Raw genomic sequence first — 72089 nt, 5'->3', positions numbered from 1 at the left:
TAAAATTGGATTTAATTAATGTTATATAATCATTTAAGTTTAATATTTTAATTTTATTTTAGAATTTTATTGACATTTTATTTAGCTTATTTAATTTAATTCATTTAGAGTATTTTGTTAATTTATTTTATTTAAATTCACAAATAATTTTTATTTATTAGTGTATCATAAATTGAATTTGTTTAAGTTTAATTATTTTATTTAATTTTATTTTTATTAGCATTTTTATTTTATTAGGTACATTTTGGTTCATGACAATCTAAGAGAAAAATTCTAAATGTGGGGAAATAAATCAATGTTATGCATACCAAAATTTATCACTAACGAATAAAATTTTACTTGCTAGTGGGATAGTGGGTTTGAAAAATAAAATGCATGGTATCTACAAGAATCTAAAGTTTTAGGGATTCTAATTACATGCAAGGCTTATAGGACCTAAGGGGCTCTAAGTTTTAGAATTTTACCTCACCGGAGCAAGTCAACGGTGCAACCGGTCATAGCACCTCCATTTGAAAGAAATGAAGGCGGCTGATTGCTCCTTAATTTGTTATTCAAGTAGCTCCAAATGTACCTCATAATGAAGATAAGTAAAAGAAAACAAGTGAGAGTAGGCACCATTCAAAAAGAAATGTAACTAGACAAAAATAATCTAAAATAACTAAAATCTACAACATTAGATTTCGTCTCAAATATATGAAAGGAACACATAAACGGAAAGATCATGTACGTACAAGCAAGAGACATAAATGAGCAAGTGCAAATAGCCATTAAAATAAAGACGCGCATATGTTTTTTAATTGAATCTATACATGTTTGTAATCAAACATAAAACCAATGAAATCATATAGTATGGTTACAGATCTTTACATTGGTAAAGCATCAAATATGCATATATATACATTATTGCAATATACTTAACTCATCCATAGATTATGTTCACAAGTTGTGTTCCAATTAAAATATAACATATAAATTTCAACATAATCAAGACATTTCAATTAAGTATATTGGCGTAGCTAGAGCCACATATGAATATATTCACATAATCATGCTGCTTATCAAAATTGAATTTTTATATAATTTAAAACATGGGTATGTGTGTGAAATATACATACTAGTATGAAAAAGTTTGAGGCATGGACAAACATATAAATCTTTTTTTAAATTAATTAGTGAACAAAATGGAATTTAAATACCTTCTTATATGCAAGTTTGACAGTCAATCATATGAGAAATCATTTTGAATCACATGCTATGTATGAGATATCAACCAAATTCAGATTTTTATAAATCTTATAAATGAAGATGTAATCCCAAACAGTAAACAATGAACTATTGCTTCAAGAAGTTTACCCATTCGGATTTCAAACATGCTATTTATAAGTAAGATAAATTTCCCAAAGAAATTTATGGGTCACACTTGAATATATCAACAAGAAAATATATTTACACATCACATCCATAGGCATAATACTGGAACATGACAATACATACATCATTCTTTCCACACATTAAGATACACCAAGGACATATGTACATGGGTAAGAATCAAATGTGACATCCTACTCATATCATTAATAGCGAGTTACACATTCAAGACATAAATATGCATAATCAACTTCTAGAATCTCTAAAGGTTATTTCACACCCCATGTAAGATTTGATCACTATGACACAGTATATATCATAGGAATATACATACATTCAAACACGTCAATGACAACATGGTATTGTGATTCAAATACATATACATATTTTCACACAAATTTATGAATTTTGCTTAATGTCAAATGAACACATCATATTAGAACTCGATCTTGTAATACAAATACTTCCAAAACTTGCACTCCACTAAGTATGCTTACATGAAACCCTTCCAACAGGTCCATGACCCCCTGTATATTAAACATGGATGCAATGTCGAAATTAAAACATACATAAATTTTCCAATATAGCTATGATTAATTTATTCCAAGTATACATTCAAAATTGTACATTAAAATAAATGCCAATATCACATATGTCGTTTGACAATGAGTGATGCGATGTAAGATGAATGCTCACTTTCCTTGATCATTTTCATGTAAAGTTTGTGCTAAGCCTCACAAATAAAATTCACATAGAATTCACTTTTCATTTAGTATAATTAGGCTTGCGCATACCTAATTAATTCATTCAGATGGACGTGCATATATTAGAAAGGCCTATGCATACTAAGACTTAAAAGCAACTATTAAGATATATTGCAATGATGGAATGCATTTCCTAATCATAACAAATATGAGGCTAACCTAATGCTCGCCCTCATAATATTGATTGGATTGTTGGACCTACATATGAGCTTCAACACTAAAAAAATGAGAATAGCCTTAACAATACATCAATTTTCATGTGGAGTTTTAACGCAAATACAATCACCATATCTCTTTGTTGAGGCATTTCATCAAGCAGCTAGCATACATCATTTCAAATAATGAGGAAGATAAGCAATGACTCGAGCTTAATATATATCATACACAAACAGGAGGGCGAAAGCATTGCAGTTATTATCTATTAGAACTTGCTACATTTTTTTTGTGTTATTATATCCTTTATAGATCAATTCGAGATGCCATGGATATTGCTCAGTTATTGTCATGCTATTGGTTAAAATACTGGATTCACAAATAAGCTCAAATAACATGCTTTACTAATAGAAATCTTTAGAGATGCCTAGTTCCTGTACTTCTAACTCAGAGAATTATAAGGGGAAGAAGAGCTTTATCTATGCGATAAGAGAAGGTCGGCGGGCTTAAACTCGTACAAGCGAGGCGAAGGCAGAAGAGCTTCGGCCTTACAAAAAGTTGGACGATGTCGGGTGAGGCGAAGAGCTTGGCTAGGGCCTCATATGGGTTGGCCACAAGGGGGAGAGAGCAGAAACTAGAGAAGGAGGGGACTTTGGCCTAGGTTGGTTCAGACCAGAGAGAGGGGAGAAAGATTAAGTCCGAGATAGAGGCGTTTCATCCTTGATGGTCATGCGAGAGAGCACCAGGGGGAGATGGGAGAGAGAGGAGGTCAGCTATTGGGGAGTCCAAACCACAGAGAGACGAAGGGGAAGAGAGATGCCAATAGAGGCCTGAGTCTCTTTGTCGCCTTGTTTGAGCATATCTCTCCAATCTCAAACACTTCTTTGGCCTTCTACCTCTTCTAAACACCAAAATAGAATTATGTCGCTCCGTCCCTACCTAAAGTCGTTCAATCAAGCCTATTCAGGCTCAAATCTAACAAAACAAAAGGAAATGTGCACACTCGAAGGCCTATGAGAAAAAAAAAAAGTCAACAAACACAACCCTCATATATGTGGTGAACAATGGGAGAATCACACGTGTTGGCGTTGACCTCCTTATCTCCAAGAAGGTACTACCCAACAACACATCAAGAAGTTCAACAAACATCCAATCATACAACAAGCATCCCATCATGTAATGATACACAATCATACAATAACCACCAAACCATGCATCAATCACATAATTATTTAATGATTATTTAACCACGTAACAATCACCAAATCATACAATGATCACCCAACCATGTAATAATCATCAAATCATATAATAATCATACAATCACATAATCATGCTATAATCATTCAATTATATAATAATCACAAATCATGCAATTATCATGTGACCATACAATAATCACACAAACATGCAATAAACATTTAATCATATAATAATCATGCAATAATCGTTTAATCATATAATGATCATTAAATCATGCAATAAATATGCAACCATACAATAATTATAATTATGCAATAATCATAAAACCATGAAATAGTCACATAATCATACCACAATCATCCAACCATGTAATAATCATCCAATCATATAATAATCACAAAATCATACAGATATGGTGGGATAAAAGGGTAGAAAGAAATTCAACATTCACCTGACCAGTTCAAAACAGTGAACGATGATGACTCGATACTCATTTGACTAAATCAAAATAGAAAAAAAGAGTAAGAAAAAAATCAACAACAATGAGGAAAACTTAACAACCACAACCACTATGAAAACTCAACAACCATTAGCAAAATTCAACAATCGCTTGGCAGAAGATTTGATAGTGAGGAATGATAATGAAAGCTCAACAACCTGACTATATGGAACCAGTGGAATAAGAGATACAAAGGAGTTTAATGCTCATCTAATCAAATCAAACTAATGAATGAGAATAACTCGATATGTAGAAGAATAAATCAAAATATCAAGGAGCCAACAAAAGAAAGATGTATAATATTCACCTGACCATATCACAATAGTGGAGCAAAACTGGAAAGAACACTCAACAATCACCCAGCACACACGCCCGTAATGATGTGAAGATGACAAGAACACTCAAAAACCACATGATGCACATTCCTGTGGTGATTAGAAGAGGACAAGAACAATCAATAATTATCTGGTACATATGCCTGTGGCATTGTGAAGATGAAAAGAATATTCAACAATTACCTGGTGCATATGCCCGCAGTGATGTGAAGAGGACAAGATGAGTCCAACGTTGACCTGATTATATTCACAATAGTGAATGAGAATGACTCAATATTAACATGACCATATTCATAATAGCAAGACAAGGAGCTAAGAAAAACACAATAACCCTCATTAGAGAAAAAAAAATATATGGGGAATAAAGAGGTGGTGAAGTATACCCCCACGAGACTCTATCGAACAACCAACCAGAAAGGGAGTTCAACATTCATCAAACCATATTTATAATGGTGACTGAGAATAACTTCGTACCTGCCTGACCATATTCATAACAACGAGTAAAGAGCTTCCCAAAATCTAATTTCTATTTGATCATATTTGCAATAACAGAGCAAAAGATAAAAAATGCCTAACATTCACTTGACCATATCAAAAACATAAAGGAAAATGATTTAATACTCACTTGACCGGATCAAAATAGTGAGAAAGAGCCAAAGGGGGCTCAAATTCCCTGAGAAAAACTCAACAACCACTAGGAAAACTCAACAACAACTCAGAAAGTCAATAACTATCTGGGTAAAAATCTGACGATGATGTGAATAGGAAATGAAGCACCTCTACCCAATCGTAAATCTGACAGCAAAGTCCCTACATGACTGTAAAACTGACTATAGAATACAATAAAACTCAATAGTCACTTGACCGAAACCCTGATGGTGAATTGAAGAGGAAAGAGAAATCACCTCTACCCGACTAAAACCCTAGTGGCAAAGTCCCTACCTGACTGTAAGCCTAACGATAAAACAAAGCAAAACTACATAATCAACCAACTGTGAGCTTGACGGTGAACTAAAGATGAAAGAGGAAGCACCTTTACCCGATCATAAGTTTGGCAACAAAGTCCCTAGCAGATTGTATGTCTTAAGCTAGAATAAAGAGCAACTCGACAGTCACCCGAATGTTAGCCTGATGGTGAATTAAAGAGGAAAGAAGAAGTACCTCTGCCTGAACATAAGCCTAGCGACAGTCCCTACCCTACCGTGATCCTGATAGTAGAGAAAAGTAGAACTCAATAGTCACCAGTCCATAAGCTTGATGGTGAATTGAAGAGGAAGAAATGAAGATCCTCTGCTTAATTGTAAGTCCAACAGCAAAGTTCCTACCTGACTGTAAGCTTGACGGTAGGATAAACCAAAAACTTAACAACCACCAGATCATAGATCTGATGGTGATACGAAGAGGATAAGGAAACACCCATGCCCAGTCATAGACCCCAAAATAACAAAGCTCCTACTCAACCATAGGTATGATGGTAGGATAAAGAGGAAACTCAATAATAATCATACCATAGATCTGACGGTGAAGTGAAGAGGAAAGAAAGCACCCTAGCCCGGCCATAGGCCCTGAAATAGCAGAGTTCTTACCTGGCATTGGGTCTAATGATTGGATAAACCAAAAACTGAACAATCATCCGATAATAAGTCTATCGATGAAGTAAAAAAGAAAGGAAGCACCCCATCCTAGCTATAGGCACCAAAATAGTAGAGTTCCTACCTAGCCATAGGTCTGATGATATAATAAAGCAAAAATTGAATAACCACTCGACCATAGTATAACGGTGATACGAAGAGGACAAGGAAGTACCCCTACTCATCCATAGGCCTAAAAAATAGTAGAGTCCCTACCAGCCATAGGTCTAATAGAAGGATAAAGCAAAAAATAAACAACCACCAGACCATAGATCTAATAATGATATGCAGAGGATAAGGAAGCACCCCTATTAGGCCATAGGCCTCGAAATAGCGGAGTCCCTACCCGACCATAGGTCTGACGGTATGATAAAGTGAAACTCAACAATCACCTAATTATAAATCTGAAGGTGATATAAAGAATATAAGGAAGCACCCCTTCCTATCCATATTCTCTGAAACAAAAAAGTTCCTACCCCACCCACCATGGGTATGATGGTAGGATAAAGCATAAACTCAATAATCACCCGGCCAAAGGTTAGACAATGAATTAAAGTGGAAAGGAAGCACCCCCGACCTGGCCATAGGCCCCAAAAAAGCAGAGTTCCTACCCAACCATTGGTATAATAGTAGGATAAAGCAAAAAACTCAACAACCACCAGACCATAGGTTTGTTAGTGAAGTGAAGAGGAATGGAAGCACCCCCACCCGGGCATAGGCCCCGAAGTAGTGGAGTTCCTACTCGACCATGGGCCTGACGGTAGGATAAAATGAAAAATCAACAACCCCCTAACAGGAAAAAGTAAATAGGGAGAATAAAGAAGTGGTGAAGTATACCCTACCTAAGACCATAAAAAGGGTCTAGGGTCCTAAGATGTATGGTTGGGCTTTATAAGCCTAGCCAATGTTATGTGTCTTAGGCATCTCCTTAAAAGGATCCTAAGGATAATTTCTATACAAAGGTAGAAAAACCTAAGTGCTAAGAATACCTTAAGATAGAAAATTAAACTTTTTTAAAAAAATGAGGCTAACAATGTGGACATGTAATATGCAAAAAAAGATGATGATGTGAATATATATGATACAGATAATATTGATTCCATGGATGTTTTAATGCTAAATCATCTAATTGAGATTACAACTGTTGTTTAGTAATATAATGAAACTAGCAAAAAGGTATTGTCTTCTAATTCTTCATATGTCCAAGGACTAAAAATAATAATTTAAGTTATGGAGAACACATAGATAACTCTCATCATAGACGGGTCATCAATGACTATATGTATCTCCATTTCAATAGAAGCTAATATAATATAGCTAGAGTTTCTCCTTTTGTCAATTACATTATGGGTAGCGCTTTGATATAAAAGAAGAGCTAAAAAGATGTTACATATCATGCAATGAAAATGAATTTTCAATTTATATTAAAGAAATCAAGTAAAGCGGTATGGTATATTCATTGCACTTTTGGGAAATGCTCATGGATCATGCTAGTAAAAATTTTAGCAATATTAAATATGTTTGAAATTTGGAACCTTAAATCATAATACGCTTATACCTTAGATATTAGATCAAAAGATCATCAAAAAGCTCAGTCACGACTTATTAGATATATAATCAATGAAAAACTCATTACGTACAATTTAAGTACGAAGCCAAAAATGTTCATATCAAATGTGAGGCGAGACTTTGACATCAATTTGTACTACGACAATACTTGGAATTGTTAAAAGTAGGCTATCACTTATGATGCTTATTTGGTTTTGAAAATATTTAAATAATCTAAAGCATAAAAATAGTAAATTATGTATTAATTAAAAAAAAATTTAAAAAAATTATTAAAATTAAAAATTAAAATTAAAAATTAAAATTGATCCCAAAATGACTTATAAAAAAACTAATGGGACTTTGTTGCCATGTGTTTGATTACCAGAAATCATAAAGTCTAGTTATCTCAGCCAAGGAAATTATTTAATTAACAAGGACAGAATGATTAAATTATTTTAGAAATGGCAATAATTGTATTGATAATCATAAGACGTCTGCTAGCGTCATTCCTTACGTCAACACGTAGCAAAAAGAAATATAATAACCCCATGACGTGGGCATGCAATCATTGAAATAATCTTATCGTACAACAGATTCTCACATAAAATTATGAAAGAAATATTGGATGGGAATATTCTGATCATTTTTTTTATAAAGAATAATATTAAAATATTTTTAGATAAGTATAATATAAATTAATTATATGTTGTGAAAATCTTAAAATTCATATGAATTTTAAAATTTATCATACTTTTTTTGTTTGGAGAAAGATATCTTAATATAAAATTTTACCTAATTATAATATGATGGAATTTAAAGTAATTAGATTATTATTAAATCAATACAATTAAGTAAAATAATAATTTTTATGTCCATTAAAATATTTTGACATAATTTTTTCATAGTATTCTCCAAAAAAATTTAAAATTAAAAATTTATGAAAATAAAATATTAATCTTCACCAATTTTTCGCATGTCCTAATCCATGTCTTAAAAATACCCTAAAGTCATAGTAAATAGTGTGTAATAAAGAAATGAAAGATTTATATACTTATATATGCCCTTCTTGCTCGCTTATCCATCCACTAATAGTCCTCCTGATACTTATGAGTGTGATTGTGTAACTCAACTACAGTGAATTGGATTCTTTACCAAGAATCTCCTTCTCTAATATACCTAGATTAGCATGCAGAACCAAAGAATTTATTAAAATAAGTTAAAATTTTTACCAATCATCATTTGAGCTCAGTGTTTGGAACTAAGCCCAAAGTATGGACATAGCTACCCGGGCCCCCGATGTTAAAAGCTCAATTATGTTTATCCTGCTCCCTCCTCATTGTATAATATGTGCTGCCCTAAGTATTGCTGAGCTCGACCCATAAAGTGGTCATTCTCTTATCCTTTTAATGCATATAAACATGTCTCACAGATAAGTTGCTTCGCATTTCTCAAAATTTGTTTTGATTAGAGTATCATGCTCAAGCAAACTTACTGAACCACATGTCACACAGTTTCTTCAGTATTTTCTTCCAAGAGATATATGGAGCATCAAACCTACTCCATATGATATCACATATCTTATGTGTGGGCTGTTTTGATCGATAAAACCTACATAAAATATTTATGTGAAAATATTATTTTTTAAATATATGCATAATATAAAACATACACATTTATGTACGTGTCACCCTTGGGTTAAATCAGCCTGCGCCCATCTGTAGTTGGTGTTGTGGTAGTTTGCTTGGAAGGTCAAACTATAATGGGCTGAGGGGGTATTGGGTAGTAAAATGACAAAACATATGGTGGGTTGGGATAAGTAGTCGGGACTCCTTGAGAAAATAGTGGGGGATAATACTTGTAAAGGGAGTCATCTGCAAAGGATTTGGTGACAAAAAGTGGGGGTTTGTGGAGTAAAAATGAGGACTCCCTGCAAGAGGTACAGGCAAAGGGGGGCTAAGCTGGGTATGAATGGCAGGATGTGAAGAGGAGGTCCCCTCTGTACCTACACCCCTACCGGATTGTCCACCAATATAATTCTTGCTCCTAAAGATTTGGGCTGCAAATGAACCGAATCGAGCCAAGTATGTTATAAGTGTTCATGTTTGAGTTTATTTATTATTAGCTTGTTCAAGTTTGGCTCGTATTTGATTCGAGCATTATTATTTGTGTTCATGTTTGGTTTGTTTAAATTAATGGTGTTCTTGTTTGGTTCATGATCAGTTCATGTTCTATTCATTTAGTGCTTATTGAGCTTTAAATAAATAAGCATTAATGAGCTATGTTCGTGAATATATTTAGTGAATTTTTTTACACGATAAAAAAAGCACGTTCTTGAACAAACCTAATGAATATTCTTGAGCTATCAAATGAGCAAGATCATGAATATAGACATAACTAGTTTTTTTGAGCTACCAAATGAGCTCGTTCATGACAAACAATCTATGATTCATTATATATTTATTCATGAACATCTTATACAAACATTCTAGCAAACATTGGCAAATGTGAAATGTCTCTTATTCATGAACAAATTCATTCAATTGAAGGTATAAAATAAAATGAAATTAAATTTCTAGTTAAAACAGTTGTCTATTTAAAATTAAAATATGATTAATCTATATGAATATATTTATCGAGCTTATTCACGAGTTCTAAATCAAACATGAATCAAACATTTATTAAGCTTCTTATTGAGCTTAAAGTCGAGCTTGTTCACGAGCTTCAAATGATGTTGTTCATGAACATAAATGAACCAAACACATTAGTGTTCAAGCTTTTTTATTTAATGATCGAGTATTAAAAAAGTTTTTCAAGTTTGTTTGTTTAGTTAGTTAAACGATCACAAACAAACTTTAATCGAACCGAGCAACGAGTAGCTCATCGAACGTTTGGTTCGCTTGTAGCTCTACTGAAGATATTTATGATTAATCTTCTAGGGGCTCATCACCTCGATAAGCCATCTACAAAAAAATAAAAGAAACAATTAGCTACAATTTATATATTTTTGAAAATACAGGAAATAAGTAGTAACTTCTGCAATACTATAAGGAAAAAGAGCTGTGTTTACTACTTCTATGTTATAACAAAAAAGAGAAATTATATGTATACTAACTTGTTGTAAAAATAATTATTAGGTGATTCACATTTATCTATTAACTATTATTCACTAGGCTATTCATTTCCATCTGACAAGACTATATTCTCACTACTAACATCTTTAATATATTTCACAATGTCTATGTCTAACTATAACTTGATCTTAGTAGCTATAATTTGATCATTAACATCATTAGTAGGCTCATTAAAGTTTGGCATACACTCTTTTAGATGTGCTATTGGTATTGATGTGATATTCTCAATGAATCCCAGAGGTTTAGTCTTGATAACTACAAGTCAATCTTGCTTACCCTGTAGTCTATCAGATAATTAGTAAAGAAGACTTAGGTAGCCTGGTTAGCAATGATAAATGGGTTATATTTTTCATATATTTTATATCACTTTTCTTTTGTAATACTACAAAGTGGATGCACCCTTTTCCTCTATTTTGCACTGGATCAAACTAATTATAATTAAAAAAAATACAAGTTGTTCTATTTAGAAGGATATTTTAACTATAGTATTTTCTATAAGACCCCATAATACTCACAATTATTACCGTATGATTGTTCCCTTTTACACAAACACCATAGTTTTCTATTTTTTTTAACTTCGTACCAAGCTTTGGTTTAAAATCTATAACTATTGATAAGAAAAATTGGCCAATATTGTTCTACTCTCATAGGTTCCCAAGCTAAGATTCATTAGTCTTTACCATTGTAAATCTATGGCTTCATTGTGGGACTAATTGGTGCAAGAAATGTAGCTATATTATTATTATTTTCATTAATTTAATTGATTATGAAATATAAGTTTGAAGTGACTTATGGGGATGTGATTTATTGATTGTAACTTTGTATCGAAGTAATATAAGCAAAATTGAGTAGTCTCATATATTAAGTATGCTTCACATATTGATCATTTGGGACATATTTTGTTCTTTATAGTCTTCTTAAGTTTATTTAAATACCTAAATAATATGTGGTTATGATTTAATAACTTACTAATAATATTTATTATGTTATATTTGCATAAAATTATATCTCAAAAGGATACATCCTTCAATATGAACAGGTCCACCAACTATAGCCTAATATGTTAAATGCATGGAAAAATGTTCCATTGAGTAAAAAAATCCTAGAGAAAATATCTTCTCAAACTTGCATAGAAGGAAAAGAATGTTATGCTCAATATTGCCCAATGCTTCTTCATTCAGTCTTGATGTGCATAAGTCATTGAAGAAGATGCTTAGTTCAGTCAAAGAATTTAAGATTGAATATGTAATAGAATTGAAAGTAATGGGCAACAAACATTCCATGAAGTTACAACAATCATGACTTTTCAATCCAAATAAACTCCCCAATCTCATATCAACACATTTACTAGGGTTTGAAGCATATCCATCAGGTAGCTTTAGGCTCTGCATCGCTCACCTCTACTCTAAAGTGAAGATGAATGGAGATTTTGGCTTTAAAACTTTATCATTTTCACCTTCCTTCAACTCAAGGGTTTTACTTCTATAAATATCCTTCAAGTCCATCCTAGCTTTTATAGTATCTTTATAATTTCCCTTGATGTCCATCATTGTATTGAACATATTATCAAAAAAATTATTCTTTATATGCATCACATCTACATTATGTTTGATCAAGTTTGTTCTCCAACATGGCAAAGACCAAAAAATGCTCTACTTTATCTAATTGTTGGTAACTCCAAACCTAGACACTTTGTTAATAGCTAATGATGGAGAATCAATTATCGTGAGTATGAAATTTACTCTTTCAAATATTTCCTCACTACTTAACCTTAGTGGAGGCTATATCATTTCCATTTTATTTTAAATGAAAGCATTCTTATTTTGCTTGACTGGATGATTTATGGGTAAGAACATACAATGAAAGTCAAACCAAATATTTTTTCCCTCATACTTTAAAGTGAAAGATTTAATATTTTTTATGCAATATGGGTAAGCTAGCTTGCTAGCATTTCTCCAATTGGAAAGCATATTGTAAGCTGGATAGCCACCAATTATTCAAAGTAATGTTGTCATCAATGTAAAATTATATTTGGTGGAGATATCATATGTAGCGACTCCTTTATTCTACAATAATTTTAAGTCATTTATTAAAGGTTGCAGGAACACATCTATCTTTACCTTCGAATTATTTGGGCCTAGAATGATAAGTGTCAAAAATATGTATAGGGTGTAGTCATACATAACTATGGAGGAAGATTATAGGGCGTGAGAATCACGGACCAACATGAGTAAGGTGAGACAGATTGGCTAAATGGATTAAAACCATATGCACAAAAACTTAATCTTATATTTTTTTTTGGTTCTACGATGAATGTAGGATGTGTACGATCAGAGTATTTTTAGGCTTCTACTTCTAACAGATGTGTTAGAACACCTACTTGCAAGATGTGTTCCATATGCCATCTTATATATACAGTAGAGCTCATAGATGCATATAAATATTGCAATATGATAATCATGGGTAAGTAGAATAATTGTTTGACTAACACATCCTTCAACTTTCCTTTATTTCAGAATTTAGTTTAAAACTTGGCGCATTACAATGATGACATGCATGTTGCGGATCTATGGTTTATGATTTTGATGATAGCAAACATTCTTATTTATCTATGATTTCCTTTTGTACTGACATTTCAGGTCCACACAATCAGACTGCAATTTGGAACCAGCTCAAGATTGGGTAGACTAAGTCTGAGTCAGTTTGTACACTTCTTTCTTTCTTGAGTCTGTTGTATTTGGTTTGGCACCTGATGATTTGTAACTTGAAAGATTTTCTATTGTTCCCTAAAGATTTCAATTTGTGGTAACATCGTACGGGACGATATTTCTATCGTCCTGGACGATCTGTCCAAAAATAAAAACCCTAATTAGGGCATCCTCATTAAGACAATAGTCATATGTTAATCGGCCTAGACGATACCTGTATCGGCCAGGATGATAGGCTCAATTCAGAAACAATCAACCGCCATAACAGATTAGGTATTCTTTATTTTAGGAAATTGGCCAGGATGATATACACATTGTCCAGGACGATCTAACTCAATTATGCCTAATTTGATCTGGTATCTTTGGAAAGCATTAATGACTGATTGATATGATCACATCATCCGGGACGATCGTAGTATCGGACGGGATGATTCCTAGACGATTTACATCGGCCAGAATCTATTACGGGCGATGATCACGATGATTAAAATCAGTTTTAAACTAATCGCCTGGGATGATCGTGAGATCGGCCAGGACGATGTAACCAATTTTCTTCTGATCGTTCCAAATCATCCCGGGCTGATGAGCTTAATTTGTACTAATCGTACATGATGAAATTTATATTATCCTGGACGATAATGTCGACAACTTGCATAAATGAGCTCATTTTGAGATCTTCTATTTAAGCTTGACATGACACTTTATAAAGGTGTAGCTTCGTTCTTTTGGGGGAAACTTGAAGAGAGAGCTTGAAAGGGAGTGAGGAAAGGGTGGAGTTTGAGAGAGGGAGAAGATCCTGTGAGGGGGGACTCAAGGGAGTGTGGAGGGGGTTCCACACAGTTGCTTTAGCAAGCTCGCACCTGATTACTGTCGGATTCAAGGCTTGTCTCGAGGGAAGTTCACCAAAGAAAAAGATCTCTTTGGTGTCAAAGGACCCGGCGACTCCGCCGCACCGGAGAAGGTGGAAGTGATTTTGTAAGGGCTTCTCCGCCTAGCTGTGGGGGCTAAAGGAGAGACACTTATTTAGTGCAATACTTGGAGGGTGCCTCCAAGGAGTGGACGTAGGTCAAGGTTTGACCGAACCACTATAAATCCGGTGTGTTCTTTTCTTATTATTGCTTCCGCATTATTTTCTTCTGTAATTTGATTTCTGTGGTGATTTTGGTTTTAGTTTTATCTTTGGTTTTAAAGTTATCCAATTCACCTCTCTCTTTGTTAGCATTGGGCCAATTCATAAGGGCTTAACATCCCTAACGAACTTTCTAGTGCCATTAGAGCACTTTCAAGTGGTATCAGAGCACTTCCTAGTGTCATTTGAGCACTTTCAATGCAATCTCTAATAAATTATCCCCGTAATACAACATGCATCCATTAATACACTATTCTATTTTTATAATTGTCAAACTAAGTTTGGAACTAATTTTTTAGTTTAGAGTAAATTTGTTATAATTATATTATCTATTAAGTTCATCTCCTTAAGTAGGACAATAAATTAATTAAAGAATTCTCTGAGTAAATTGTACTCTATCTTTATACTTAATAATTTGGCAGTATATAATAAGATTTGGATAAATTTGAAAAAAAATTACATAATGTGCAAAAGTGATGATGATATTAACAAGTTGGTGATTTAGGTGCTTTCATAGATAGTTATGCTACTCAACTGTTCCTGACAAATTCATATGATAGATAATATCATGATCCATATTGCTTCCATCACATGCTCATTATACTCTACTTTTTCTTTTGTTATTATACTCAAGTCCCACATTGATATGTCCATCCTCACTTTTTCCATAGAACTCCACCTCAACCCATGGAGTTCAAGAATGCTTGTATATTTGGCAATAGAAGAGTGAGTGTCAATTAGTGCAACACACAAATGAAACATCATGCAACATGCCCATTGTTATCTCCTCTCCCTTTGGCTTAATGTAAAATAATGATTATTATCATAACTCACCCCCATCTTTGTAACATTTAACATAATGTTATGTCATCACTCATTCACCTGAGCATCCTCATCTATGTGACATTTATTTAAATAATATGCTTCTCTTTTAATGACCAATATTCTACACCATAAAGTATTGCATGTCTCATCACCATATCTTAATGAATTTCTCTTAAGTTTGAGGGAGACTATTATATCATACAACAAGCATGATACATATCTCCACTTCAATCATTTAACATGGATTTTGCTAATAATATATCTATCTATTACATCATCATTATGTACAATAGATTCATGATATCTGAAATGTGTACTATTATTAGTGAATTGTTTGCCCAAAGTCATTATCCCTCCCATTAGACTATAAGATTGACCTCTATAATTTAAGTTTACATTCAAATTTCTCTATAGTCTTATCAATAAAGAAGTAATCATCATAAAAATTCATACCTTACGACGACAAAGAATTTTGGGTTTGAATGAGGATGGGTGCAGAAGAAAGAAAGATGGATACCTTTGTAACGACCAATCTCCCTTTTACTCAAATTTAGCTGCTATAGAAAAATGGAAAGGAGGTGTGAGTTCGAATGTGACATTTTATACAAAGAAGCGCACAAAAGGAAGAAAGATGGATAACATCTAAACGAACAAGCTCCATATTAATCCAACTTTGACTAAATACATAGTCGTGAAGGAGGTATGAAGGCTGTAAAGATGAACGATCGAAAGGAGGTAAGATAGTGGCTATGAAGAAGAATGATGAGAAAGTGAGACTTCAGATTTGATAGGAAGGAACACCATCAAAGGAGGCGATGCCACAGGGAACTTCATTGAAGGAGTCTAGAAAAGTCATTGTCGAGAACACAATGAATGAATGAAATAAATGCTCAGTCAGTTAGTTTAGATAGGGTTGTTTATGTCAGATTTGTGGAGAATTTATAGTGAAAATTCCACCGTAACTTTGCAGTGGAATTTTTATAATGAATCTGCCATAAATTTGATGCAAAAATGATGAATACTTTCATCGCAAATCTGTCATAATTTTTGAGAAAAAAATTTTCACCACAAATTCTACCGCAAATCCACCACAAATTGCTTGACTTTCCTGTTGTGAACTAAAACATCAATCTAAGATAACATTAAGAAGTAAAATTTCAATTTCTATCTCAATTATATGTTGAAGTTTTACTGAACTTTGGAAGCAAAAATTTACTTAGTATTTGGATTTTTCAAATATACTGCCAGGTAATGGATTTTTCATATATATCTCAAGCATTAATCTTAGGATAAACCAATTAACATAATATCTTAACTAAGGCAATGAAATTTGAAATATGTTATAGAAATAATAATGGTATAAGTATTCATTAGGGGTGTCAATTTCGGGTCACGGGTCGGGTTCGGGTCGAACCCGAACTGACCCGAGTTCAAACGGGTCAACCCTAACCCGACCCGGGTAGAGAAACGGGTCGAAAAACCGAACCCGGACCCGACCCGGTGGGTTGCCGGGTTGACACGACCCGACCCGGTTTGGGTGGCCGGCGCCGGAACCGCGGCGGCCGACAACAGCGGACGCGAGCGCGACATGTCGTGTCAAATATTGACACCCCTAGTATTCATATTTCTTCTTGACAAAAGCTTTAAAATGGTTGAATTTATAATTTTGTCATCACTATTCATACAGTAAGATTTATAGATCATACAAAATAATTAGTTCAATTCTCCTTATGTAGTATTCTATGATGAATAATCCATAAGATGATTAGTAAAAGTCTGTTAATTGATTATATTGTATGAATGAACGGAGAATATTATGATTAGCTCAAATCAAAATCAGATCATACATGATTAATAAAAATCATCCAGAGAGTCCTTGTGTGATTCAGACAGTATGAATTTTGGATCATTCTAGATGAATTAAACTTTATCCAAAGACTCTTGTAGCAACACGTGTAGTTCAATATATGTATCATAAAATACAAGCTGTAATCAATCAAATTTGATTTGATTACTTAATTAACTAACCTAATTAGATAATTATTTAAATGATTGTTTATCACAAAATTATTTGGACAGTATAAATAGTTCAAATTTTAAAATTCAAATCTACCAATTTTAGGTCAAGAATATTTGATGCCATTTTGTTTCTATCTAATTATCTAGTATATAGTATGATATGGTGTTGATACTATACGATTATTTATATTATAATTTAATAATTTTCATTTAAAATAAAATAAAAATTCTTAGTTTTTATTTTAACAGATCATATAGTACGATTAATGGAAACAATTAAAATAGTTCTTTCACACTCTCTCTTACGTGTGTGCATAATTGCTAAGCTAATATACACATTTTATAATACATTGACTCAAGAAAAATAAAAATATAACTCTTGCAAAATTTAATCCTATACTAATCAATCTTGAGCCTTGATCCTTAGGCGGTGCTTAGTGTATGTTGTACCTAGAATGTTAATTACGTTAGTACACATAGAAAAGACATGTATTAATAATAAGTAGAAGAAACTAAGTAAACTCCAATAATATTTGTTATCATTAAAACATAAGCTCAGGCCCCTTGAATGCAACACATCTAACACCTCATATGTAATTCACTATATATTCCAAATATTTGTACACATTTTTCAAGTGGATATAAGCATATAATCTTCAAATTTTAGAGCATAAAAATTTAAAATATTCTATTTTTGATTAGGGTAATTCTCTTTCCTACTTACATCTCTCATTAAAAGAGGACTTAATTTTTTTTTTGGGTTAAATTTATATAAAGATGATAAGCCACTCAGACTAGGTTCCATGTGCAATTATTAATTGATTAAATAAATGTAACCAAGGAAAATTTCCTAAAATTTAATGGTATGTTATCAAATATGGGAGCTTGGGTGATGAAATGACCTTCCATCGTGCTATGGTTTCTAGTGTATACCATTACAGGATCTACTTTAGGAGGCCACTTTGATACCAATTGAAAGCAATTAGCAACACCTAAGAAGCAAGGTGAATTGGTATTTTTAACTTACCATAGTATTTTTAACTTGAATATTAAAATAAAATGTAAAAAGTAAAGTATAATTTTGCTTGTTGTCTTAGGTCCTTGAATCTTCTTTTTGGATTTGGCATCTTGTGCCACATAAACAAGCCTTATGATGTATTCTGTAAATGAGATTTTTTTTATCTCTAGAAATCACTATTTTTTTTCAAAAGTGTTATTACCTATCAAATATTGCTAGAAGCGGCTAGTTCCAAGCCTTTGCTTTGAAATATTATGACTAAGGGGGTTATGTTAGGAGAATTATGCTTCTCTCTTGTAGCACAGTGCTAAGTGTCTCCAATGCATATTAAGGAGAACTTATGTAGAAGGTTTTGCACTTGTGATTTTGAAGGGGAGATGGTGAAAATATTGATAGAAGAACTATATGAGTAAACATAGGCCTTAAGGTTAAACCTTTATAAGTAGATTTAAATTGTCTACTTTTATTTAAGAGTTCAATCTATACTTTATTTTCTTGAAATTAAAATGTCTTTTGATTTGATCTTCATAATTAATTTTGTTCATCACAAAGATTCTTTTAATATCTAATTAAATAAATTCATTTCAAAAATATTTTTAAATAAACCAATCAAATCAACCCCCCACCCCCAATCAAAAATTGTGTTATTGGTTTTAAGCAGTGCTAGAGTGATGGCTTTTTATTTTAAGACTTCATGATGTAATAGTATATCCTAATGTCACATATTGGAACTAACGACATGTTTGAGGAATATTACATTCTCATCATTTATCATTTGATAATATTATCATTTTAATTTTAGAAAACGTGCATGTCTATATTTATTCAATCGAGAACCTCAAACAAAGGGAGACTTTATTTGCATGGATGACCAAGTATTGGGGGAGGTGTTCTAAGGTTGAAGGAGGATTTTTAATGAGTGCTAGAATTTGAGAATGAGTTTGGAAGGCGATGGAGGAGCCCAAATTTGCGAGCTTATAGGTCTTACTGTTTAAGAAAGTTGTAAAATTGAGTGATGGGCATTTTTAGTTTTGTATAAGAGGATGGAGAAATATACAAGTGATTTCTTATAAATGTTTGAGACGTGTTAATTAGAAGGTAGATATAAAACAAAGAAATACATAGATAACAAAAAATTAATACTTACTAAAGGATTAAAGTCGGTTGTAGCTTTCAACCTCATGAACAAGACCCTATATATAATTCAAGAAAGGTGTTTGTTTATAGAATTCTTACACTTTTAGAACTATCACAACACACATAAAAATTCATATTTCATATCAGGCAAGAGAGGTACCTGGTAGTACCAAGTGGTGGAGGTGGAGGGTGACATGAGGTTTTATTTTATGAGGTTGATGGTTGTTGGACCCTCATGCATCTGAGTTGGCTTCCATTGAACATCCGTTTGCATGGGAGTTGAATTAAACACGTGTCATTCACTTGGAATGATCAATAGCATGATCTTCATCATAGAAATGTCTAACAAATGGTCATGCCTTTCATGTTCTATGCACATGTATGATTTATGATATCCTAATTAACTATTAACTATTAAAGAAATTCAAATATTATAATTAACTAGCCACTATGAATTAATATTAATTGTTTAATTTGCCAAATTTCATTATACACATGATAATATTAATAAAAAGAATAAATTAAATAACAAAATGTGGCTTGGAGTGCCACTAGTGACATTGCATCATTTTTTTCTCTCAACAAGTATAACACATCCAAATAAATGGGGAACTTTGAGTTTATATGCACCATTATGTACAAATTGGAGAAACATGCCTCTTATTTTATTTCTTAGAAAATATGCTCAAAAGTATTTTGGACAAAAAATACCCTCACTTTTGATTATAAATTACTTATTTTTTAAGTTAATCGTTACCAACATTGCAAATTAGCATCGAATAAAGTTTGAATAAGGTTAAGATCATATAAAATAAAAAGATTGATTCATGATTGAACATTATTTAAACCTTAATAAAATAATAATTGACCTTTTCAAAAAGTTTTTTGATCTAAGTTAAAATATAGTTCAAACAACTTCTTAAAATACATTCTTCAAAAAGCTTTATAAAATAGTTAAAACTTCTTCAAGCACTTAATTGACCTTAGTCATTTGCTAGTTTTAGGTTAATCACAAATTGAGGTGACATCTCCAATAAATGCTTTAAGATTGAAGCATCTAATGGAACCACTATCACTTACATTCTATACATCCACATTATCATATATTTTTACATTTGGAATGTCCATTTCATCACGTACACTAATGATATATGATAAAATTACTGATATTGCATCAGTTTCATTCGCACAACCTAAAAATCTTCTTAGGACTAACAACCACACATATGGAGACTAATGTTTAAGGGATAAGGATATCCCATCTAAGAAAACTCAATTAAAGGAATTGTTGGTGCTTCATCAAAGTGTTAAATCACCTCGAGCTATAAATTATATGTACTCTTATAAACCTCTATCAATTTGTATATAAGATCAATGAGACCGCTAAATAAAAGATTTCTCTATGATATCAATTATTTATTTATTTTTTTTTTTTTTAATTTCCAACTTGTTTGTATGCATTCTTTTCATTCTTTTTGAAATAAAATAGAAATGTTGGTGCTTGATTTACATATTTAAAAGACATTGTTAGAACAAAACTTCCCTATTCTTCGAATCATATTCAATCTTGAATTAAATCATATTCAAACATATGTGAAAATGAATCGAACAATGATCAAACATATTCAATCTACAATCAAATAATGTAACATCATTGCTATTTAAATTTATTTTGAACATGAATTGAAGTATATTTGAACATGTTTGAAAATAAAATGAATGATGAAAATCCATGATCGAAAATACTCAATCAAGATATGATCGTATCATATTCATAGCTAGTTGAAACTTCTGCCTATTTAAGATGTCACCATACTTTATTATTAAATAATATTCTAATATCGTTTGAGTAATGATCAAACAACATAGTCTTTGACATATTTGAATTATATTCGATCATAGTTCAAACAAGGTCCAAATATAGATCATTCACTTATTTTAATAAATATTAAGAAAAAAAACTCTTTGCTCTATATATGCTTTATATTTTCGTCAAAAATCTCAAATATACTAAATAGAATGGAAACATACAAAAAATAGTACTCGTGCATGTTAAGTCATGGAAAAATGAATGAATATCCAACTCATTTTTAGGGTTCCTCCACAGTGAAGATATATGGATGAAGGTACAATGAAAACAATAATGGAGAAAGTTGAAGTTGCGAGGGAAGGAAAACATTTCTCTTGTATAGTAAGATATAAATATAGCATGAAGTATTTTATAGAAGTTTTGATCTAAAATGGTGTTTGGAGCATATTTATCTAAGAAATGAAATATCACATATATTTTTCTATTTTTAAGAATTTTGAGTCACATAAACTCAAAATTCTCAATTAAATTATGATTAAAATTAGAAAAAATGTTGAAAAAAAGGAGAAATTAGATAAAAAAAGATGAATGGTTTGAAAAAGAAACCTTAATAGGAAATACAAAATAAAAATTTATTATCATTGTTTCTCTTTTTAATTTTTTGCTGTAAAATTTTTTTAAATCATAGTCAATTTTTTGAGTCAATAAATTCATGCATAAAAATAGTATTTGAAATGAAAGAATAATACAAAAGAAAAGAAATTCAATTGATATTTATAATTAAAAATGTGTAAGTATTAATTTAATTTTTTTTATTATTTATAATTTTCAAAAACCGAGAGTCCAACCATAGCCAAAGAGCAGGAATAAGATATTAATTATGATTAAAAAAATTGACTGCTTGAATAGTTAGAAATTAATATCTTAATAAATATTAAAATGCATGTGCGGAAGTTGGAACCCACGCGCTGGCTGGAAGGTCAGGAAGACGTTCTGGGGATAATAACGGAGACCCGTTTCTATCCTCTTCTGGAATTCTTCTTTAAAGATTTCCGGGCCGCCGGAGGGGGCTCCTGGAGCAAGTGCATCGCGGCCGAAGCTTGGCCGTCATAGCTGTCAGAGTTTCTCAAGTTAGCCGGAGCTGCCTTATTCTCTTCCTCTTTTTTTTTTTTCTTCTTCTTGCTATTCCGCTGTCTATCGCTTCTTTACCTGAGGAAAGATGTCGGAGCTCGCGGCAACGGAGTTATGCGCCTCCGGGCCAGGTGGTGCGAGGACTCTGCAGGTCTGGAGGACGCTGATGAGCTGGTTCGCCTTCGTTTTCCGGATTTTCTGGGAGATCGTGAAGGGGACCCCTTCCTTGGCCCAGGTCCTCTCCTTTCTCGGTGTCCGCCACCCACTGCTATCCTCCTCGCTTGCCTTCAAGCCGTTCCCTGCCGATGCCCCCACTGATACGCCGCCGCCAGCCACGGCGGCGCAGAGTGCCATCCTGGGAAAGCTAATGGTATGTGGTTTTCGTTGTATGACAACCTTCTCCCGTTTTTTGTTGATGTTGATCTAATTTCAGTGAATTGGTCTGTCCTTCGAGGCTTCGTACTGATGCGAAGTAGCAGAGCAATTAAAGTTGGTTTAGAGGATTAGAGTTTGGGGTCATTATGTGATATTCTTCAGACTTGTTATGTGTCATAGTCGTTTATCCACCCATATATACTGGGGATTAAGTGTCTTTGATTTTCTTCTAGAAATTTTCTGTTATGTTGCTTCCTTTCTCGATTTGCAATAACAAAGATTGGAAGAGATCGATGGTAGTAGAGGCGGTAATCGATCTGGAAGTTTAGGGTTTAATCATGGAATTTTGATTGGCACCTTTTTTATTTCGGTGTTTTGGGACGAAATCGAATGATTTGCTTTCCTCCATAGAGTGAGAGGAATGGATTATTTAAAAGGGCCGAAGTGATGTTCTGGATGAAACGGCTTGAATGAATTTGGTGAGCTGATTGGTACGTTTTGCACAGGGACGAGCGAATGATGCACTGAAGTCCACCAATCTGTTTCTACGAACTTCCTTTATTCCCCAACTCAATTCAAGGCCTGTTTGGTTCAATGCTATGCTGGATTCTAAAGTAGACTAGAAGAGGATAACATGTTTGTTTTTTTGGAGGAGGAAGGTGTGTGTGTGTGTGTGTGTTGGCACGGCTATTGAAGATACAGAGCATAACTAAGTAGTCGTTCCACTGCCCCTTGGTCAGTGCAGTCTGCGCGACTGCCATCTCAGGACCTTGATTTTAGAATTGAGAGCAAGCACAAACATAGCATATAAAAAGTTACTAGTGTAAAAATAAAAACCGCCGACACAATCAGAAAAGAAAGCTGTAGCATCATATAAACAAAATAAATACTAGGTCAAAGAGTCAAATGGTTTCAGGGCTATCAGCAAATCAAAAACTGGCACCGGAAAGCTGCTTCCAATAACCACTTGAGAAGCATAGTATTTGTACGTAGTATCTGATCATGTGCCAACTGGCGGTAGGGTTGGGCTTGGCACATCATTGTCTAGTGCCGTACAGATTTACGTTAATAGAGAGGGAAACTTAAGGAGGTGCACTAGAAGGCTACATTTGAAATGAATATCAAAACATTGATTCAAATAAAGACCCCCTTAGTGTTGACAATGTTCATGACTTATGAGTTGCTATGTCATTGTTATTTATTTTTTGAATTCAATGTCAATGAGCAGGGTATTGGGAAAGATAGAATTTTGAGTTGAACTATATTTTATGTTGCTTTATTATTATGATGTTTTGATTTTAATTCTATTTTTCACAATTTATTACTTGTCAATTTATATCTTGTGCATTTTTTTTGTTTCATTTATATGATATTTATTTCTTATGTCAACTTTTAATATATTAATTGGTTTTTATACAAAAAAATCCTCATTTTAAATTTATGCAATTTTTTAGTTTGAGGCTTATGCCTCACCTCACGAATGAAAAATGTCTCAATATCCAATTGCCCAATTATAATCATTGACATTTTATACATGGTTATCATTAGAATTTGATTCATTTGACTAAGCGATTGGTAAATATTCATTTAACGATTGTTCGATTTTAGATTCAAATTGGAGAGATAAAGACTTGCGATGAAGGATTATTCATTTTATTAAACAATTTGAAACTTAAATTAGAGAGAGTAAGAGGCTTAGGAGATTTCTCCTTGCCATTAAAAGGGATAACTGTTTAACTTTTGGAGTTGTTTCTTTTTTTCTTTTCCCTTCATCATTAGAACTCTCTTTTTATGAAGTTTTAGTAGTGATGGACCCTTTCTATCCATTAAGTTATTTAAAAGAATTTGTAAGGAGTTTTTTTTTAATGGGCTTTTAAGTTCCCTTTAATGACTCTAATGGGGTTTTGAATAATTTGTTTTAAATTTTTAAGAATGATATAAAAATAACAACTTTAAACACTCTACATCTATAAGAATGTCACAAGTATTGCTTTTTTGGCTAGGCATTGCTATTTGATGAAGAAGTTGTGGCTATTGATTCTGATTGCCTCTGACTAGGGATCACTTTCCTATGAATTACCTTAATAGTTCCTTATCCTTGGTTCACTATATATCAGGAAGAGTCATTCTACTAAATTTGCATTCATTCTCAACCTAATCTTTGAAACATAACAGTCTTCTAACACACGAGCCAACATCTTATAGTAAAGCTAATAATTTGACTCACTATTATTATCATTATCTGCTAGTCTTTTAGACTTACAAAGACGAAAGTTCTCATCCTGAACTAGTGAGTTGAAGATTTTTTTGGTTGCGACCCATCTGAAATTGTACTGTTGATTGATTTTTTTTGCCATTTCCCTAGAATCAAGCTTTTTGGTTGCCTTCTATTTGTTCTTGGGCTGCTCTTCTATGATTTGAATTTGTTTATCCTTATCCAAAAATAGTTCTGACACATTGTATTTTCTTTCAACCATTTTTTACACTATTTTCTTGGCCTGGTCATTACTGTTGTTATCTTTGAAAATGGTCAACTTTGCTGCCTTAGATTGTAGGCTGGATGCTTTGCTAAGCAAATGTTTCAAACGTCCTAATAGTAAATTCTTTGAGGTTGAGTGCTTTTAGGCCATGAATACTCCCTTAACAAAATTTCAATGGCATGTTGTTATTTGAATTGTGATTTACATTTTATGCTTAAGTTTCTCCATCTTAAATTGTAATGCATAAATCCCTCATTGGGCCTTTGCTTCTCAACTACTTAATTGCCCACTATGATCTGATGCTGAGCTCCGACAATTTTTTTAATAAACAAAGTTTTTAACTCCATAAATATTTTTACCAAGCCATTTTGTAACTCGGCGTACCAATAAAATGCGACACCAGACAAGATTGTTACAAAATTTCTAATAATAATGAGTTATTGCCACCCACATGGCAACATCCAGCTTTGAAATTAGTCAAATATTGGCATGGTTTTCCGCTCCAAATAAATTAAATGATGGGGGAGTAAAATATTTTTAGTACCGAATCAATTCAAACTCATCTTTTTATGACCTATCTCTCTGGATTGACAGACCTCCCTATGTTTGAGCTATTAATTATTTGATTTGTTAGCTGATGTGATCCTTCAATTCTTCTGTCGAAGGTTGCAGATGCATAGACTTGAGTTTCTTTTTTTACCGACTCCCTATATCTTAATCTATATGAACTATATTTTTTGCTTTCATATTATTCGTAGAAGGTTTTCCTGCTACATTTGGGATCTTTTAGAACCCCAAAAGTCGAGGCATGAGAGTTGTCATGATAGATACTATTTCATGCAATCTTTTCTCTATATTGCTAATTTATTCATTTTTTGCTTTTAGTTGTTGAAGTAAGAGAATGACTTGAGAATTTTCACTCATATCTTCATCATAAACTTCTAATAACTCCTTCATATGAAGATTTCCCAGTGGAAGGAACCTCTCCTACTACATTGAATAATGTAAATATCCTCTTCATCCATGAGATCATCCTTATCAGGATGGTGGCTTTCTATCAATATTCTTTGATTTTTTACCCTCTATCTTCTTTTCCTTGTTTATTTTTTAGAGACTATCCTTCAAGTATTCCATCATTTCTTTAATGATTTTATCTATTGCACGATTGATCTGGGATGAATTATACTCCTGATGGCTACCAATTTTCATTATTCGATTCTCTTTATCTTTTGAATCAATCCAAGGATTGGAGAATGTATTACAGATAAAGCTGTCATATTGGGTTTCCATTTTTCTTCACCCCGGATGAGTATACAATAACAACAAGCTTTTATCCCATTATGTAGGGTCTACTACATAAATCATTTTTCTCTATTGTGTCATGTTAAGAGTCAAATTCTCATATAAATCTAAAAAAGAAAGGTCATTTCTAATATTTTCTAACCAAGTCTTTTTAAGTCTTCCTCTACCTTTTTTAACATAAGTTAAATCTAATACATCTACTTTCCTAACCGGGTCATCGGAAGGCCGTCATTTTATGTGACCAAAACATCTAAGTTGACTCTCTTTAATCTTAACTTCCATTGGAGCTACTCCAACCTTTTCAAGTATATGCTCATTTCGTATGCTGTCTCTAAGAGTAAATTCACTCTTCCACCTGAGCATCCTCATCTCTGCAACACTTAACTTAAAATTGTGCTTCTCTTTTAATGGCCAACATTCTGCACCATAAAGCATTGCAGGCCTCACTACCATCTTATATAATTTTCCCTTAAGTTTGAGAGGGACTTCTATCACATAACAATCCCGATGCATTTATCCACTTCCACCATCCAATTTGAATTCTTCTAATAATATCCCCATCTATTTCACCATCACTCTGAATAATATACCCAAGATATCTAAAATTTGTAGTCTTATTTATGACTTGATCTCCTAAAGTCACTATCCCCCACCAGATCTATTATTACTAAAATTACACTCCATATATTCAATTTCAGATCTACTCAAACGAAAACTTTTAGACTCTAAGGTTGACCTACATAATTCATGTTTACCTTCAAGTCCCTCTCTAGGCTTATCAAAAACAGGATTATTATTAGCAAAAATCATACACTACGGTACAACCTCTTGCAAATGTCTAGTGAGAACATCTATGACTAAAGTAAAAAGATATGGGCTTAAGGCTGAACCTTGATGCAATCTTACTGAAATAGGAAAATATCTAGTCAAACCCCATTGTGTTTGAACACAAGTAAATGCTCCTACTACATATCCTTAATGACTTGAATATAAGCATTATTAACCCCTTCCTTATGTAGAACTCTCCATAGCACTTTTTTTGGAACTTTATCATATACTTTCTCTAAATCAATAAAAATCATATATAGATCCTCTTCATTCTTTCTATACTTCTCCATCAAACCTTTCAATAAATGAATAGCTTTCATATTAGACCTACCTGGCATAAATCCAAATTGATTTTGAGAAATATTAGTGTCACACCACAACCTATGCTCCATAACTCTCTCCCATAGTTTTAAGGTATGACACATTAACTTAATTATTCTATAATTCGCACAATCTTGTGCATCACCTTTATTCTTAAAAATATGAATCAACACACTCATTTTTCACTCATCTTACATCTATTTAATCTTTAAAATAATATTAAAAAGTTTAATAAGCCAAAAAATTCCTTTATCTCCTATGCATTTCCACACTTTTATTGAAATATCATCAGGTCCAATAGCTTTTCCATACTTCATTTTCTTTAAAGTCTCTTTAACTTTGGTTTTACTAATATGCCGATAAAAACAAAATTCTTTATTTTCGTTTAAGGTAAAATCAATCACATTCTCATAATCTTCATCAAAAAGTTATGCAAAATATCTCATTCACCTTTGTTGAATATCCTCTCCTAGTAAATGCACTTTTTGATCTTCATCCTTAATACATTTCACTTGAACTAAATCCTTAATATTATTATCTTTTTATTTAGCTAATTTATACATATATCTTTCACCATTCTTCTAATCAATTATATAAATTATTAAAAGTTAAAAGTTTTGCATGACAAATTGCTTTCTTAGGCTCCTTACGGGTCTCTTTATATCTTTTCCAATTATCAGAATTTTTATAGTTAAATTAATTTTTATAATAAATCTTCTTATTTATTTATCTTTTCTTGCACATTTTGATTCCACACCAACTATTTTTATTATTAGTAGTGTACTAGTGTTTTCTTTTGATACTCCAAACACATCTTTTTTAATATTCTTAATATCACTAGCTATATTTTCCCACATAATATTAGCTTTCTCATGCACAAACAAAATCTTGAGATATAAAATTTTACTCTTAAAATTTTTTTGTTATTATTCTTTAAATGCCACCATCTAATCCTAGAATAACGATTTACTTTATTTTTTATCTTTCCTCTTCATCTTAAAGTCCAAAACTAATAAGTGATGTTGGGTACATAAACTTTCACTAGGAATAACTTCACAATTTTTGCAATCTAAACGATCTATTTTTTTATAAGAAAATAATCAATTTGAGTTTTGTTATATCCATTCTTATAAGTGATGAGATGCTCATCTCTTTTCTTAAATATGATATTAGCAATTATAAAATCATATGTTAGAGAAAAATCTAATATGATCTGACCACCTTTATTAGTCGCTCCAAAGCCATAGCCATCATGAATGCTTTTAAAATCATTCATCTATCTATCAACATGTTCTTCTAAATCTTCTTCAATAAAAACTCTTTCTTTGAGAGGTATCTTTTGTATTAATTCTTCTAGGTTATTCTAAAATTTTAATTTTGAGCACATATTCAAACCTACTTGAGGAGCATAAGCACTTATAATATTAATAATCTTAGCCTCAACAATAATCTTTAAAGCTATAATTCTATCACTATTTCTATTAATTTTTACAACATTATCCTTCAAAGTTTTATCTATAATCACACCTAAATCATTTCTAATACAACTCATACCAAAATACCATAGTTTAAATCCTAAACTATCAATCTCCTTAGCATTTTTTTCAACCCATTTAGTTTCCTGAATGCATATAATATTTATCTTTATATGAATCATAATATCTATTAATTCTATTAATTTACTTGTAAAGGTAACCTAAATCTTAAACCTAATATTTTTATTAATTCCATCAATCTCTTTAGCCTTCTCACCCTGAATGAGAATGCATGAAATTTTTGGCATCCCGAAGCCCTCTCATATATTATAAAGTTTGAATGTGACCCTTAGATTGTGGCTCATCCAGAGGAATAGAATATTCACTTCTTGAAAGACCTCCTAAATCTAAAGGTACATTTAACCTACTAGAAGCTAAAAGAGAGGTATGAGCGATTATTCAGTAATCGGAATGATCAACCTTTGGTCTGTAATGGAGCTCAAGTGCTGTAGTTGAATTGTCTTCCAAAATAATATGTTCGCTGAATGTTCTCCTATGATGAGGCTTAGAGTTTTAACCGTCTATTAATGTTGACACAACTGGCTATTGGGCATATATTTGCTTATTTTTTCGTGAATGTTGAACAATCAATTTACTATATTCAGGGTAGTTGTCCTCCCTTAAAATTGTATCAGTCTCATACAGATCATGTTTTTTATAGCTTTGATCATCTCTTCTTTTCTCGAATTAGTTTTTTTTTTTATTATCTTTTGAAAGACATTGTTAATTTTCTTCTCCCATTGCTTTTCCCTTATATGGGCTTGATTAGAGTTAGGGGTCACGACGCTATCTTCCGACATTCTCCTCGCCTCCAAAAGCAGAAAGAGGATAAAACCCACTACCCTCAGCAAAGGGAGAGGTCTCCATCATCTTAGCTTCTCTCTAACCCTACTCACTTTTTTGCCTTATCTGAAATCTCCTGTTTTTGTTTCACCTTTTAGACTTAGTGAGAACATAGACATAATTACTTCTCACCTCATACTGACTAGACTGGAAAGTTTTTCTATGAAGTTGATTGGACTAAAGGAACTGTCAAAGGCTAAACTAATTGAATTTGTTTTGTTATTATCGTCTGCTCAACTGTTGTTAGAGTCAAAGCTGTTTGTTTTTATTGAACTTTTGAAACTTTGGGAATGCCAACTTATTGAAAGTAGATGAACGAGAGGCTAAGGCTCTTGGTATTATCTCAGCCGCCTCTTTTTACTGTTTTGATGAAATGATCTCTTCCTGGTAGTAGGTAGGTTGATTTCTAAGACCTTATCAGATGAATGTTGTTTTTTCCAAGGCCTTCTCTATAGAGGACGTAGAGACTTGAAAAATCAGCTTCATGTCTTCAAATCGCTGCCAAACTTGATCATATCTTTAGGGACAAAATGACACTGGTGAGAGGACAACTGAAAATGTTCATCGAACTTGAAGATCATTTTTCCTCCATTAGGTCTAATCGAATTTTAACTGAGCTAACTTTCAAAATTTTTTGAAGAGTAAAATTTATTTTTACTAATTTTTTACTGCATTTTCTTAAATCCAATAATCATTTCATCAACCAATCATTGCACTTTTCTTATGGCGTTCTGACCATTGTCTTGTATCATTAACCTCCATAACTGTGACTTGGACCCTGATGATAGAAATTTTAATAGATTTGGAAATCACATACCACTTGATAATGCTTGGTTATAGATTTATACAACTGCAACAATTATTGGTACGATAATGATTTAGAATTGCATCTCTTTACAAGTGTGCTTTTTGAAAAGATTGATGTAGAAAAACTTGATTTCATTTTAAAATTATTCATTTTATTTTTAAATTTATTTTTGAAGACATTTTTTTGTTTATATTGTCATTATTTAATCCAAGATTAAAATGGGTGATGCATTTAATGCAGGATTGATTTTATAAAAATTTTAGGCAATTATTTAAGATAAATTACAAAATTATTATTTTAGATGAAGAGAGGAACAATTCTCTAGTGGTGTCACCTTAAAATCTGTTGGTGGAATTATGCTATGCTCAATGGACTGAAATATTTTTTTAATCGATTATATAATATAAAATAATATATTATCCCTCAGGATAAAATATTATTTCGTTATAAACTTAATAATAATTTATATTTTACCAAAAATTTATACCTGCCTAGTATGCTTGATTGGAGAGGGCTTATTTTATTCTGGGATAAAGATTTCCCATAGGGCAAGTCAGTATGTTAATTGCATCCTAAGACTTTGTCCCTTATGAAAACTTTTAATTAAAATAATAGTTTATGTTATTTCATAAAAAATGGACTAATATTTTACGTATATTTGAAAAATTCTTATCACATATGTCATCTTTGAGAAGTTCAAGGAAGATTGGATAAACTTAAATCAATTTTTGAATGGAGCTAAGAAGAAAATATAGGAGTATTGATTTTGAGAAGCTTAGGCATACTCAAAACTATCATATGTTGGATTTTACATTTTAAAATTAAATTTAAGTTAAAGTTGATCGATTTAATTTAGAAGATTAAGGTTTACATTGTAAAAATACAAGTTAGAGTAAATGCCTAAGAATGAGCCTTGCAATGTAATTCAAAGAGCATTAGCTTCAGATCCTAGATCTAATATGAGAATCACTGGTAGGCAGTAACTCTGACCTAAATCTAACAACATATAAGAGACTGACAAACATGAAACCCTATATAGAGTAAAGTTAGTCTGACTCTAGACTTACAACCTTGAATGGTAACGACTGATAGCTAACCTTCCTAAATATTTGTAAAACCATGCATGTCTGATCTGAATGTATATATAAGATAGATAAGGTTGCTTTGATTTTAGAGGATATGACTTATAACTTAGTCATTTAAGTTAAGATTTTTCATCATGTGGGCATACAAATGCTAACTGATAATACAATTTTTTTGTTATCGAATCCTTAATGTTATGGTTTTTATTTACATGCAACGCACTATGATATAATATGATCATTTTTTTTATTTCTAAAATTTTGCTTATTTTAGATAAGCTATGTAACTTTGTTGAAAAATAAATATTATCTTATGATTTATTGTTTAATTTTTAATATGTAGAAAATTTAATTTTATCCTATGGCTTTAAGGCATAAAATATGTTCAGGCCACCTCAAAGTAAAAAAAGAAGAAACCTAAAAAATCATACATTTTTAATGCACACTTAGTAAGTAAACAATCAAATATTTATAAGTCAGGCATAAAAGAGTATAACATAATTCAATTATTATAAAAAAAAATTGGCATCTGAATTTTTTGACTTATATAATCTAATTTAATTATTGACTTGGCCTATGAGTCTTCAACTTTGACTTCTTATGCATCTAAAGCTTCACTATAAAAAGGTTCATCTTTCTTATTCATCATTCCTATAGTTGTCTTATAGGCCTATATAAGTTTTTAAATTTATTAATTATATTTAAAAACAAAAAAGGGGAAGACTCATCATGCAATTCAAATGTTAAGAAGCATATGCATATGAAAATTATCCTCTCATAGATTGCCTAGGCTTGTCACATTATAATTGGATATTTTGTTTAATTGTGGAATAGGAAGAGATTTAATTTAAATCAAGGGGTGGTTTCACTTTACGGTATATATGACTTAAAGTTTTTATTTAATTTTTGAAGATATTTTATATTTTTAGAAGAGTGTGAAGAACTCATGGAATGTTCACTACTTGCTTTGAGGAAAACTAGTAGTTCATGAAATTTTAAGATTCAATGATGTGAACATTCTAATTTTAGGGGTGGAATGATACATCTTTGCTTCAAAAGAAACCTAAGTTTATTTTATGAATTTTAGTAATTTTTTTCAATGTTTGGATAAGAGAGAAGTGGTTGCGTGATAAGGTGAAACAAATTTGCCTAAAAGTTTGACTTAGGATTTGGTGAAATTCATTTAATTTGGTAAGGTTAATTTTCAAAAGATATAAGGCTTTAAGGAAACCTAGAAGTTATAAATTTTCATTGTCATGAAGGGTGCAATCACCTATTTAAGCTAAGTGAAGGCGAATTTAGAGTTTGGATTTAGATTGAGAAGTCACCTTTTTCATTAGGCTAAGTAGGTGGGCTTTTGACTTTTAGGCCAAAGAAATGGAGGGCTTCTATAGCTTTTGGGCTAAGGGAGGAAGAATCTAATCTATTGCTTTTTGGCTAAGATTAAGATAATTTCTTAAGGCTTTGATGCTAAGGAAGGCGGGGAATTTTTTAGGACTTTGGGTTCATAGACTTAGGAGATGATTCACAATTTTGTGGCTACAAACTAAAATTATGTTCTAGAATTTTTGTATCGAAGGATGAATGTTCATCTGCTTAATTTAGGCTAAGCAAATATGGGAGGCTAAGACTGAGTTCTTATGTTTAAGGTGGGGTTATTTGCCAATTATGGCTTACTAAAAGAGTCTATGGGATTTAAGGTTTGTTCCCAAGGCTCCTTAATATTCTCTTGAACTCTTTAGAGGTTATTTAGAACCTCTATATGAGTTCAGGAACACACAAGGCTAGGGGAGGGTTAGCAAGGTTAACTCGAGTTGAATTTGGTTCAGCTTGAATCAACAAAATCATAGGTCTTACTAAGGAATAGGTAACCCCTAAGGGTTTAGGGGTCCTAGGGGACGTGCAGTGAGATGTTTGAAACTTTGGGGAGCTCTAAAGCGCCATGAAGTGAATGAGAGCTCCTAGAGAAAGTTCTTATTTTTTTTAGAATGTTTTGAGTTCATTTAAAATAAGAGGATCATTCCTACAACCTTAGGAGGATCTTTTGATCAACTTTGTCTTAATCTAAGGATGTCTGTGCATTCAATCAGTTGCAATTTTAAGAATCTTATAAATTTTAGAGCAATGGATTATCATTTTATGTGCTCAAGCTTTGCAAAATATAAAAAATGAATTTGATTAGCCCTGCTCATTATGGGATTCACAACATAGATTTTTGAGGGTCTATGAGAACTCCACAACAATTTGGTAGTTTTTTTGAAATTAATCAAAACACATTTTGAGCATCCAACAAAGCTCATGTAGGCTAAAAGTCACAGCCAATGCAATCATAACCTATTATTTGCTATAAATGAAATGCGAATTGGTTGAATTTTAAACCTGCGTGTCACTGTTCAAGTCAGGATTGAATAGTGACTTCTAACCTAGGGTTTGATTATATACAACGGTTTGAGATGCAACATAAATGCAAGCAAGTTTTCATGCATGTGGGGATAATTGGACACGAGTCCAACGCCATCCTCTTTAGGTTCTCAAATGAAGCGATATGTTGGAAATCACTGGATTACTATAGGTTTGTGGAGAGGACTGCAAATATACAGGGATTTAAAGAGCATAAATTAAGTTTCTACTTGGACCTAGGGGCACGGGATCGTCAGACATACATCTAGCAGCCTATAAGCTTACGTCACCTTTGTTTAAGAGTTTTACTTTGTCGGAGCTTATGTCTGATGGTTACCAACCATAGTGCCTTTGTCTAGAAGAGACAAAGGCAATTGAAGGTGAGAAGGGTCTGTTGTTTGGTTTGCTAGGGATGTCGACTTTGCTGCCACCTTGTTGGAGTTGGTAAGAAAGACAGGAGAAGCTTTCCATATCCTCTTGATTGTACAAAAGAAACTGTAGCAGTCCCTTGCTACTTTGGAAGACACAAATAGCAACACCTTCCCTTAGTTCTCAGTTTCTTCACACCTAAGGCGAGGGTTCACACGCAGGTAGCCGTGGGAAGTAACAGTGAAATACTCTAGGAACTAGGGTAGCAGCTATTACCTCTTAAATCTTCAAAGAAGAAGAAGTTATTGTAACCAGTCTCTCGGCCCTTGGTTTGGAAGAGTCGAACAAGGTGTTAGGGAACACTTGAATATCTCAAGTGAAACCTAATGATCTTGACAAAAATAGCGAGAAATCTACACAAATCTAACGGAAAATTAGAGAAAAATAGTAATTTTATTGCAATAATCAAACTTGAAGAAAAATAACAAGATACAATTGATCCTCTATTTGAGAGGACGATCTTTCTCTCTCAAATCTCTAGACGTTGCTAGAGCCCAAAAACCTAAACCTAAGAGATTTCAAATTTTTGACAAATTCAAGATGCCTTAACCATAGTAAAACAAACTATTTAATGCATACATTTAGAAAGGAAATCTCTAAACAGTCCCTACATTCAAAATTTCCTCCTAACTCCCTCAAAAGTCCTTCCTAAACAACTCCTTTTGATTCGGCAGTTCGAGCGGTGTACAGGAGGCGGAATTCTTCCACCACTGTTCCGTCTGAGCTGGTCCTATGTGGATCGGTGTTGACCTATCTGCTAGAGCCAAAATAAACAGACAAAACAAGATAAAAAAAACTCAAAATCATTACCTGTGGCAAAATCTCACCCAAATCGCTGCTCTCGTCGCTGCCACAGTCGTGACCCATACCCTACGATTTGTTGTCGTTTGCAATCATCCCACGCTTACCTCGATTGTTGCTCTTGCTTCGCGTCGTTAAAATGAGAGCGAAGGCTTTCATTCGTTCTTTTTCTCTTACACGATTGAAGCCTTATTCTCTTCGCTTCTGCTCTCTCCCATGACTCGCAAGCCCCACGACTTCCTGCTCGTAGCTCTTCCCTAGCCCGTCGCCTACATCTGACTTCACAAACTCCATCTCCCGCAAGCAGAGCCGAACCCCTTCCAATCGCAAATCCTCCCCAACCTTTACTTCTTTGCTCTCTAACTCACGCCCAAACCGAAGGCTCTCCGACCTCATCCACTTAGTCTCGCGACATCCCACAACCATCCAATCTTCCTCTGAGCATTCCGACATCCTCCCACCTCTCGACCTCCAAGACCCCGTCGATCGAAGCCTTAGCCTCGACCCAGCAGCCTGCCTCTCTGTCCCTACCCGACGCCTCCACCTACAGATTTCCTTGTTTCAGAGAGAGAACGAGAGAGAGAGAGAGAGAGAGAGAGAGAGAGAGAGAGAGAGAGAGAGAGAGGTTCTCTGCTTACCTTGACCGATCTCTTCAAGTTGACACCCCAGCCACTCTGACCTGCTTCAATCCCATCTGACCTAGGAGCCTTATTTGCTTTACCTTTTCTTGTGCTAGTTCGGCCCTAATATACTAGCCGAATATCCCCTGTCCAACCCATCTCTAGCCGCAAGCAGCCAGAACCAGCTTGCCCTTTCTTTCCTATTTACTTTGTCGCAAACAGAGAGAAATCTCTCTATAGGTAGTTTTTTTGTTACCTCTCTCTCACCTCAATACATTGACACTAATTGCATTTAATATTAATGTTAATATTAATTCTAATATTAACATTAATGTTAATAATAATTAACAATTCTAATATTAACATTAATGTTAATATTATTTTCATAATATTATGACTACTATTATTTATGATAATAATGGTATCATTTTGTTAATATTATCATTGTTTATAATAATGATACTGTTATTAGTAAAATTATTATGAACAATCATAATATTATATTTACATTATTGATGTTTGTTAGTGAGTTTATGCATGTAAAGAGAAAAAGAGAAAGAAAATATTCAAAAAAAAGAGAGGGTTTCATTTTGTGCTTCCCGCCATCGTCACCACCACCGTTGGATGCAAAGGTATAAAAACTTCTTAACTCAAATTTCTTTTTCTCGTGGCTTGCGACGGGCTGGTGAACCCCCTATGCGCTCACGTAGCGTAGTAGGGAGGGCAATCGGTGCGACGCTCGCAACGAGGTGGGTAATCCCCGGAGTGCTCATGTAGCACTAGGGAGATGAAAAATAAGTATCTCCAAACGCTCACGTAGTGCAGAGGGGGGAAAGAAACTGTGCTCTTTTAATAACCAAAACCCTTAAACGCTCATGTAGTGGACGGGGATAAAATAAAAAAATATGCAACTGCGGTGGCATTTGACACCTACCTGAAGCGCTCATGTAGCATCGAGGGGAAGGTTGCCTCTTGGTTTTTCCCCTAAGCGGGGAAAATGCCGGGAGGCTGCCAAAATTTCCACTGAAACCGATGACTTGGACAATTTTTTAGAACTTAATTTGAACATAAAGTTGAGCTTAAATGAATTCAAATCTAATTGAAATTGAACACATTGGCTCGAACTCAAACTCAAATGAGCTAAGTGTGGTGGACATTAAACTTGAACAAAACTCGGACTGCAGGGGACATAGAACATGACTCGAACAATTTGAACATGCAAGTGAACTTGATTGAACGCAGGGGACTTTGATTTGGACTTGAGCTTGAACAATAGAACAAAGGACTTTACTTGGATTTGAACTTAACTTGAATATAACAAAAATAAATATTCAATAAGGAATTTGAATGCAAATGCTAATACTAATTAAAAGTTTCTAGTCACTCATATAAGCAAACAAGTGCTCATGTGTAAGAGATTCCTAACTTGTCACTCATTAACAATGAAGTTAAGGTGACATCAAACTTTTATGAATTATTGAAGCTAATGAGCTTAGTGAGACACCAACAAGTATGAGTGAAAAAAGTTGAACATGTCTCACCTACGAACGATGAAAGTGAAGTGACAGAAAATACTACTTGATTGCCAATGTTGATCCAAAGTTCTCTTCAATGAATATCGTTGTGATGTCGATCGCCGGTGATACTATAAGACCATTAAATTATCCATGAGCTAGATTCAAACTATTTATATTTGCAAAATCAATAGAGTCAATTGAAACGGAGGATAAACGAAGAATGCAATCTATTCACAAAAAAAGGTTAATTGGAAAGTGCAATGATATGATTGCAATTAAAACATGAAACTTTAATGAGATATCAATGAGCCGTCACATTGATTGGAATAAAAATGTTATCAAGCAAATTTGTTACACGAGATTTGAATCTTCTTTACATAACAATAAAACATTTATAATTGTCAACATGGCTCGTCCACAATTAACAATCAATAGTGGTTGTAGAGAATGTGGTGACCTACTTGCGGACAACAATGGTTAGCATACAATGAGTGTAATAATTTTCCAACATTCGACAATCAATTAGCTTGCAAGCAAAGGTTGAAGAAGAACAAGAAAGAGCGAATGACTCTTAAGCACCACAAAGATGAAAGGAATTTATGATGAATATACGAATATCAAGTTCAAAGTGACATGTAATCCTTCCGCAGTCAATGCTAGTTGACATGCATTCAAATCTACAATCAACAAAGTTTCTTACAAACATACACAATGCAACGCATTTGAAGCACATACGAGCCCCTACGAAATCAAATGCACCATACCTGTAAGAACAACGAATGGTTGCAGAATGCATACGTTTGTCCTATATGCGTTATTGAGATCTCCAACACAAGCAACAATGCCTGTAGATTGAGATGGCAATACTATCCCTTGGTAGTGGAAGACCCGTCCCTATAAACAAGCACGATCATCATACCACCTGAGATTGGGGAAAGGTGGATATGATGCAAGGACAATGGTTCTTCAATGAACACTCCCAAGAGTTCGTAATAAATACAACGGATCCTTACAAATAAACACGAGCTACTTGTGGATAACAACAATGGATATGTCATAAGTATAACGAACCCTTGTGGACACAAGTACAAATATCACCTACAAGGCTACAAGAATGGTAATTGAGATTCGCAAGAACGTCGGGTATGAAGACAACTCGATGTAAAAAAAAAAGGCATTTCCCAGTAGGACGAAAGCAATGTTTGAATAAATTATAATTAAACTTCTTGGTGTTCCAAAGTTTCTTCTTGGTCCTATCCTTAGGAAGAAAACAGTTCTGGTATCCACAAACATCGAAAATAACAGGTCTGCTATACTGGTGATCTTAAAAGGAGTTCTTTTCAAAGCTGCAGCCACGAATTTCAAGAAAGACCTTCCCGTGAACGAGAAAGGGGAGTCAACATCAAGATGATGAAATGCCTCATAACATCCAGATAAAATTGCCATCTGATCCGGAACATCCATGCAAGCGGACAAAAGGCGTTTACAAATATTTCAAAGTACCCCCGTACATGCACCATAGTTTGTATACACATAGGTACACTAAAGGGGTAAATACAATCACGACATGCATGGGCCCCGACGAGCGTGTTATTGGTACACACGTGACGTTTAGGGATGCTGCGCGAGTCAATAAATTTGAACCCGATCCTCCTAAGCAAGAAGTCAACAATGTTGAATAAATAATCATAAAATGCCCCCAAGCACCCGCATTGGCCCTAGCGAGAGTGTTATAAGTAGACACGTGACGTCTAGGGATGCTGCGCGGGTTAATAAGTGAATTCAAGTTCAAACCCGATCCTTCTATACGGATCAATAGGAGTCGACAGGGTTCAAACCTTCAAATAAATACACGGTTGTGACGACCGGTGTATTTATTTTAATACAATCATATTAGGCCTTCAAGGCCTATAATCAAGAGAATTCACTAATAAAGGCATAAAGCCTACGAAACCCAATTCTCTTAAGCAGGTAAATAGGAGTAGATAGGGTTCGAACCATCGGATAAATATGCGGTCACAAAGTTGACCGAAATATTTATTTTATACATTCATATTAGGCCTTCAAGACCTTTTACAAAGAAAATTCACAAACAAAGGCATGAAGCCTGAGAAACCCGATCATCTATTGACAGCTCAATAGAGTTGACAAGGTTCATCCATAAAATAGAGATGTTTTCAAATGGAAATGACTTTAAAAACACCCCGATGGTGGCCATGTTGAATGAAGAGCTAAATCGGAGGGGTTCATAAATAATTTCAAAATGCCACTCAAATACCTACGAAATTCAAAGCTCCAAAGAGTCCAAAATTCCAAAATCTTCCAAAATCCAAAATATTTAAAATTGAAATTAAATCATCAACCACTTAAAATAAAATCCATTCACCCTCCGCAACAGTTTACCGAGGTGCACAAATTAAAATTTAGTTAAGCTCACAAAGAGCTAATGCATAGTCGAGAATATCACTAGGATTCATTCTCAAATAATCTACTACTAGTAAAGACGTAATACATGTCCTCTAACCGGTGTTTTTGCCCTCTAACAGGCGTTTTTGCCGCCAAATGGCACCGCAGGATAAAAGGTTATGACCAGTGGCCCTTTGAACCTAGTGATTTTGCCACCAAATGACACCACGAAATACCGGTTATGACTAGAGCCAATACGTTTCTTAGTGACATAAAATCCTTGAGATATGAATCAATAAAATATGATCGATAGGGCACAAAGCCCTATGTTAGCTAAGATGGGTTCAAATTTGTCCTCTTAGACAAATATTCACCTCAGGTCTACAAAGTACCCTTGGACGAAGCAACCCATGGCTGCCGACAAGGATCCTTCTGTCAGGTTGGGTCGACTACCTCCTATGACTAAGTAGACCAAGGACCACGATGGTCCGGGACAACAGAACCATGGTATCTTGATCGGGTCTATCATTCATTCTCCCACCATTCGCTTTAAGTGCAAGATGGTGAAATTTCTAATTTTAAATATCATCCAAACTCAATGCTGCTACTATATGCCAGATAACACGTATTCTGTACATATCTGATTGACGACTAGCCTTAATCGAAAGTTCTCTCTCGTGATCGGAAGGGGTAATTAACTATAGGGGCTTGCGCATATAGGAAACTATAACTCAGATTATAAAGTCCTCACAAAATGAGGGCGAAATCTCTGGGTAATGTCTTATCTACAAAGTACAAACCCATCTACCTTTCAAAATTTATCTCGGAACTTAAATTCGTTAAAACTCTCTTGCCGAAGAGAAAGTAAACAAAGCGGGCGGAGGCCGGGGTTTTGGAGCCCACAATCGAATGGACCGGTCTAACACAAGGCTGCTCGGTTCTTCTCCCTGGTAGCACGCAAGTTTGGCGCACCTGCAACCTTATGTTCTCTCTCAGCCATGTACAAAAGAGAAGCACCGAGCTTTTCTGTTCTCTGCAACATCAAAAGAACAAGCACAAGGTGCACGCGAGAAGTAGCTTCCCCAGGTCACATGAATAGCAAGCAGCTCTCTCTGTTGTTTTCATTCTAGGTATCAACGCACGAAGAGGCAAAATGAAGAATGTGCCGATCTTACCCCCTTAATCTCTCATGGTTGGATGGCTATAAGATGCAATCCTTGCAATATCCTTGAGAGTTCAGCACTACTGCAGCGACAGTAAAATGTGGAAATAGCTTGAAGCTGTGGGCATTTCAATTTCATCCATTGGATGTAATTACCCGATTTGGAAAGGATTTGAAAAGCTAAGGAAGGCTAATGGCTGAATAGGATGGGCTGAATGGGACATTGGGTTCAACTTGACTCAATTTAGTCCGAATTGGCTTGATTCAATAAATTGAGTCAACAAGCATGCCCTTCCAGAAGATACATATTAACTAAGCATCACCAATTTGGTGTAGTTCGACAAACATCCTAGGCATATTTGTAGACGTTAGAAGTCATTAATTATCTTTTGCCTTTTTTTGATACCTTCCGTTTTGATTTGACTTCAAACTTGTTACAGAAATATCAAAGTAGTCCTTTTATATTTTCATGATACAGTTGGTTCATAAAATGAAATGTTGATATTGATCTGCAAATTGATTAATATTTGTCCAAATCATTCTATTCATTCTAATTGTTTTTTCTATCTAAATAAATGTTTTTAGTTGAGATTTCCCAGACTGAATATTGCAGGTGGTCCTTGACTTGGACGAGACTTTGGTATGTGCATATGAGACGTCTAGCATTCCTTCTTTTGTTCGTAAACAGGCAATTGAGGCTGGCCTGAAGTGTTTTGAACTGGAATGTATATCTGGAGAAAAGGTTTGTATCTTTTTTAATTATTATTTGAATCTATAACTATATTGTTGATTGCTTGGATGTATATGATGAAACTTTGCTTAAAAAATTATTGTTAAAGGATGTTGAAGGAGAAGCGAAGGTTAGTCATGTAACTGTATTTGAACGTCCTGGTTTACGAGAGTTTCTGCAGCAAATTAGTGAATTTGCTGATCTAGTTCTTTTCACCGCTGGTCTTGAAGGTCAGATATCTAAATTAATGCTTACTTTTGTTTTTTTTTTTTTTTTTGCAGTCCTCTTAAAGGTTCCACCTTCTGAATTACTGGAGTTACTATCAATAAATGCTGTTTCAGGTTATGCTAGACCACTTGTTGATAAAATTGATGTTGATAACAAATTTACTCATCGTCTTTACCGGCCTGCAACTGTCAGCACGTAAGTCAAGCATCTGTTTTCATTTTCTGTGACGATTTATGGAGCTGGTTGCCTACTATTGTTTCTGTAATATTTCTTCAATTATCCAGTGCTTCCATGGAATAGTTTAATTTATTCCTTGTTTTGTGATATCTGATATAATTTGGATGCATGCGCTGGCTGTTATGGATGCAATCAAAGCAACCCTCATTGAAAAAAAAAAAGAAAAATGACGAAGGTTCCTTTCTTAATGGTATTTCTAGAGCTTTTGAACGAAAAATTTATGCTCCTTTTCTATGGCTGGGTATGACTTTCCAGTCTGACAAACATGGGCAATTGCTTGTGTGGTTTGCAGGCCAATGACTTGTATTATTTTTTATCATTAAATTGGTAAAAGAAGATTAAAAAAAAATTTTAATAAGCGCTTCAAGGTTTCAAGCTGCATTTTAAAACATCCGTGTTTGAGCATAAATATCTTCTAATTCAGGGACACAAACCTCTTTAAAAATTCAGGACTAAGTTTGCGTATATGAGATCCCTTTCAGACATTCATTAAAAAGAGAGAATAAAGCATCTTCTAATTCATGGACATAACCTCTCAGTCTGCGTACATGAACCCTTTCTTCATGACGTGCATTGAATAGAGATTTTCATGCAAGTTACTTTAAAGAAGAAAGAGTTCTTCATCTATGTTATTTGACCTTGATCCATCTCAATAGCAGTTTAAAGGATGCCATTTATAGTAACTACTTTTGTTAAACAGTAATTACTGAACCAAAGTTTTTGACTTAAACGTGTCCTCTATATAATTTTATGATCTGTACTCCGAGTCCAAATTTTGTTACCGTCATATTCTTTTGACCTACATTTCTAACTGAACATACGTACAAAAGAACACCTATTTGGCAGTGTTATTTTTGGCCAAATTTATAAGCTTAGCAGTAGTTATTTTTGCCTGCTTAGATCTTAAGCTTGTGAGGATTATATAGTACAAGTACTTATGATCTTAATTTTGAGGTGAAGACATGCTTAACATGCAATCTAGACCTGTCAATTCAATTTAGAGCTGTAATTTATACGGTGGCATGAAAATGTGGGCCTTTCAGATCTTAAAAAATTAAACATGTGCTCTAACGCCTAGCTTGTGAGCATTGGATAATATAGTATAATATCTGAAACCTTGTATAATGAGAATTTCTTTTTTTGATCATACTCAGGAAGATATCCACTATGAAGAATGATTTGTTAATTTTCTTTCATACTCAAAATATAATAAGGAAGGCATTTATTATGTTCCTTTAAATTCAACTTCAAATCACAAATAAAATCTTGCTGTTTTTCACTTAATACTAATACTTGTTGCGGACAACAAAATTTTGCTATGCCAAGCATCTTTTGGATGGATAGTGTTGAGAGCTGTTCACTTATCACTTATAGGTAATATTACCTTCAAGACATTGCATGAGATGACAACAACTGAAGAAATGAAAGCTTTTTCAAATGTGTGTGAGAGCTATCAATTATGAATATAGTATTTCTTATAAGAATTCTTAAATATGAGGATGGCAGAAGATGCTTTTGCTATAAAACAATCAATGAATTGTGTTTGATCGCAAGTCATTGACTTTGGGTTGTATTAACTTTAATGATGAAGTTCGTACCTTGTGCCTATTGGTGTCACTTTTGGAAAGCTAGTGTATTTTGAAGCTGAAGTTCAGTAATTTTCTGAGTTTAATTTTGAGTTAGGACTTATGGTGATAGAGACTTGGATGAAAGATATTTTTCTTTTGCTTAAAATATCGAAGATTGTAGAATTATAAAGGGGGTACACTCGGTTCAAATTTCAAAGATGCTGACAATACAATCAAAGAAGAGGTTGTACAAAGGTAATATCGACATATGCTTGCAGTGTTGAAAGACAGGGCACGGCACATGAAAAGGAATCGCATACAAAAGAAAGTTGATAAAATGTTTACCAAAATGAAGATTCGGTGAATACTATCATAGAAAAAAGTTAGAATGTATTGAAGCACAGTATTGATAGTCCTATGGAATATTGGAGACTAAATCCAAGATATTTTAACTTTTCTTCAATAAATTGCCCATTTCTAGTTATTATGCAAAAAAAATATGGGAAAGTATATCTCTTTTTTGATTGGACCTAAAACATTGTGGGTGTTGGTGATATTTAAATCAGAATTGGCAATATAACTATATAGAAGCTTTACAAGGCAAGACATTCTAAGAATGAAGCGGAATCTATATATCTATAAGGCAGCTTGATGAAGAAGCATATAATTTACCTTTTAATGCTCTTACTTGGAAGATATGCAAAGTGTTATTAGGGCGAGATGTGGTAATAAAAATGGGACATTTATTTGAACATTAGAACAATGGGTTGACAACATATTGAAATATTGATTTATCCATATAGCATTCAAGGCGCTACAGCGCTAGTACTTATGAATGAGAAATGAATGGACATTTAACATTCTAAAGAAGATTTTCAAATTTGAAACTTTTGGATTATGCATGAATTTTATACTTGGAAGGTAGAGAAAAGCTAGTTTTTTCGATGGCCTTAAGGGAAGTTAAACTTAAAATTAAAGTCTGTAGACACTATTGTTTGTGGGCCATCTCCAGTAGCATTTTTTATGGCTCTCTTTATGAGAAAACCTTCTTCAATAACTCCACCGTAACAGTTTATATTTATTCTTCATTTTGAAGATACAAAAGTTTAGTGGAGAACGAGTCTGGGGCAAAGAGTTTCTAATATTAGATAATTGAGGAGAGAATGACACTACGGAGTTCAAGGAATTTTCCACAGCTATTGGAATATGAATATAGAGGATAATTCTAGGAACTTGATATTAGAATGGGATTATCAAGCGCATGATAAAACTTTAAATGTAAGAGTTAGAAGCATGAGGTTTTAAAGAGGATTGCGTTTGACTTTTTAGTGAATGTCATAAGCATTTCTTTATGCTAGAAATTATCTAAAGAAGTCTAATTTGGTTGGCAGGTAAAAAATTTCCTCATTTAAAATTTTTTAGTTGTACATCTTATGTTTATTTGTTATATATTTGTAGAGAAATGAATATTACAATTTATAAAATATTATTTCAACGGACTTGGAGTTGATAATTTTAGCCCCTAGATTATTAGGAATATTATATTTGATGAAACTATCATATTGTATAAAGACACATCTAAATATTAAGAAGCAGACCTCCTTAAGAGAATAGGTTAAGTTTGAGGAAATTTCTGAAGATGAAGTAGAAGAAATTGGTCAGGTAGTTCCTAAGGATGTTGAGAAGTAATCGGATATAAGCACTCTTGTAAAACAACTGAGAAATTTTAAGAGAAAGTTTATGTTAGCTTATTGATATTCTCCTACTTTACATTATCTGATGCTAGAGGCTTTAGTTTCTGAAGTTGTCATTAAAGAATTTATTAAATGGGAGGTAGTAATGAAAGAGAAGATATATTTTCTAATATAAATATGTCGCTAGGACATCAACCTAACTACTAAAGGATAGAAGTGTACTGCCAAAAAAAAAAAAAAGATTTTGAAGGTCAAAGAAAAGCACAAAGCAATAAGAAGTACTAAGCAATGTTTTTGGTAAAAAGATTTTAGCAAAAGGAATATAGTAAATTTAATGATATTTTTTTCTCTTATCAAATTAACTATTAGATTGATATTGCTTATAGTAACTTCAGATTATTTGTAGCTTGATTAATCATATGTTAAGTTGGCTTTTCTTTATTGTAATTTGGGGGAGGATATATACATGATGCAACTTGATGGCTTTGAAGTCCCTAGAAAAGAAATTCTTGTATGAAAATCAAATAAAACTTACATGGTTTAAAGTAGGCTCCTCAACAATAGTATTATAAATTTAATGGGTTCATGCATTCAATTGCTTTGCGAGATTTATTGTATATCATTGTTTCTACATCAAAGAAGCTAATAAGTCTTGTTTAATATTGCTCTTATATGTAGATGACATGCAAGTTTCAAATTTATAGGAGCATGTGTTAATGAGACTAAGAAACTAAAGTAATATTTGTCGAAGTAATTTGATATGAAGGTCTTGGGAGAGGGGAAGAAAAGCTTGGGATGAGAACTACTCATGATTGATTAACTAATATGTTGAAGTTGTATTAAGAAGATTATATTAATAAGGTATTAAGCATATTTAATATGCTAAAGATGAAATTTGTAAACACCCCTTCTCTAATGGTATAAAAATAATGAGTTATATATATATAGTCAAGTTCATTATGCTCGATAATTTGTTCACTAATGTATGATTTGTGCAGAAGACTTAATATAGTTCATGCAGTGAATTATGATATGTCAAATCCAAAGAGGGAACATTAAGGATTTGTTTTATTTGTAAAAAAGGTGTAAAGCAATTCAAATATATGGGCTTTAAAAATATTAGTGTTTTATTTGAAGCAAGAGGAGTGCAGGGTAAAGTTTTAATTAATTCTAAACTCACACCATAGGTCTTTGTGATGTACCCAAAAGTTCGTTGATTTTGTCAAGCTATGTATACATTGCAGGCCTTCACTATTGCCTCCATCCATAGCCATCTATCCCCACCCCCACCTAACATTGTTTGCCACTCACAACTACCATTGACAGTATAGTCATCACCACTGGCCGCATATCTCCATCATCCACGACTATCAATTGTTGCCAGGCATTGCCAACCACTGCCACACTCGTCAGCCACATCGCCCACCACTATCGTCGAGCTTTGCACTGCATTCATTTTATTTCAAATTAATCACAAAAAATAATGTTCTGAATTTGTTTTATAATGAACCAAACAACTAAAATATATTTCAAATTCATTGTATTCCTTGAACTCTTATATTCAAATCATTAAAGATATGTATGCAGGAGCTGTTACTTGTGTTCAAACACAAGGTGGTTTGACCTAGTATTTCCCTATTTCGGTTGGGTTACATCAAGAATCAACCTTAAGCCCATATCCTTTTGCTTTAGTCATGGATGTTCTCACTAAACATTTGCAAGAGGATGTACCTTGGTATATGCTTTTTGCTGATGATATTCTTCTTGTTGATAAGACTAGAGAGGAAGTTGAAGGTAAACTTGAATTATGGAGGTCAACCTTAGAGTCTAAAGGTTTTCGCTTGAGTAGATCTAAAACGAAATATATAGAGTGAAATTTTAGTAGTAATAGACATAGTGAGGGGATTGTGACTTTGGGCGATCAAGTCATTAATAAGAGTATACGTTTTAGATATCTTGGATCCATTGTTCAAAGTGATGGTGAAATAGATGGGGATATTATCAGTAGAATTCAAGTTAGATGGTTAAAGTGGAGGAATGCATTGGGCTTGTTGTGTGATAGAAAAGTACCCCTCAAACTTAAGGGAAAATTCTATAAGATGGTGGTGAGGCCTGCAATGCTTTATGGTGCCGAATGTTAGCCATTAAAAGAGAAGCATAATATTAAGTTAAGTGTGGCAGAGATGAGGATGCTCAGGTGGATGAGTGGCTTTACCCTTAGAGATAGGATACGAAATGAGCATATACGTAAAAAGGTTGGAGTAGCTCCAGTCGAAGATAAGATTAGAGAGAGGCGCCTTAGATGATTCTGCCACATAAAATGTCGTCCTTCCGATGGTCTGGTTAGGAGAGTAGAGGTATTAGATTTGACTTATGTTAAGAAAGCTAGAGTTAGACCTAAAAAGTCTTGGTTAGAAAATATTAGGAATGACCTTTCTTTATTAGATTTAAACGAGAATTTGACTTTTAATAGGACACAATGGAGAAAAATGATTCATGTAGTTGACCCCACATAGTGGGATAAAGGCTTGATGATGTTGTTTTTGTTGTTGTTGTATTCCTTTATGTACTTTGCATTTCTTTGGCAACTAAACAGCCCCTAAAAGTCCATGAAGTGGTTTTTGTTTTGATTGAATGTTGCTACTAATTCATCATTGATATTTGAGAAATGTGGCATTAAATTATAGGAATTTGTTGATGTCGTATGAGTTATAATTTAAATGCCTAAGTATGACAGGATATACCTATACCTTTAGTGTTATTGCTACAGATTTGGTGTCATAGTAAAAAAAAGTTCCTTATTTACCATAGAGGCAAAATTTCTTGCAACTACTAACATTGGCTATGAAATGGTTCGATAAATTTTTTGGGAGATTAAATGAATTGAGTGACAATGTTTTTTCTGCTTATTAAAGTGTTACACATCTTGATCAGAATGTAATATTCCATTCTATGACAAATTATATTTAGCTTAGTACTAATGTTATCTTAGGTCTATTAGAAATGAGTTTCTTATCATTGAACAAAAAAAAAAAAAAAAAAAAAAAAAAAAATTTTGAAATTTTTTTATTAAAATTTATAGTTTTATAAGTAAAAAATGGGAACAATTGAAAGAATTAGATAAGGCTTTGCAGATTTCTGAACCTCTGAAGATAATTAGGAGGTATTGCACTAAGTCAATTTCTACAAGTTACTAAAAAATGTTGTTTCCTGGTAGGAGATTATTAATGTGGAGCCCCAATTTTGCTTTGCTTGTTAAGATTGTTAACCTCCATATCACAGCAAAAAAAAAGAAAAAAAGAGGCTTAAATCGTACCTAAAATTTTGCCAAACTTGTGCGAAAATCCCGCTGAAATACTGTACATGCGGCGCCGTTTACATCACTTCCCAAAAATCCCTCACAGAGCCTCGATCCATTACCGCCCTTGTCAATAAAACGAAGACAAAGGCCTTCATTTTTGGCGGCTTGATGCGAGACTCTTCTCCGCAGACTCCTACCCCATTCGCTCCTCTTCCCACGCGAAAACCCCAACCTAGCTGAAGCCTTTGCCTTGTCCGATCTTCCTGAAGCCGCAACCTCCGAACATCTCGATGCCTGGCCAAGCCTTGATCATCTCCTTCCGCTGCTTTGTCCGATCCAATTCAGGGAGCCGACTAAACTTCTCCTTCCTGAGCCCTTACCCGTGCTTGGCAGCCGAAGCCTTACCCGATTCCTCCATTCCACAGAGAAAGAGAGAGAGAGAGAGGGAGAGGAGAAGGTTTGTTCCATACCTTGCCCTAGCCAACGTCGCCTTTGGCCGAATCCCTCCTTCGATCTTCAACCCCTAGTCGGCCCTTCCTTGAGCCGACGCCAGCAGCCGCAATCTCCCCCTCCACGACACCTCTTGTTGGATCGGAAGTAATAACTAGGAGCTCACCCTCTGCGAAGGTATTCGGCCAAATCCAGTGAATCCGCTGAGCCTCAAGATCCTGTTTTAATAGGATTTAGTCTAAAATCCTTTTCAAATCCTGAATAGATCCTGCTTAAATCATGATTATTTAAATAGGGTTTAGTTCAAATCCTATTATTTAAGCAGGATTTAGTTTAAACCCGATTCTTTTTAATTAATTATAAAAGTTAACTATAACTAATTAAAATGATTATAAATAATTATAATTAATTATAATTGATCATGATTAATTGTCATTAATCATTATTAATTATTTTTAATTACAATTAATTATTATTAATTATGATTAATTATGACTAATTATATTTAATCACTTTTAATTATTATTAATTAATTATGATTAATTATAATTAATTAATAAAAATGAAAAAAATATATTTATATGCATTTTTCGTCGCCGCCGGTCGCCAAGATATAGATATAACCTCCTAAACTTGGGAGAACCTGCTCTCGGCACTTGCAACAGGGCAAATAGCCATCTATGGGCGCTTTTCTAGCACGGTGGGAGGAAGTTTGCTTCGGTGCTTGTGGCGAGGCGGGCAATCCCCCCTTTAAGTCATGTTTTCGGTGTTCGTGGTGCGCCAAGGGACCACCCATGCACACTTTTCTTAGCGTGTTGGGAGGAAACTTGGTGTGGCGCTTACAATGAAGCTGGCAATCCCTATGTGTGCTTTTCTTAGCACAGTGGGGCAAAAATATAAGTACCCGTACGCGGGGAAAGAACTGCTTTTTCAAATATCTGCTTTTAAAGACCCATGCATGCCTTTCTTGGCATGATGGATGATAAAAAAAAATTACGCCCGCGGTGTCTCACAACACCAACCGTGCACGTCTTTCTTAACGTGGCGGGTAGGCTGCCTTTTGATTTTTTCCCTTAAACAAGGGAAACGTCGGGAGGCTACCAAAATTTTGTCTAAAGACAAGGACTTAAAAAAAAAAATAAACTTGGACTTGGACTTGAGTTGATACTCGAACTCAAGCAAGGACTCGAATTGAACAACAAGAAGCTTGAACATGAAAGTGATACAAGAGACTTGAACAAACTCTAAATGATAATAACAAGGACTTTGAATCAAATTATAATAGCTTAAATTTACAAATTAGGGAAGAAGTTTGGATCATAAACTTGATTTGAACTTGATGAACAATCAACAAAAGTACGGACTGGAATAATCTCTAATGAAGACTGAGAGTGACTACTTCAATCAAAGTGAAAATGAAAGATGATATCAAACTTATCATATGCATTGAACCTTTTTTTGAAGACAAGGAATTTGCAAGTAGAACCCAACATCGCAGGCAATAAAAATAAGGGGAATACTCGTGAACCCAAAATGTGGGGTATGTAATGAGTTATAATGCATATTGCATGTTACAAGAGTAATACATTGGCAAAGCATATAAACTCCTACAAGCTAATGTATAAGACTCTTTATTCATACAATGATCCTATTTACAAGCGATCATGGTCGATGTAGTCTATTGGAAAATAGCAATCATTGAAATACTATGAATATGGAAGATCACAAACAAAAATGTGGATGAAATTATAACAAATGAAAACGTCTACGAGCTGTGTAGCAGATGACAATGGGTATGACAAGATCCTACATTCAATACTGGTCAAAATACAGATGAATGCATCAGTCTTCTACAACACAAGACTGATGTATAATAAGTGTTGGTGGTGCTCTACGACCCACATCAAAGAATAGGTGGATATATTCAGCTCCAAAAGCAACAAAATTAGAGATTATTATATTCTTCATAGTAGTAATGCAAGAAGATATAACGTCCCCATCACTTGCAATCCCCCAAATTCAATCTTCTCTCCAACAAGCATTACACCTTATATGCACGATAATGCACTCATAAGTGACGAGGATTGAGTATGATGCATGTTTCAGTCACTTAAACGGACATACTGCTTTATTGCAAACAAAAGAAATTAGTGCAGATGGTGATACACAACAACTACAACACTCCACAGTCAACGCCAACATACAAGAAATATTCGAGAGGATATACGAGACAAATGAAATATCAAATTAAGGCTGAAGTGTGGCCCTCTCACAGTCAGTACAAGTCAACATACAAGTAATCGTATAAATGTCTTGCAAATTAAAAGATCAGGGTGCAACGAATATGATGAAAATGCAGTTGGTGATATGTTCTACAAGCATATGCAAAAGCATGTAGCAAACGCTAGGGTATTTCTACAGTCAACATCAAAACATAAGCAAATGCATCTGAGATTGTAAGTGATGAAAGTGAAGGGGATATTCATGTCTGAAACATGAAGAGTATGTAACTAACTACAATACACGTTGCATATTGCATACAAGCAAGAGCATTATATTGGCAAGTATAGGAGCTCCTACAAGATAATATAGAAGATCCCTATGCATCCAATTTACTATCCAAGAACAAAATATAATACAATCACATCAAATGCAAATGCAAATGCTTACGAGTGGCATTAAAAGATCTACAATATATATAATCTCTATACAAACATGGATGTACATACTACATGCCATTTATGGGTAGATACATAAAGACTTCAGTAAATGCAGTATCCTGTAGTCAACTTTAGTCAATGAAGGAATACATCTACCTACGTACCTGTTGTAATGATGGATATACTGTATGGGCCAAAGATCATAGCAAAATGCATAAAGAATGCGGCAGATACAAATTCATATGATCTGCTATAAACATTAAGTAGAAGGCTTTCTGCAAATATGAGCTCCCATGAGCCAAAGCAGGAGATTCGTTAGTGCACTACAATCTACTTGGAGAAAGCGAGTAGTGCACAACAGTCTACATGTACAGAGCAACAAACAACTCAATTTAGAAGCTGTTACGTAATGCCACTGGATCTGCAACATTCATACAAGCGGACAGAAGGTGTTTATAAATATTGCAAAATACCCTCGCACATGCACCGTAGTTTGTATACATATAAGTACACAAGGGGTAAATATAATCACAAAACTTGCATGGGCCCCGACGAGCGTGTTATTGGTACACACGTGACGTCTAGGGATGCTGCGCGGGTTAACAAATTTGAACCCGATCCTTCTAAGTAGGTAAAAAGAAGTCGACATGATTTAATTATAAAATGCCCTCAAACACCTGCATGGGCCCCAACGAGCGTGTTATTGGTACACACGTGACGACTGGGGATGCTGCGCGGGACAGCAAATTTGAACCCGATCCTCCTAAGCAGGTATGGAGTCGATAAGATTCAATAAATAATTAGAAAATGTTCCCAAACACTCGCATGGACCCCTGCGAGCGTGTTATAGAAATACACGTAACGTCTAGAGATGCTGTGTGAGTCGATAAGTGAATTCAAGTTCAAACCCGGTTCTTCTATACGGATTAATAGGATTCGACAGGGTTCGAACCATTAAATAAATATACGGTTGCTGCGACCATTATATTTATCTTGATACATTCATATTAGGCCTTGAAGGCCTATAACAATGAGAATTCACTAATAAAGGCACAAAACCTACGAAACCTGATCCTCTGTCGATAACTCGACGGAGTCGACAAGGTTCAAAATATAAATATTTTCAAATGACCCCTTTCATCCCGATGATGGCCATGTTGAATGAAAATATCAACCGGAGGGGTTAATTCCTAGTATTCAAATGCCTTCCAAGCTCCACTCAAATACCCACAAAATATCAAAATCCCAAAAATCCCAAAATCTAAAATATTTAAAATTGAAACAAATCCATCAACACATAAAGCAAAATCCATCCATCCTCCGTAATAGTTTACCGAGGTGGACAAATTCGAATATAACTTCAACTCACATAGAGCTAATGCATAGTCGAAAATATCACTAGGATCTATTCTCAAACAATCTTATGCCAATAAGGACGTGGTACGTGTCCTCTAACCGGCGGTTTTGCCGCCAAGTGGCACCGTAGGATAAACAGTTATGACTCGGGGCCCTCTTAACCGAGTGGTTTTGCCGCCAAATGGCACCACGAAATACCAGTTATGGCCAGAGCCAATACGTTCCTTAGTGGCATCAAATCCTTGAGATATGAATCAATAGGATATAATTGATAGGGCACAAAGTCCTCTGTTAGCTTAAGGTGGATTCAAATTCGTCCCCTTAGACAAATATTCACCCCAAGTGTACAAGGTCCCCTTCGACGAAGCAACCCATGGCTGCTGATAAGGATCCTTCTGTCAGGTTGGGTCGACTACCTCCTCTGACTAAGTAGACCATGGTCCATGATGGCCCGGGATGACGGAACCTTGGGATCTTGATCGGGTCCATCATCCATTCCCCCACCATCCGCTTTAAGTGCAAAATGGTGAAATTTTCATGTTAAATATCAAATCTTCCAACCCAAATTCCAAACATCCGAACTTGTCAAATACTTATGCCCATGCTGCTATTATATGCCAGATAACACGTATATTCTACGTATCTGATTGACGACTAGCCTTAATCGAAAGTTCTCTCTCATAATTGGTACGGGTAATTAACTAAAGGGGCTTGTGCCTATAGGAAACCAGAACTCAGATCATAAAATCCTCGCATAATGAGAGCGAAATATCTGGGTAGTGTCTTATCTACAAATCCATCTGCCTTCCAAAATTTACCCGGAACTTAATCCGTTAAAACTCCCCCGAATTAAAAAGCTAAGCGGGCGGAGGTCATGGCCGAATTTTCGGAGCCCACAAAGATGAAGTGTTGTTACTTGATAGGTAATATCTATGCCAAATGAGTTACTTCCCTGCATTCCTATTTCTACGCCTCAGTTCCTATACTGTTGCTTGGTCCTCATGGATGTGTTATTTTGTTCCTAATTTTAAGGCTTTATTCAATTATTTTGATTGACTAAGAACTCTATAAATATATTAATAGTCTTATTTAGCAAATATGTTTGAATATGCTCCAGTGGAAAATGGTTGAGAGATAGAGGCCAAGAGAGAGAAGCAAAGGAGAGAGCAAGGGAGGTGATGATGGTGCTTTCTTGATCTAGGGAAAGCATGGTGGCATGTTAGTTCAAGAATGATGATGATGAAAACAATCATTATAGTGTAGTAGGCAAGTTCGGAGGTGCCAAAAACAATTTATCGTTGTAAATGGGGAATAATACTTAATTTTCTTTGATGTTTTCTCTATCAAGATTTACCGCCAAAAACAATTTCTCGTTGTAAATGGGGAATAATACTTAATTTTCTTTGATGTTTTCTCTATCAAGATTTACCGCCAAAAACAATTTATCGTTGTAAATGGGGAATAATACTTAAGTTTCTTTGATATCTTCTCTATCAAGATTTTTTTTAATAATTTGATTATCGATTATTTTTTTATTGTGACCTAATTCCACTATATCCATCTTTATTATAGTAAAGCATTTTTGTATGGCTATGGATATAGATTAGCCAATCTCCTTGAACTTAATTTTTTTTTGCATCTGATGCTTAAATGTTTATACCGCATTATTTTTTATTGCTACTCACAATCTATTTTTTTTAACAATGAGGCGACAGTGGACGTCGGTCAATGCTAGGGTTAAAAGGCAATGATGGGGGTAGGCTTGAATATGATGATGGAGGTTGGTGCAACAAAAATGTCAAAGAATGTTATTGTTGTGGAGATGATGGAGGTTACACTAAAGATGATCATTAAGACCGCACAACAAAGATGTTGGCAAATGCTGATGCCATAAAGACCATTAAGGCCCTTGCATTAAAGGCACTCTTAGTGTAAACAATAATGGAGGTCGTTGCAATGATAAGTGTGATAGATGGGCTATGTACCAAAATCAGTTGAGGACAACACAATACAGATGATCATGGAGGTTGTTGTAGCAATACTTCTTTGGAGGCCATTGAGTATAGACGACCTAGGAGGTCATTCTAGTACAAATGTCAATGTTGGCCATGCCATCTATGATTTTGATGGAGGTTAGCTTGGTTATGATGATGATGGAGGGCGTTGCAGTGGAGATGACTATGGTGGTCAACTTTTTTGTCTCAAACTTTTCCTTCTATCATTATACATCTCTTCTTCGTGGAAGACTAGAAACATGTTTGCTACAAAAAGAGTTAGTGTTTTGAGAGATCGATGAGATAAAACCAGAAAGAAAAAGAGGGAGGGATCATCCATGTATATTCCTTCACAGCATCCTCCTTGCCCATCCCTTTATGTTGTTAAAGAGAGTTATATATATATAAGAGAAGTTGTGAGGCCTACCCAATTTTCATTATGTCTAGTAGGTCTTCCATAGAAGCTATGCATTTATTTAGAGGGTTGATGGATAAGTATAGAGAGAATAAGAAGGATCTACATATTATATTTATTGATTTAAAAAAAGCATATGTCAAAGTTCCAAGAGAAGTGCTTTGAAGAGTTCTAGAAAAGAAAGGAGTTGATATTTATATTCAGGTCATTAAGGATATGTATGCAGGGGTTGTTACCATTGTTTAAAATTGCACAATATGAGGCTCACATTGAGGCCCGCCTTAGCGCAATTCCAGTGAAAATTGTTTCGAGGCTTACGCTTTGAACTTTTTTTATGAGGCTTGTGTTTCAGCGTGGCTGAAGCCCACCTTGAGACGCGCCTTGCTTTACTGGCGTGAGGTGTATACCTCACCCGATTTATATATTTTTTTATTAAAACGTATCTAAATCCTAAACAAAAGCCTCGAATAAATAATGCTGTCATGCACCCCCAAGCCGCAACAACTTCCTCTCAATTGCCTTGACCTCCAACTCACCGCCTTTGTCGTAGCTACCACCATCATAGCCACTACCATGAATCATTTGAAAGTCGTACACCACCACCACCTCCTCTAAAAATTTTGGAGTATTATTCTATCTTTATGTTGATGACAATTATTTATAAAAGAGAAGGATGATTGAAATAAATGCTGAAGAAACAAATTGAAAGGCATTGAGTTCCATAGGATGAGGTAGGAGAGAGACCAACTTGTTATGACGACGACTCAAATAAAGACCCCCTCAGTAATGACAGTGCAGATGATTTTTGAGTTACCAATTTTGTCAGTTTTTTAAAGAATTAAATGTGATTGAGTAGGGAACTGAGAAAGAATGAATTTGGAGTTTAACTTAATGTAGGATATTTTTATGCAATTCCTATATTTCATGTTATTTTGCTCTTGAAATATTTGGATTTCATTTCTATTTCACACAATTTATCACTTGTTTGTTTTAGTCTTATTCAATTTTTTGTTTTATATGTATGCCAACTTGTTGTGTTCAAACACAAGGTGGTATGACAATGTATTTTTCTATTTCAATTAGACTATATTAAAGATCAACTTTAAGCTCATATTTTTTTTTTCTTTAGTCATAGATGTTCTTTGTAGAAATTTGCAATAGGATGTACCCTAGCCTATGTTTTTTATTGATGTTATTCTTCTTATTGATAAGACTAGAGGGGGAGTTGAAGGAAAACTTGAATTATTTAACTCAAGCTTAGAGTTTAAGGTTTTTGTTTGAATAGATCTAAAATCAAGTACATTGAGTGTAATTTTAGAAGTAATAGATCCAGTCGGGGTTGTGACTTTGGATGATTAAGTCATTAAAAATAGTACACGTTCTAGATAAATCGGGCCTATTGTTCTAAGTGGTGGTGAAATAGATGTGGATATTATTAATAGTATTTAAATTGGATGGTTAAAGTGGAGGAATGCATTTAGCCTATTGTGTGATAGAAAAATATGCCTCAAACTTTAGGGAAGATTCTATAAGATAGTGATGAGACTTGCAATGCTTTATGACACAGAATGTTGGCCATTAAAAGAGAATTATAAAATTAAGTTTAGTATTTTACAGATGAGGATGCTCAGATGAGTGACTTTACTCTTAGAGACAGAATGCGAAATAATAGGTCCAATGACTGTCGTCTTTAGATGGTTTGGTCACATAAAACGTCGATCTTTTGATGAGCCGATTAGGAGAGTCGATGTATTAGATTTATCCTATGTTAAAAAAAGTAGTGGTAGACCTAAAAAGACATGGTTAGAAAGTATTAGAAATGACTTTTTATGAGAGTTTGACTCTTAACAAGACACAATGAAAAAAAAATTATTTAGCCGACCCACGTAGTGGGATAAAAGGCTCGATATTATTATTCTTGTTGTTGCTCCTTTTTCATTCTGCATCCCTCATGCCACTTATGGTGGGTGCTACATGCGGTGTGGGGTCATCCCATAGCAAAATCACTGCAAAGTAGTTTTGTGCACGGGAGGTGATAATGATATCTTATGCGATTGATTTAGTTGTCGGCAATGCAGTTTGTTTTAAGAGAGAAATCTTGGACATTTACCGGCTCAACTCGTAAATTTGATCTTTTCGAACATGCACAGCTTCAATTTGACTTGTACAAGCTTACTTGGGGTTGGGTTGAGGTTAATCTATAGGCTTTTTGGGTAGCGATCCAAAGAAAATGAGCATAACTTATTTGATTTTATCCCTCCAAAGTGTACGAGGATTCATATTTTCTTCAAAATGTTTTTGTTGGTTGAAGAAAAGTTTTTTTTTTTTTTCAGAATCAACAATAAAAGAACTTCCATGTGATCTCAAGGGCATATGTACGAAGAAATTTAGGTAAATTCAAAGAATAGAGATTTATGTTCTTCTTAGCTCTAGAATTTGGGCGCACACATAGTCAAAAGAGTTGCGGTGATTTTTTTTTAACTTTTCTTTTTTGCATGGAAAATTTTGAAGAGGAAAACCACAGGGCCTGGTTTAGATAATGAAACATTATTATAGGTAAAATTTGAGTGTAGAAACTTGTTCCATCTGATCAATTTTAGGTGCATTAGTATAATGACACCTCGTAGGAGATTTAATCTATAGTGGTTGTGAGAATTAGATTAAGCACTTGTTGATGTAATAATGACAGTTAGCTTAAGCATCACAATATATTTATGTTGGTACTAATTTGGGTGGCAGTTCGAGTATTGAATCTTGGCACAATGACAACAAAAGACCTGAGATGACAACAAAAGGCCTAAAGGTGGAGGCTATTATTCGGGAATGTGAATAATTCCATCTTTAATCGTCATAACCTTGGTGCAAGATTAAATCGAGTCCCATCTATCCAATTTTGAGATTAGTTAGCATTAGATATATGCTCGCTTGACTCGATCTTGATTCGGCCTATTTCTTTTGACGTGAGTTTGATTTAAGCCAATTTGATTATTTTTTAATATTTTAAGTTAAATTTTGTCCCTGCATATGCATGTATGTATATATTGGTCCCTACAAGCATATATGCATTAGTATAAATTTAAATATATACAAAAATATAGTATAAATCAACTCATACATGTATAATACACATTTCAATTTGGTCTAGCTTGCTCAATTTTATATAGGCTTGACTTAATTCAAATTTGTTTTGTGTTGGGCATGGCTTGTTTGTGAATTCATTCATTTAAAAAATCAATCTAATTTTGAACTCTTCCTAATAGAAATAAAGATGGCATTCAAGCAAACCTCATTCTTGAAGTTGAATTTCCAATCATAATATGTGGGAATTCGAAGTGTGGTGGCTATAACAAGTTGTTGACCTCAAAACGTCTGCCTAACTACCTCGCGGATCCAATAACCATTCCCACTCACAAAAGATCTCATAACCGCCTGATTCACTACACAAAAGGCCCTACCTACCCTATTCGAGCAGTCCACACACATAGGAACCCAAGGCATTCAAACTCTCAGCCACGCAAGGAAGTAGAAGCCCAACGATCTCCCTCTCTAGTCTTCTTTGTACGCAAGCAAGGGGGTCGCGCCCAACTAGACGCCCTCTCTCTGCCGCACGACCGTACCCGCCGACCCTGTCCGACTCTGCCGTCCTCACTAGCAACTGGTTCCGCCTACATGTAACGACTTCCTTACCTCCCTCAATTGCACGACCTACATCTCTTGTCTGCTCTGTTCTGCTTGAGGAAGCCGTCGATCCTCCATCCTGAATCCTTCGATCCGACCAAGCCCGCACACAAGACTCGTGCTCTCGCTTCCATGTACGACCCAAACCTGATCCCAACGCCCGAACCCGCCTCTGATTGCAGCACCAACCCTAGGATCTCTTCTTGAGGGTGAGTGTATTCATCCCGACCAGGCCACTACCTATTAAGATACATGTGAAGGCTTTTATGCATGTATAGAACTCTGTTCTTCTTATACGTCATCTGAATAAGCTATTATTCAACTAGTTTATTATTTTGATTGCAGTGTCCTACTTTATTTATTCATTTCTAATTTTCATGTTGGACTATATGTATATGCAATGCTAATTATTTTTGGCTTCTTCGCCATGACATTAACTTCTCGTCAAATTTTTTCATGGAACAGTGATAGTTTGCTGTATTGGTTGCCTTCTTGTGTAGCAGTTAATTTTTTGATTTACAAACGCTTTATTTTCTAACAATGTCCAGTAACATGGTCGTAGGAACATCAGAGTAAGTTTATAGCTTTATATTTTACTAGATTACATCAAAGTTTTCCATTGAAGTTAAAGATCAAAATTTTGCAACAACACTCCAATCATTCCTTTTACTCACCCAATCACACCTCAATATTTTGAATCAGGGAATATCGGGAACATGTTAAAGATCTTTTAAGCATTTCGAAAGATTTGTGTCGGATTGTTCTTGTTGACAATAATCCATTCAGCTTCTTGCTTCAACCATTAAATGGCATACCCTGTGTTCCATTTTCTGCTGGACAACCTTATGATGAACAGGTAACAGAGCAATTCTTCTGTATCAAGCTAGTGCTGTCAAATTTTTAGAAATTTTTTCTTATTTTTTTCGTTGGCTGCAATAAAGTAAAACTTTTGTAAAATAGGTAAAATGAATTTGGATGCTTTCCCTTCAAAATTTTAAAGAGATTAAACTTTGAAATAAATCAACTTCATCAATTTTATTTCTGAGTCATACTTGAAATGGTTACTTACATATAAGAACTTCATATCAATTTACATACCAAAGTCATTTTCTTACCAAATCTGGCTAGTTGAAATGACTAGTTGAATGTTGTGACACCATCTTATTGATAAGAAATGTTTTAACGGTCAAAATATTTTTGTGTAATAGATGTTGTCACATTATTGATTTTGTCAAAATAACTTGAAAAGCCAAAATTCTCAAGAATATAATTGTTCTTTCAATGTATTTTTCCTCACATTTGCCTTGTCTTTCCTCAACCTTCTTTCAATCAGCTTTTAGGTGTTATTCTTCCACTTCTGAAGCGCCTCTCTCTCCAAAAGGATGTCAGGCCTGTACTGCACGAAAGATTTAACATGCCAGAATGGTTTAAACAGCATGGAATCCCTAATGTTGATATCAAGGAGTAAGATTTGTTCATTGAGCAATGGTAACTTCATTTGCCCAACCCCCTAATTTTTGTACATTATTTATGGTTAGGCTTGTGGAAATCGTTTGGTATTTATTGGTTATTATTTGCAATGTAAAAAAACATGAAATGTTTATATGTCTCTGTATACTTCTTTAAAGATATGGAGTTCTCTGATTATTGAGTTATGTAGCTTCTAGCACCAAAAATTTGATTGATCTGCTTCAGAGTTAAAGAGCAATTAGTAATATTCACACCTTCACTTTTGAAGTATAAGCAATATTAATAATATATCTTAGCTATGCACCCATTAATAATTTATGAAAAGAGTGACAAATATGGTGACTTTGGGATGTTATTTTTGGTTTTGTTTGCAGCAGTATTTTTATTATTTTTTATGGCAACTTTTTAGTAAAGCTTTTTTCTAGTTTTTAAAATTTTTGTATTAAAAAGTTGATTTAAAAAATAGTAAGTTATTTTGAAATCTTAGCCTGAATTAGGATTGTTGCTCAGTAGTTGCTAGGGGATGTTGGATGATGTATCAAGTGTTGTTGCCTTGTGGTCAAGGAAAAATTATTTGGTGCGGAGTGCGCACCGTCTGCACAAGTATTGGGTACCTAGCGGTACCAGCTGGACCGAGTGCAGGTACCATTAGATATCCAATGCTTGTGCAGATGGTTCTCCCTGTCCGCACTTTGCACCTAATAATCTCTCGTGGTCAAGACTCTGGCTCCCTTAGTGATTGTCATGGTTCGAAACAAACTAGTAATAAATATCTAACATATCCTGATATATTCGTTCAACTTTCGAATAAAGGATGGCCATGTTGAGGGTTTGAGAGTTTCTACTTTCTTGGAGTTGCATCACCTTGGGTTTGGGTAAGATGTCTTGCCCATTGTTGGTTTTGTTGGATGTTAAGTATTTTAGGATTCAATTATGAAGTTCTTATTTGTTTGCAAAGCTTATAGTTTATATTGGTAAATTTCAAATACTGATTTTATTATTTATTTTGATATGATTTTAGTTAGGAAAAATAATTTTATTAGAATATTTTGATGCAATGAGGATATATATTTAAAATAAAAAAGATAATTATTCCAAGTTGTAAGATGTTTAAATTGTTTCTTTAGAAAGAAATTAAATCCTTATATTTTCCTTTGTTTTTTTATTTAAATGTGCTATAAATTTGATTAAATAGTGATTTATTTATTTATTTATTACTATGTTGATGAAATTAAAAAATTTATTAATGCAATGAAGTTTGTTAGAGCATATTGCTTCTAACATAATGGGCCCTTCAATATAAGCTAAAGCTTGTTGATTTTATTATAGTCTTATTGAGGCTCGGTCTATAAAAAAAACATTAAAATAGGAGGGAAAGATTTGTTGAAGCTCATCAAAGATGATTTAGCGTTTAGGTTGATGTTGGAGTTGTAGAGGGATTGACCAGACCTTGCTAGGAATAGCAATGGCAACCACTATGTTGGTGGTGCTTGCTAGATCTTGGGATGTTTTAGTTATAATATGTTGTGTATTTGAAATATCTAAGATGATAGGTTTACTTTGACATTTAAGGGTTAGAAAAAAAATCTTGATCACGTATAATAAGGTAAAGAATAACATACATGAGATAGTTTTTTTATCTTGAAAAGATTAAGTAAAAAAAAAAAACTAGTAGGTCGAGTCTAGTTTAGAAATTTTCATTAATGCGTCAAATATTACTAAGAAGATATTTTCTTATTATTGAAAGAGATGCTAATGCATAATAAAATATATAAAACATGGACAACGTCTCTTGTTATGGTATTAGAAGTTTTGGATACTAGAGCTATCATTTTGTGATTAGTGTTGTGTGGGGACGTCCTATTGAAGGTTGGCCTGCAAAAAATTGTTGAGTCTAGTCAAAATAGAAGCAAAGGATTTGTTGGAGCTCATCAAAGAGTGTCTAAGCTTCTATTGAGGTTGGAGTTACACAGAGATTTATTAGACTTTACTAGAAATAATTATGACTACATGCTTAGTTGATGGAGCTTTGCTAAATGTGTAAGATGAAGATCAAGGCAAAACACAAGAGGGGAAGGTGAGATAGTGTGATAAGCACAATTTAATGAGAAAATCTTCCCAACCTAAAAGCCTTCCATATAACATGGAATATAAAATTAAATATAAGATAATTAAAGCTATCAGTGAATTAAAAAAAATAATGATATTACCAATCCAATGTTGTATGTGTTTGGATATAGTATAATAATCATTAATCAAGTAGGTTGCCGCATCAATCTAAAAGCATAAAAATGATAAGTATTTGTGCAAGTAATCAAATTATTGAACAATTAGACATGATCATTTTTTTTTTGTCGTTAAGCTATATTCATGCCAAGCCCAACTTGTCACTACCCCCCTAAAGGCTTACTATCAAAGCAACTATCCTTCACTTCATGAGTAGGTGGAGAAATCTTTTGCATAACTTCCTCCTTAATAAGTAATATAGACACATCCCCAATACTTCTATTTTAAACCAATCAACAAGATACTAATAGTCCTTTCTAGTAGGTCACCAAATTCCTTCTTTAAGGTGAGGAACCTACCATTTCTTGTCCTCTCCACTAGATCACAATATTCTTTCTTCAATCTAATACTCTTAGCACAACACGCTAGGTAATGAAAATTATCTTTAAAAGTTAAAGTGAAACTCTCTTAAGCTTGGGATGTGACTCGATAACTTTCGCGTACAAATAAGGCTTCTATATTATGTTAAAAAATATGATTGTAAGATGAACACATTAAAAAAATTAATATAATAAAGTTTTTAAAAAACGCTTTACAAATAATTAATGGAGATTCTATGTTGATGATGAATACATTGAAGTTTCTCATAGTTCTCTTCAAAAGATTTTATAACTTAAGCTCTCTTTCTTAAATTTTATATTCAAGGGCAGACCTTCCTTTAGCTCAGAGGGGGCAATTGGCCCCCCTAAAAAATAAAAAAAATTCTTTATTATATGTTTTTTTGGGTAATTTGTCCACATCCATTTATTTTGTAGTCTTTATTACAAGGATTTTTAGGAACATAATTTCCCACTCACATAATGTTTTATCATTTAGACCACACTATATGATTTATATATTTTAATATTATATACAATGCCAAGCTTAACAACTATTTTTTAAATTAGATCATATTTTGTGATTTTCAATCATATTTTTTAATGGTCAATCATACTAATTTGATTATCAGTATGATTCTTTCATAATTTATTAATTGAAATATATTCATATAATTTTTAATGAATAGCTTAATTTTCATATTGAATGATTTTATTAAATAATTTCATCAATTTAAGTTAAATAATTAATTTTAGAAAAATAAGTTTATATTTATGTTTGTTTTTGTATGAGTAACTTATAACCAACATAAATACTTAGCAAATCACAGTAGATGACACATCTTACTTGATTTATAATCATCAAGTCAGTAATGAGCCAAATATTAGTCACATGAGATAATGGAGCCAAAAAGATTCGAGTAAGCTTTATAATATGTTGTGTTCTGAAATATCTGCAATGATAATTCTTTAACATTTTAGGGTTAGATAAAGTTTTGAACACATAAATAAGTTAAAATATTAGCATAAATGAGCCACTATTTATTGTGTATGAAAAGTTTAAGAAAGTTAAAAACTATTGAGCCTAGTCTAATTTAAATAGTTTCATTAATGTGTGAAAAATATTACTATGAATAATCTTTCTCTTAATAGAAGAAGATGTTAATAAAATAAAAAATAAAAGAAATTTGAAAGACATTTCTTATGGGATACTAAATATTTTGTGGTATCATAGATATCATTGGGTGATTAGAGTTGAATAAAATGTTTATGGCTGACATATGTTAGACATTACTCGTTGGTGTATGTTAGACAATAATTAATAAGAAATATGAGTATCAATATGGATTTTTTAAAGTCCAATGATTATGGATGATTAATTTAGTCATTCTCTTAATAGTAGTTGATCTAGTGATTAGTATAATGAATACCATATATTGGTGGTTATTAAATGTGAGACATCAATCAATATAAACAATAGGGGATCAATAGTAAAGACTAAATGAATTCAAGCAGAATTAAGCAACCAACTTAGATATTATCCCTATAGGACTTAAGATTAGATGATTGAAAAGATGATTATCAAATGTTAATAGTTGATTAAAATCAATTATTCATAGTCTCTAAACAACAATTAATGAGGACTATTAGAAGTCCAAGTAATAGAGGGTGATTGACCTAGTTACTCCCCTAATATGATGGGAGTTGGCATGACTGATTAGATTGGAATTGGGCATCAATGAATGATAAGAGTTAGATTTTGGAAATTGAACAATATAAAATTTTAATCATCAGTTTGCATTAGATGATGATTAATAAGAAATATCAAAAGTTAAGCTATGTTGGGCACTTAGTTTAGTCTTTTAGGTGATTGAGGGAAAACATGGGGAGATGGTAAAATATATTTCAATAATTAATTGATAATAAATAATGAACATCACTCATTATTAAGCATCACATATTGATTGATGGAGAAACACCAAAAGTTGGGAGAAAATTTGTAGTCAAATATATGGAAGGTTGGGCAATTAGTGAGATGGAAGTTAAATGCTAGTAAATTTGAAATATTAAAATTTTAACAATGATGAGTGGTAAGCATCATAATTCTTTTAATATGATGGAAAATCAAGCTATAGGAAAGATGCATGATAGTGCTACTGCATGTCATATGTTGTTCATTGATTGAAGTCATACGATGGCTAATAGGAACATCAAAAGTTGAAAGATGTTGGATAGTCAACCTAGACAATCCCTTAAGGGAAGAGAAAACTGGGCAATCAAAAAGATTAGTGTAAGACATTGTTGGTTGATAGATGTCAAACATTAGTTATTGGTAGGTATCGAATGATGGTTGAGGGAGATTAAGTGGTTGAAATGGTGCATATAATTATTAATGTATAATAGATATTAAATACAAGTTATTAGTTTATGTCAAATGATGGACAATGAGAAGCATCAAAGGTCAGCTAATGTTGGATGGTTGACATTCTTATTCTCATAATAGGTGGTGAGATCAGACAACTAGCAAGATGCACATTAGATGTTGGTAGCTAATGTTAGATCTTGTTAATTTATAAGTGTTAGAAGATGGTTAATATAGAACATTTGAAGTCAGATGGTGGTGGGCAATTGGCTTAGTCATTTTTTCTATTAAGAGGGGAGATAAGCTAATTAATAAGATGGGTTTTGAATGTTAACGATTGATGGATGTCAAACATTAGTTCTTAGTATGAGTTAGAAGAGAGTCGATGACAATGTAAAAAGTAAGTGATAGTGATTAATCAACCAAGTCCTTCTTATAGTAGAGGGGAGATTAATCTATCAGGATTAGGTGCGTCAAATGTAGATGATTTATAGACATCAAATATTGACAAACATAAGATGACTGTTGATGGAGAATATTGGAAGTCCGATAATGGTGGGCAGTCTACCTCCTCAATCTTTTGATAAGAAATGATATCAAGTAACTCCTAAGATAAGCATTTGATGTTAGCGATCAAAAAATGTTAGATGATGTTTCATTCATAAGCTTAAGATAAAAAAACCATTGTTGATTCATACACTTACCATGAATGTGACTATTTATCCTGTAGTATGCATGAAAAATGGGATAAATTTCTTAATGGTTCTTCTTGGTGTGAGACATCAAGGAATGGGTGCTCATCCAAATGACCATAGAAGCCTATGGATTTTCCTACCAATTTCTATTGGTAAAATGATGGTAGTGTCAATTTAAAATTTGTATATTGTCTTATATAAAGGTCTTACGGGTAGAGTGGAGATCTCATAATATATGATAGTTCTCTTGAGCTCCCTCTAACTCTCCCATATAAATCTATAGCACTACCATATTCTCTAACAAAGACATCATCAATTTCATTTTCCACCAATATTGAAGTTGTGGGTTATTCTGAAACCCCTTTCTAATAATGAAATGACATTCATAATTAGCTTCCTACAAACCCCTTGTCATTATACTCTATGGCTCTATGGCTTAACTACAAAGAAATGTATTCTTCGTATAATATCTTCCTCCTATGATCTCAACTCAACTTCTACTTCTAATCAAGATCATCTACACCTTGATCGATTCGTGTTTCTACTCTATCAATCTCAATTCTATCATGTGCTACCATATTTAGTCACTTTGAATATGGTGACGTTCTTTAGGATTCTTGTCTTATTCCTATGTAGAGTGATTTTCCCTTGGAAGTGATCAAATTTTTATACTTCTTTCTACTCATATAATTAGATGTTTGTGTACCTGATCTCATTCCACTTATATTACTAAAGATCTAAAGATTGGGAAACTCCATGAAGAATTGGCATAACAACTAACTCATTTTTTAATAAGGGTGGTTAAATCTGATTGCCCTCAGGAATCCAAATTGAGTGGTCATAAACATTTAGACAAGTCTTAATTACTTAATACCTTAAAGGAATTCATCACTTGGATTAAGAGGCAATTCTTCATATTTTTACAAAATAACCCTCCGAACTTGGGCCATAAATTGGTCACTATGGAAGAATCCAAGAAGAGGATGGATGCGTCCCCTTTGGAGAGGGACACATGAATGAAGGTAAGTGGTGACATTAGTTCTTTTTGAGAAGAGGGTCAATGTCTTAGCTAGCTCATCTAACTTACAAGAAGATGTTGAAGAAGACAAGGTGGGCATAACCCTATATATGCCACATACAAACCACTTGTTGACACATCAAACATCTCTAAGTTAGAGATGGTATGATGTTGTAGTCTCAAGTTACTCTTAAGAAATTTTGGAGTGTAAGAGTTAACAAAGTATGTTATAAGACAAGTCTTAGCCTTTATCCCAATGGATATTATTTATAGGAGAAAGGATAAATTTTATTTTATATGAATTTGATTTTGGAAGATAATACAATAAAATGATCCCATGAAGATACTTAACAAAAACCTTTACTTTCACATATAAAATCTGACAAACCAAACCTTGGTTAAATGTCACCGTCCAATCAATTTCAAGATATGTTATAACAAGGTTATGATTCCAAATTATTTATCAATTTTATTTATTATAATTTAATATTAATAGAAAGTAAATTTTAATTGCTTAGCAAGAAATTGCATTTACATAAGTTTAACTTGAGACTCAACATAAATCTTTCGTAGTACTTAAGTCAGCCAAAATGGTCAACATGTCGGATTTGGGTTTGTGTATGACCAAAAATTGACCCAACCTGAATCAGGTCAATTCAAACCTAACCCGCTTAATAAACGGGTCAAAAAATTGAATTTGAACCCGACTAGCTAGCAACCCGAACTTGAATCGATAACTCATTTTAATTAAAAATATTTTTATTAACTTATTAATTATAAAATTTAGGTTAATTAATAAAAAATAAGAATATTAAACCAATAAATAAAATAAATTAAGAAAAAAAATTAAATCATGTCAATTTCAAGTTGGCAGGCTAACCAAATCTTACCCATTTAATAAACCAGCCATAATGCAATGACCCGAACCCTACCCATTTATTAAATTGGTAAACTCAAATCCAAATTTGTTGGATCAGGTTCAAGTCGGGTTAACGAGTCGAGTCATGTATTGACATCCATGGCATTACTTTCTTAGTCAATTCTTGGACTTTACACACAAATTTGTTCATTGTTAATCCTACAAAAGGGCGTCTTTATTATTTCACAAAAGATGTAGTTAGAAATTGTATTGAAATTAAATGATTAATCCACTCATAAATTGTTTTCATCTTCAAAATTAATGTAAGGGTGAGTGCCAAATAGTTTAGTTGATAATATCACAATTTCAAATTCCACCAAAATGACATTTTAACTTTGAGGCCCACCATTCTATAAAAAAAATAAAAAATAAACATAGGTGTAGCATTTGTGAACACAAAATAGATAAGTTACGATAACAAAAACAAACTTACTAAAGTTATCTAACTAGCAATCAAAGAAGAAGGCAACTAATTTATCATTATTGTTTCATTCAAGAAATGTAAGATTTTAAAGATAAATAATTATCCACATATAACTATTTATTATTATCAAAGTCAACAAATGATGTATCATTTTTAATACAAAATAGAGTTGATCCTAACAAAGCTCAAACAAATTGTTATATAACACATAGCCTTCATAATTTTATTTAAAACTCATTTCTATTTTAATGATCTATTGACCTCCATATGTATTATACAATCAGTTGAGTACTTACAACAAGAATGGCAATCAACTAATGTGCAATCAAGACCATTCGAAACTTATCTACAATCAAGTCCAAAACATATAATGTGCAATCAAGACCATTCGAATGTTACCCATTCACAAAACATATTGTATCGATGTATTTGAAACATTGAAATTATGAAAGAAGTGCCCATCATGTATGAATCAAACTAGTATGGTAAAAAATGATGGTTTGTGGGTGTGATGTAGGGGAAAATCACCCAAATAGCCACTGCTAGTAAAATAGTCTACGCAACATGTTTGAAATGCCAAAATCACCATGGAAGGACCTCCCATGTTTAATTCAAGAAAAATTGCTTGAAGATGATTGTCTACAGGTACAAAATTGTGTGAAATCATATGAACGCCATTTGCTAAAAAAATGGGCTATATCGATACATTCGAAACATAAAACTTATCTAAAATTGACTCCCACATTTCCAAGATTGTTACCTGAGCTGAAACAAAAAAAAAATCCCATGCACGAGATGACAATATGCAAGTTGAGATGCATCATAAATGAGAAATAATGTGAGCAACAAACATGCTTTAAGGGTTGTTAAATGTTGTTTCTCATGTTACTCTAACTCAACAACATATATTTCTTCAAATGTACGCACTTGCATTTCCACTTAATCTTTTCCACCTCCCTTACCCCTCAGATCCCAACTACTCCTTTAGCCATCACACACCTAACTCGATCTCTCCCCTCACTAGCCCAAGCAATCCTCCTCACATTGAGCCTATAGCCCTGATCACTCAATTGATGCATGCTAACTTTCTTCAACTATGCTTGTATATTCTTCACTATATTCTCTAGGTGGTATTGTTCTCATTCTCTGTGGATGTCTTGAGTGGTCTAATTTAGAATTTGATGTCTTTCAAATCCATTTCAAGTGAAATTCATCAATTTATGTTCATAATGGACACATATAAAGCATTGTCCAGGAGCTAAATAATATTGTCTTGAATGTCATCTTCCATATCTTGTAGATTATGTTGTACTACCAATATATGCCATATTACCCATCTTAAATTCACCTGGTTAAAATCTATTCTTCTTTCCATTAAAACTACCCTTAGACATCTCTTTGCTAATTCTCTTTCCACTTATGTCCCACTTATGCTAAGATACTAATAGGTCCTTTTCCACTAATCTTTCTATTACTACAAAGATTGTTAAATAATTCATTCTCAATAGAATTAAGGGATACCATAATGAATCTTTAAGCCCTACCAAAAAACAATAATAATTCTAGTAAGTAATACCACCAAATTGTGGGTCATACACAACCAAAGGAGTAAACTCGGTCTCATGCTATATAAAAATTATACTCCTTTGCATCAACCTCATAAAAGCTTCCTAAAGATGCTTTCTAGTTGGAGGAGGAACAAATTACTCTTAGAAAATAATTACAAACTCCTCTCTAATGATCAAAGAATTCAACATACCCTAAAATTACTCTCATTATTGTCCTTACCATCAACATTATACTTCTCCCTCAAATAAAAATACTCCCAATTTGGGGGAAAACAAGTCTAGTTGAGCTCGAGAAGCTCAAAATGTAAGCTTGAGCTTGGCTCATGCCACTAAAAAATGAGTCTGTGAAAAGCCTTCCTCCATAGTTCACCATTTTCACTCCTTTCATAGTCTTTTGCACGAGCTTTGCCAGTTTGCATGTGCTTCCATGGTTTGCTAGTTCGCACACACTTCTACTCTTTCATGCTTTACATTTTGCATGTGCTTGCACGGTTTGGCCTTCCATGGTCCGCCTTTCACTTATTCGAGTCGCTCGACTCCTAAATGGGTCGAGGCCGATTCGATCATAAACTAGCTCGATTACACAACTAGCTCAAAAATCTACTCATACTTGAGCTCAAAACTCGATAAGCTTGACTCACAAGCTTGTTAAGGAGTCAAGCTCGAGTAGGTATGCAAGTCAACTTGACTCATTCGCACCCCTACTAATAATATCTTATGATTCTTTGGGTGCAAAATCTCATCAAAATTTATTCTCTAGTTATAGAAACCAATCTCCTACTTATGGCTCTACTACACCATTGAAAAAGTGACAGCTTCAATCTCTGAAATATATATATATATATATATATATATATATCCCCCCACTATAGGAAAATGTCATGTTTTTGGAGGACTAATTCTATCAGTAACATAGAAATATGTCAGAATTTCTGACAAAAACTCATCCGGCGGTAATTCCAGCGTCGAACAATCTAAACTGGCAAAAGTTTTTCACATGAAACATTTTCGGCGGTATTTTCGATGTAATTCAAGCTGAAAAAAGATGTACATCAGCTTTCTTAACCAATTATGATGTTTAATTCGTCGATATTTCTGATGGAAAAGTTACATCAAAAGTATTGGCAGATAATCCGCCACCTCGATTCATCGCATTATTATCGATGGATAGTACCGACAAATTATTTGTCTAAAATACCGGCATAATAGTGCGCCAAAATAACCAATCCATTTTTGCTATATCATACTGCCAATGGATTTTTTGACAAAAATTATATCGAAAACCTATTGCATAAATAAAAAAAATAAAAATTTGACTTATAAAACTAATTTCTACAATACAACATGCATATAAAAATTCTAATACTATATACATTCAAACATACATCTCTAATAAAAAAT

The 72089-nt window shown here is 33.7% G+C and overlaps 1 protein-coding gene across 1 annotated transcript; it reads left to right on the top strand.

Moving 5' to 3' along the window:
• Nucleotides 1-22227: 22227 nt before the first annotated feature.
• Nucleotides 22228-61350, top strand: LOC110109606 (carboxy-terminal domain RNA polymerase II polypeptide A small phosphatase 1). Its single transcript, XM_020840760.2, has 6 exons — nucleotides 22228-22779; nucleotides 41932-42060; nucleotides 42158-42278; nucleotides 42390-42471; nucleotides 60332-60485; nucleotides 60963-61350. The coding sequence occupies exons 1-6, from the start codon at nucleotides 22498-22500 to the stop codon at nucleotides 61095-61097; spliced, it is 903 nt and encodes a 300-aa protein (XP_020696419.1). The 5' UTR covers nucleotides 22228-22497; the 3' UTR covers nucleotides 61098-61350.
• The last annotated feature ends 10739 nt before the right edge of the window (nucleotides 61351-72089 follow it).

The sequence above is a fragment of the Dendrobium catenatum genome, unplaced genomic scaffold (genome assembly GCF_001605985.2).
Source record: "Dendrobium catenatum unplaced genomic scaffold, ASM160598v2 fragScaff_scaffold_716, whole genome shotgun sequence".
Taxonomy (NCBI): Eukaryota; Viridiplantae; Streptophyta; class Magnoliopsida; order Asparagales; family Orchidaceae; genus Dendrobium; species Dendrobium catenatum.
The sequence above is the reverse complement of the archived record's forward strand: the minus strand, read 5'-3'. Positions and strand labels throughout refer to the sequence as shown.

Coding starts and splice junctions, on each gene's coding strand:
- LOC110109606 (XM_020840760.2), top strand. CDS start 22,498: ATGTCGGAGCTCGCGGCAACGGAGTTATGCGCCTCCGGGCCAGGTGGT. Junction 42,061..42,157: donor AATGTATATCTGGAGAAAAG/GTTTGTATCTTT, acceptor TTATTGTTAAAG/GATGTTGAAGGAGAAGCGAA. Junction 42,279..42,389: donor TTTCACCGCTGGTCTTGAAG/GTCAGATATCTA, acceptor ATGCTGTTTCAG/GTTATGCTAGACCACTTGTT.